Source organism: Vipera berus, assembly GCF_964194415.1.
Source record: "Vipera berus genome assembly, chromosome: W".
NCBI lineage: Eukaryota > Metazoa > Chordata > Lepidosauria > Squamata > Viperidae > Vipera > Vipera berus.
Genome location: NC_138210.1, coordinates 45,011,808 through 45,083,896, shown reverse-complemented (window position 1 = coordinate 45,083,896; position 72,089 = coordinate 45,011,808). Strand labels below are relative to the sequence as shown.

The 72,089-nt window shown below is 45.0% G+C and overlaps 2 protein-coding genes across 4 annotated transcripts; both read left to right on the top strand.

The window, feature by feature from the left end:
* Window positions 1-24,776: 24,776 nt before the first annotated feature.
* On the top strand, window positions 24,777-42,170 carry LOC308676850 (uncharacterized protein). 3 transcript variants are annotated; one of them, XM_081342883.1, is made up of 4 exons: window positions 24,777-24,879; window positions 38,522-39,645; window positions 40,023-40,301; window positions 41,708-42,170. In XM_081342883.1, exons 2-4 carry the CDS (start codon window positions 39,615-39,617, stop codon window positions 42,043-42,045), a joined length of 648 nt encoding a protein of 215 aa, XP_081199009.1. In that variant the 5' UTR covers window positions 24,777-24,879; window positions 38,522-39,614; the 3' UTR covers window positions 42,046-42,170. The 3 variants fall into 3 exon arrangements, with proteins under 3 accessions (XP_081199009.1, XP_081199007.1, XP_081199008.1); XM_081342881.1 differs by lacking the exon at window positions 24,777-24,879 and adding an exon at window positions 26,648-28,292; XM_081342882.1 differs by lacking the exon at window positions 24,777-24,879 and having other exon boundaries at window positions 38,230-39,645.
* A 1,023-nt stretch (window positions 42,171-43,193) lies between these two features.
* On the top strand, window positions 43,194-70,184 carry LOC308676815 (neurogenic differentiation factor 6-like; the record flags this gene model as incomplete). The annotated part of the gene is given in 3 exon segments (XM_081342844.1): window positions 43,194-43,412; window positions 69,533-69,958; window positions 69,960-70,184. Coding segments are annotated over 3 exon segments (870 nt in total).
* Between the last annotated feature and the right edge of the window lie 1,905 nt (window positions 70,185-72,089).

Here is a 72,089-nt window from a genome sequence, read left to right as displayed (position 1 = left end):
TAACCCGCCAGCACTCACTGACCAGTGGCACCCTAAGGAGGCCCTCCCTGTGGGAGCGCACAGGACAATGGGAGATTGATGCTGGCAGCAGGTGCTCCCAAAGATAACCCGGACCCATGCCATTTAGGGCTTTATAGGTCATCACCAGCACCTTGAATCTCACCCGGAGGGCAACCAGAAGCCAATGCAGCTCGTGGAGGAGAGGTGTTACATGGGAGTGTCGGGAAACTCCCATCACAACTCGTGCGGCTGCATTCTGCACCAGCTGAAGCCTCCGAGTGGTCCTCAAGGGCAGCCCCATGTAGAGAGCATTGCAGTGGTCTAACCGGGAGGTCACGAGCGCATGAGTGACTGTGCGTGGGGCATCTCGGTCCAGATAGGGCCGCAACTGGCGCACCAAGCGAACCTGGGCAAAAGCCCCCCTGGTCACGGCTCCTATATGATCTTCCAAAGTGAGCCATGAATCCAGGAGGACGCCCAGGTTGCGAGCCCTATCAACGGGTGGTAACACCTCATCCCCCATAATTAAAGATGGACAAAACTGGTTCATCCGAGATGCCGGTATGCACAGCCACTCAGTCTTGGTGGGATTGAGTCGAAGCCTGTTTCTCCCCATCCAAACCCGGACCGCCTCTAGGCAATGGGACATCACGTCGAGGGCATCGCTGGGTTGGTCCGAGGTGGAGAGAAAAAGTTGGGTATCATCAGTGTACTGATGATACCCCACCCCGAAACCATGAATGAGCTCGCCCAGCGGCTTCATATAGATGTTGAACAGGAGGGGAGAGAGGACCGACCCCTGAGGAACTCCACAAACAAGAGACCTCGGAGCCGACCTCTGCCCTCCTGCCAACACCGACTGCGAGCGGCCCAGGAGGTAGGAGGAGAACCACTGTAAAACAGTGCCTCCCACTCCCAACCCCCTGAGACGCCGCAGTAGGATACCATGGTCGATGGTATCAAAAGCCGCTGAGAGATCTAACAGGACTAGGACAGAGGAGCAACCCCTGTCCCAAGCCCACCAGAGATCATTCACCAGCGCGACCAATGCCGTCTCCGTGCTGTACCCGGGCCTAAAGCCCGATTGGTACGGGTCTAGATAATCAGTTTCCTCCAGGAACAAGGGAAGCTGATGCGCCACCACGCTCTCAACAACCTTCACTAAAAAGTGAAGGTTGGAGACCGGACGATAGTTATTTAAAATAGCCGGGTCCAGGGCAGGCTTCTTGAGGAGGGGCCTCACCGCCGCCTCCTTCAAGGTGGTGGGGAAGATGCCCTCCCTCAAAGAAGCAGTTATTACTGCCTGGAACCAGCCTCGTGTCCCCTCCCAAGCTGCATACACCAGCCAGGAGGGGCACGGGTCCAATAAACACATGGTGGAGCTCAGTCTCCTCATGACCCTGTCTACTTCGTCCTGGGTCACAGGATCGAATTCAGTCCAAATGGCATTCTCTAGACCGCTCGATTCCTCCCCGTCAGTCTCTGCCCAGTCAGAGTCCAAACCGGCCCGAATCTGAGCGATCTTGTCTGGAAGATGATGACTAAACTCCTCGGCCCGCCCCTGCAAGGGCTCCCCCCTCACCTCCTGATTAATGAGGGAGCGAGTCACCCTAAACATAAAAGACATTCCCTGCTCCAGTGGCCAAATATCATGCGTATGCAACACTGGTCCTGTCCCAGGGCAAAAGACCACAGTGGGTGGTCTGGGGGTGCCTGGAATCTGGGTGACATCTTCCCATTTCTCTGTTGAGGGTGACCCTACCACTCCTCGCCATCCTCTTCCGCAAGTCCCACTTCCTCCCCCTTCCACTAGGGCAGGGCTTGGTGGGCAGGGAACTCAGGCCCTCTTGTGACTTTTGGACCTTGGTTCCCAGAATCCCTGAGCCAGCATGTTTGAAAAAGTAGAAAACCTAGCCCCAGAAACCAACTATTACAATATGAAAGGCTGCTGTAAACCCCCCCCCCTTCTCTCAGGAAAGGCAAACCGAAAAATAAAAGCACCAGGGAACAGGGTTTTTTTTTCCCTCTCCCCCCTCTCTCTCTCTCCCGCCCGGCACAGTGAACAGTCCCAGGCAGACAGCCAAGAAACATGAAGGAAAAGATAAGCGTTAAGCATGAACAAATCAAGAGAAAGCTGACAGGTCTGCCCCCCCCACACAGAAAAACCAACAACAGTATTAACCCCAAACACACCAGGACCCATGACAAGACAGAGACAAAGACAATACAAAAACTGAGTCAACGAGTTATTCCCATCCTGGGCGATAGGAGTAATCAATCCTACTGAAAGGGGGAAAAAAACAAGCTAGGAAATTAAGAAGAACAAACTACTTATAAACTTCTTATTGATCTTTAGCTTATTTTTTCCTCTTAAGTCTAAGTTACTAACCTTCCCTTTGTTCTACAGCCAGGGCTTTTTTTTGTCATAGAATGCCCAGAACGGAGTTCTGGCACCTTTTTTGGATGGAACCTTGTAGGGTAGGCAAGGCGGGTTGTGTGACGTGTGAGTTCCGGCACCTTTTTGTTTTTTGTTTTTTTGTTTTTTTTTACAAAAAAAGCACTGTCTACAGCAAGGAAATGCACATCCCCTTCTTTCCACATTTGCTGCTTTTTCTGCAGCTGCAGGGATTGTATCCAGGGAGGAAATAAAATGCTTGCTCATGTTATTTGTCCTACAACTGACATGGTGCATTGTGTTTGCATAAGAGTTTTGGGGGTGTATTCTCAAATATTGTAACTGATATTGTATCCGAAAAGCAGTACAATGGGGGAAAAGGTTGAAAAGCTGCGCACTAGGGCACCTGTTATAGAGCTTAAGCCAGCAAAACAATACTGTGTTTTTTCACCCTCTTCAGCCCCCCTGGTTATCACTTCTGGCCATGTCATGCAGGCTTTATATGCTCCTTCCAACAACTTGTCTATCATCACCTGAAGTCCCCTCCACCTTCTGTAATTCACACTTAACATCTGGAGCACTCAAGGAAGTCACTGGGACTTTCAGCTGGCAACTGATGAACATCATAAATTATGCCCATATTTCCTGTTTAGGGAGGGCAATCTGCAATGCAGTGACAATAATATCTTGCAAACCTTTAAGTTGCAGATCAAGGACCCTCCTTCCTTTTAGTAGCATTGCCTATCAGATGCCCCTCCTCTGTTGTTAAAAAGACATCCAGCATGGTTAGTTAGTAGACAGAACCAATTCAGAATATTTGTGTGGGGTGTCAGTGTAAGAACCCAATCAGTCCTCCCATGCATAAAGATCAGATGTGGAGAAGGGAGCATGAACCAGGACCTCATCAGTGTCCCCCCTCCTAACAGCTACCTGCCCTGTGAGGGAGTAGATCCCCTCATGGGTGGTGGAGCAGAAGCTAAAGCAGGATAAGGCAGTGCCATGTAAGGTCACCACAGCCCACAGTCTCTAAGCACCTGCTTATTCACATGTAAGGTCCAGAAAAACAAAAAACAAAAGAGCATATGAAGTGTGCTGATCATGATCCATGCCTCTTTAAGCATAGTCTCCATGGTTTCAAAAACTGCCAAATTTGTGGATTCCCCTGTGGGCCAAACAGTGGGTATGCCCTGGTGTCAGAGGGCATTGTATTTAATCAGAGTTTCAATTTCATACTGTATCCCAACGGGTTTTAAGCTTACCAAAGTTCCTTATGACACAATCAAGAGGGCTGAGGACACATCCCTTCCCTTTATTGATTCTAACTGTCCTTTTATTCAGTCTAACTGGTCTTTCTGGGCTGAGCCCATGTGTTCAAGTCACTCACACCACTTGCACAGCCTGTTGGGCCACAAGAGATCCACTGACCTTCAGCCAAGATCAGTATCATGCCTAGGCCTGGTCAACAGTGGGAAATATATATATAAGGAGCAACCACAAACCTCAAACCACACACCACTCAGAACCCGTTGGAGCATGAGAGTACAAAATTAATGCCTCTTCCTTTCTAGGTGACCCCAGAACCCCCAAAAAGAGGGGGAGCCATAGGTCTGGCTGGCATTAACCCTTCCGCCCAGCTCTGGTCAACGGTGGGAAATAATTCAAGGAACCATACACACGTTTACACATACACACACACTCCCCAAGCAAGCCAGTGTAACAAAGTAATGTATATCTGTGTGTCCTACCTTATCTTCAGCCCTCCTGAGTATGCAGGAACCAGGTAAAAGGCAACCAAAAAGAAAAAGAAAAACTGGTTCCTGTTAAAACCACAATGAAGAGTCAAGAAGGGGGGCACCTCCAGGAAATCCTGGAGTGCACTCAGTGCCTTCCCCTTTCCTGAGCCTCCCTAGGACCAACCAAGCACTTCTCCTGGAAACCAGGCTCACCAAAAATGATATGCAGGTTCTGAGGTTTTGCTGGTAAAAAAATACAGGAAACCAGAAGTTGCCTTCAAGCTTTAAATTTTTATTCAGCTGAACAAAAAGACGCGCTCCTCTAAATGAGAGCAGCCCAGAAATACAAGAAATCCTTGTATTTATTCTTTCTGGTTACATAAGCAAGCCATCCAGCAAAGCTGACAGGCATATGATAAAGATTTCACCCAGTAAGTATGGCATACTGTAGATAAGAGAGCAGAAGTAACAAACATGTTCCCTTTTGGGTGTTTCCCTAAAGATATCATATGTTCTTGGGTGGGTTAGGACATTGAGTATTTTCCTTGCTGGCCTTTCATGGCCCTGTATCCAGGACTTTGTAAGAGCCCAAAGACAGTAGGGCCATCTGCACATTCACAATTGATATTCCCTATACTGTCCCCTAATTCCGGGTCAACAGGACCGAGATTTGCAACAGGCATGTGTTTTCTGTGGTGTCCTGAGCCAGCTCCAGGACTGGTTCCGTGTAGTGGTGGACCTGGATGCAGGACTTCAGGAGTTCTACAAACAGGGGGAGGACCCATCAGTACTACCTAGGGTCGTAGAGAAGCTGAGGGACAAAGGACAGAGGGTGCAGGCTTCAGGCTTCTACATCGTGCCAGGCGCCAAACTGTCCAAACTCCAGATGTACACGATGACACCCAGGGACATGGAGGAGCTGCATCGATATATCGACCGGAATCTAGCGAGGGGCTTTATCCAGCCGGGCCGATCATGGATTGCAGCTCCAGTACTGTTTAAGGAAAAGAAAGACGTCTCCCTACGGTTGTGTGTAGACTTCCCCGGCATCAACGGCGTTTGTGTGGAAAACATGTACCCCCTACCACTCATGAAAGACCTGTTGGCCCATTTGGCGAAGGGAAAGGTGTTCACCAGGCTGGACTTACGGGAGGCATATTACAGGGTCTGTATCAAGTGAGGGTATGAGTGGAAGATGGCGTTCAACTGCCCACTTGGTAGCTACCAGTTCCGGGTTATGCAGTTCAGCCTGCAGAGCCCCCCCCCGGCGGTATTTATACAGCTCATTAACAAGGTATTGCATGAACACCTTTACCGTGGGGTGCTCATATATCTGGACAACATATTAATCTACACCTCCAACATGGAGGGACACATCCGATTGGTGCGACAGGTGCTGGAGAAACTGTTGAAGGTACACCTGTTCCTGAAACTCTATAAGTGCGACTTCCACCAAACTCTGCTGGACTATCTGGGCTACCGGATATCAGGGGCAGGAGTGAAAATGGACCCTAAGAAGGTCAAGGCCGTACTGGAGTGGCAGGCGCCACGGACCCGCCATCAGCTACAGAGTTTCTTGGTATTTGCCAACTTCTATCGGCAGTTCATCCCCTCGTTTGCTGTGGTGGCCCTACCCCTGATGGACCTGCTCCGCATACGACAGACTGTAACTAAGCCACACCCCAGTCAACCACTGGCATGGACCATGGTATGCCAGAAGGCCTTTGAGGACCTAAAGGCCCTGTTTGTGTGGGAACCAGTGTTGCTTCACCCAAACCCTGACATGCCGTTTGTAGTACAGGCCGACGCCAGTGACATCGTAGTGGGGGCAGTGTTACTCCAAAAGAATGGCCAGGAGACGTTACAGTCCTGTGCCTACATGTCGCGTAATGTCATGCCTCCGTCCGAACCTGAATCCGAGGAAGATATGGAGTTATCTTCATGCTCAGTCTGGAATAGGTGAGAGGATAAAAGCAGCAAATTGCAGAGGATGCAGCATTTGCAGCAGAAAGCAAGGGAAAAAGAGGACCAGTGGACAGCGAGTGAGCGAGCAAGCAAGCAAGCAAGCAAGCAAGCAAGCGAGCCGACAGCAGGTAAGTTGCAGCGTCGGGAGCAGGGGGGGCAAAATGTTAATGGCGGCCAGGGCAGTTGGGGCTGTCTTGGCTAGTGTCCCCCGCTTGAGGTCCCCCTCCCCTCCTGGGGCCCTGCTTACCCGGGTGGTGCATAACTTGCACTGGAAGCAGGGGCCTCTGGGGAGGGACTCCATCTCCCTCTACCTTGGTGGTTGCGGATGGAGCAGGCTGGAAGCAGGAGTCCGCCAGCAGCTTCCGCCCATCGGGCTGACCGGGTGGCGCACTCGGTTTCCCGGTGTGCTGTGAGCAGCGGAGTGTAATGAGGTGGTGCCTGCCAGTGGCACAAAGATGGCGGCAGCAAAGATGGCAGTGGTGGGGACGGCAAAGATGGCGGCAGCAAGGACAACAAAGATGGCAGGGGCGGGGGTGGGAGGACAGCAAAGATGGCGGCAGCCAGGGCTGTGGGGATGGGAAAGATGGCAGCAGCGGGGAGGGCAAAGATAGAGGTGGGGACAGCAAAGATAGTGGCGATGGCAGGGATGGCAAAGATGGCGGCGGCAGGGGCAGCTGTGTCAAAGCACATCCTCGCCACCAGCCCTAGCCGCAGAAGTGCCATTTGTTGCAAAGATGGCGGTGGTGGTGGTGGCAGGGACGGCAAAGATAGCCACGGTGGTGGGGACGGCAAAGATGGGGGTGGCAGCAGGGACGGCAAAGATAGTGGTGGCGGCGGGGACAGCAAAGATGGTGGTGGGGGCAGCAGGGATGGCAAAGATGGCAGCAGCAGGGGGGTGGGGATGGCAAAGATGGCGGCGGTGGGGATGGCAAAGATGGCGGCGGCAGTGGGGATGGCAAAGATAGTGGCGGTGGCGGGGATGGCAAACATGGCGGCGAGGGCAGTGGGGATGGCAAAGATGGCAGTGGCGGGGGGGCGGGGATGGCAAAGATGGTGGTGACGGGGGCAGCAGGGACGGCAGGGACGACAAAGATAGTGGCAGCGGCAGGGATGGCAAAGATGGCAGTGGCACGATGGCAAAGATGGCAGCGGTGGCAGCGACGGCAAAGATGGCGGCGACGGGGACGGTGAAGATAGTGGCGGTGGCAGGGATGGCAAAGACGGTGACAGGGGGCGGCTGTGGCAATGTGCCTCCTTGCCACTGGCCCTGGCTGCAGGAGCACCATTTGTTGCATTGCTTCACCGCCAGGATTTTTCTTCATTCAATCCGAGTGCGGCTTGGCAAACCAGAGGATTTGCAGCTCCCCGCAGGATCTCAGGGACGGGATAGGACGGGACCCGACACGCCCTGCGAGCCTGGCAACGAGCCGAGCAGCGAGCTCAGCAGCCTCCGTCTCGTTTCTCTGTACTGCACGCTAAAAGCGAGGAAAGGAGAAAGAGAGTGATTTATTGTGTGGAAGTTTTATTAATCACCCGCCAGATCCCCAGAGGAGTCCTGAGCTGGGATCTTGATTAGCATAGCGCCCGCCCCCTTGTTTATGTTGTTGCAGAGCGCACGTGGGTGGAGAGGAAGAGTCCGAAGCGAGTGAGCCGGGGGGGAGGGAGGGACAGGGGCGGCGGCGGCATCCAGCCCGTGCAAGCTAGGCACCACCCAGGTAAGCAGGGCCCCGGGAGGGGAGGGGGACCTCGCATGGGGCACACAGTTAAGAAAAACAGCCCTCCTGGCTGCCATTAACAGCTGGGGGTCCTTGTTGGAAGCCCAGCAATCGTGTCTCTGGCCATGCACAGATTGCTTTTCCTGCACACTGCAGGCAGCTTGCAAGCTATAACTTTGTAAATAGAATTAAATTTATAATTTTACTATTTCTGCTTGGTTGAGCATTCTTGCTCTCCATTTAAGAGTTCAAGCCAATCATTTTTCTCTTAAAACTGGTTTAATTCTTCCATTTCTTTCCTTTTGTTCCCTTAAAACTAGTTTGATTCTTCCATTTATAATTTAAACTGGTTTGATTCCATTTATTTCCATTTAGTCTCTTAAAACTGGTTTAATTCTTCCGTTTATTTATTTCTGATCCAGGAAACCTAACCTCCATGCCATTTCTCACTCTTCTTATTCCTTTCTGCTTTGCTTTTTATTCCCACTCTTTTATATATTTTCTTTCATCTTCACTGAAAGAAATTTATTTACTTACTTATTTATTTATTTATTTATTTATTTATTTAAATTTATATACCGCCCTTTTTCCAAGGGACTCAGGGCGGTTTACAGGGCAAATTAAAACAGTACAATATATACAGGTTAAAATAAAATTAAATTAAATAGCCCCAAAATAATTAAAATTAAAACCTTAACCCAAAACCCTCAGTCCAGGCCGGCAAGCTCGAATAGCCAGGTTTTTAGGTCCCGGCGAAACGAGCGAAGGTCGGGGGCCATCCAGAGTTCCACAGGCAGCTGATTCCAAAGGGCAGGCGTGCCCACCGAGAATGCTCTCCCCCTGGGGGCCGCCAGCCGGCACTCCCTGACCAGCGGCACCCTGAGGAGGCCCTCCCTGTGGGAGCACACAGGACGATGGGAAGTTGATGCTGGCAGCAGGTGCTCCCAAAGATAGTCCGGACCCATGCCATTAAGGGCTCTATAGGTCATCACCAGCACCTTGAATCTCACCCGGAGGGCAACCGGAAGCCAATGCAGCTCGCGGAGTAGAGGTGTTACATGGGAGTATCGGGAAACCCCCATCACAACCCGCGCGGCTGCATTCTGCACCAGCTGAAGCCTCCGAGTGGTCCTCAAGGGCAGCCCCATGTAGAGAGCATTGCAGTAGTCTAAACGGGAGGTCACAAGCGCATGAGTGACTGTGCGTAGGGCATCTCGGTCCAGGTAGGGTCGCAACTGGTGCACCAGGTGAACCTGGGCAAAAGCCCCCCTGGTCACGGCTCCTATATGGTCTTCAAAATTGAGCCGGGAGTCAAGGAGGACGCCCAAGTTGCGAGCCCTATCAACGGGGGGTAACACCTCACCCCCCCATCGTTAAAGGTGGAATGGTCTGGTTAACCCGAGATGCCGGTATGCACAGTCACTCAGTCTTGGCGGGATTAAGTCAAAGCCTGTTTCTCCCCATCCAGACCCGGACCGCCTCCAGGCAACGGGACATCACATCGAGGGCATCACTGGGTTGGTTCACGGTGGAGAGAAAAAGCTGGGTATCATCAGTGTACTGATGATACCCCACCCCAAAACCACGAATGATCTCACCCAGCGGCTTCATATAGATGTTGAACAGGAGGGGAGAGAGGACCGACCCCTGATGAACTCCACAAACGAGAGGCCTCGGGGCCGACCTCTGCCCTCCTGCCAACACCGACTGCGAGTGGCCCAGGAGGTAGAAGGAGAACCACTGTAGAACAGTGCCCCCCCACTCCCAACCCCCTGAGACGCTGCAGCAAGATACCATGGTTGATGGTATCGAAAGCCACTGAGAGGTCTAACAGGACTAGGACAGAGGAGCAACCCCTGTTCCGAGCCCGCCAGAGATCATTCACCAGTGCGACCAATGCCGTCTCTGTGCTGTACCCGGGCCTGAAGCCCGATTGGTACGGGTCCAGATAATCAGTTTTCTCCAGGACCAAAGGGAGCTGACGTGCCACCATGCTCTCAAAAACCTTCGCTACAAAGCGAAGGTTGGAGACAGGACGATAGTTGTTCAAAACAGCTGGATCCAGGACAGGCTTCTGGAGGAGGGGCCTCACCACTGCCTCCTTCAAGGCAGCAGGGAAGCTACCCTCCCTCAAGGAAGCAGTTATTACTGCATGGATCCAGCCTCGTGTCCCCTCCCAAGCTGCATACACCAGCCAGGAGGGGCACGGGTGCAACAAACACGCCTCCCCATGATCCTGTCCACCTCTTCCGGAGTCACAGGATCGAATTCATCCCAGATAATATTTCCAAGACCGCTCGTCTCCTTCCCGTCCGACTCTGCCCAGTCGGAGTCCAGACCGGCCCGGATCTGAGTGATTTTATCCGTCAGATGCTGACTAAACTCCTCGGCTCGCCCCTGCAAGGGCTCCTCCCTCACCTCCTGATTAAGGAGGGAGCGAGTGACCGTAAACAGTGCGGCCAGGCGATTATCTGTGGAAGCGATGAGGGCAGCGAAGTAGTTGGACTTCGCTGCCTCCATCACGGTGAGATAAGACCTCGTTGAGGTTTTTAACCGCAATCGATCAGATTCGGACCGGCTGGATCTCCAACAGCTCTCCAGACCCCGTCTCCGGCGCTTCATCTCCCGGAGCTCCACAGAAAACCATGGAGCCCAACGGGATCTGCGCTGGGTCAGGGGTCACAAGGGTACAACACGGTCGAGTGCCTCGATGGCCGCCCTTTCCCAGGCATCCACCAAGGCATCAGCCGGGCTGTGAGTGAGGGAGATAGGTATAGATCCAAGCGCCATCTGGAACCATTCTGGATCCATTAGGCACCTGGGGCGGAACCACCTGGTCGGCCCCGCAGCCCAGCGGCAAGGGGTGGCAAAGTGGAAGACCAACCGCAAGAGATAATGATCGGTCCATGACAGGGGGACAATAGTTGGCGAACCCCCTCCCAGATCATCAAACCACTGTCCAGATAAGAAGACAAGGTCGAGTGTGTGACCCCCTCCATGAATCGGACCCTGAGTTACTTGGGTCAGGTCCATGGCCATCCTGGAAGCCATGAACTCCCGAGCCAACTCTGACAACCCCCCCAGGGAAGGCAGGTTAAAGTCCCCCAGAACTATAAGTCTGGGAAACTCAACCGCCAACCCTGAGAGGGCGTTGAGAAGCTCGGGCAGGGCCGTTGCCACGCAGCTGGGCACCTGGTACGTTAGCAACAGGCCCAACTGAGCCCCAGGGCCGCACCTCAGGAGGAGTGACTCACACCCGACTATCTGTACGACAGTGGCCTCCCACGGACATATAACCACTGCCACCCCACCCCACCCCGCCCCTGCCCTGAGCCCGAGGCCGGTGAAGCACACAGAAACTTGGAGGGCAAAGTTCAGCCAGAGGGACACCTCCCTCTGGGCCCAACCAGGTTTCCGTAATGCATGCCAGGTCCGCGCATTCCTCCTTGATCAGATCCTGAACGAGGGGAGCCTTATTCAAAACGGACCTGGCATTAAATTACACTAGCCTGAGCTCAGGCGCCTGATCCCCCTCACTCCCGGATAAACGGGTCCTGACCGGAGGGTCGGAGCACGCCACTGCTTGGAGACAGCGGGGCCGTACTCCCAGATGTTGATGTGGCCCTCCGTGTAACCGCCTGCTGCTGTTCCCAATCGTCGTGGGGATTTGAAACCCCACCCTGCTGCTAGGAAAACCAGAGGCCCCCAGGTCCCCACTATAAAGTTCAAATGAAAGCAGCCTGTTTTTATTTATTATTTACTAACTCTGTATAATGGTGGGGTGGGGGGCTGCCTTGCCTCAGCTTGCTGCCAAGCCTCTTTGGGTGGTGGCAATGGTGTGTGTGTGGGGGGGGCAGGCTTGTGTCTGAAGCTGCCTCAGCTGGCCGCTGGGCTCAGCAGGCCCCAACAAGGCAGCATTCACACTCACCAGCTGCCCAGTCTTGGGGCAGCAGCGAGGGGTGGGCATGCATGCGGCAGAGTGTGAAAAATGGTCTTAAGTCACTTTTTAAAGTGCCGTTGTCACTTCAAACTGTCACTAAGTGAATTGTTGTAAGATGAGGACTACTGTACTTGTTTTTTTAAAGTTTTAAAGTACATTTTAAGTATACTCCATCCCTCCCCCTCCCCCCAATATCCCCCCTCCCCCCTCCCCCCCCGACTTCCCAGAGCTGAAAGCAGGGTATTGCCTCTAACAAGCTTAAACTAAAATATGCTAACCAACTATGAATACACTTTAAATCCTATCGCACTTTAACTCCCCTTATACATAGATAAATAACAGTACATCTTATAATTCTAATATTCATTCATATGCTAGGTGAAATTTTTTAGTCCCATATTTATTCTGAATATATTCAATCCATCTTCTCCATTCCGAAATATATCTCTGTTGCGATTGTTCTTTCAGGTATGCTGAAATTTTTGCCATTTCTGCCAAGTTTGAAACTTTTAAAGTCCACTCTTCTATAGTAGGCAGTTCCTCCTTCTTCCAATATTGCGAAACCCAAAGTCTTGCTGCTGTTATTAAATTCAACATCAATTTAGTTTCTGTAACCGTACAATCAGTAATAATACCCAATAAAAATAACTGTGGGGTAAACCTTATCTTTTTCTTAAATATCTTCTGCATATTCCACCAAATTTTAATCCAAAAAACTTTAACTTTTTTACAAGTCCACCACATATGGTAATAGGTTGCATCCTCACAACCACACCTCCAGCATTTAGGCTGATAATTTGGATACATACATGCTAATTTTTTAGGATCTAAGTGCCACCTATAAAACATTTTATAAAAATTATCTCTTGAATTTTGAGCCTGAGTAAATTTTACATTTCTGACACAAATTTTTTCTCAAACATCCATCGTTATTGGCTCTTGAATATTCTGGGCCCATTTTATCATACAATCTTTGACAAGTTCCATTTCTGAATCTATTTCTATCAATGCATTATATATCCTTATATGCGCTTGACTTTGATCTCTAATTTGTTTTACCAAATTTTCATCTGTTGTTGTAATACCAATTTTCTGATCTTCTTTCCATCTAGCTTGTATCTGACCATACTGAAACCAAGTTCGTACTATTTTCCCTTCTTTTAAGATATTAAATGGCTTTAATTGCCATCCATTCCTCTCCAGTCTAAGAATATCTTTATATGAAGTCACATCATATTTAAATCCCAGATTTATATTTTCTATTGCATGCTTAGGTATTGCCCAAATTGGTATTTTATAATTTAACTTGTATCGATATTTTTTCCAAACTCGCAACAGGGCATACCTTAATATATGTGTCTTAAAGATATTATCCACCTTTTTATCATGCAATAAATATGCATGCCAACCATATAATAAATCATGTCCCTCAATATTCAATAATCTTCCTTCTGTTAAATTAAACCAATTACTAATTGATGATAAAACCGCAGCTTCATAATATAATTTAAAGTTGGGCAATTTAAGACCACCTCTTTCACGTATATCTTGCATTATCTTGAGTTTTACTCAGTCTTTTCCCTGCCCAAATAAATTTATTAATGCCTTTCTGCCATTCTTCCAAATTTGAATCTTTTTTAAGTATAGGTATCATTTGAAACAAAAATAAAAAATTTGATAAAACATTCATTTTAACTGCTGCAATTCTTCCCAATAAAGACAATTTTTTTTATTGAAAAGTTTTACAATACATTTTTAAATACAAAAAACTCCCTCCTCCCCCTCCCCTCTCCCCAACCCTCCCCTCCCCTCCCCTCCCCCCTCCCCGACTTCCCAGAGCTGAATACAGGGTATAATAATACAAACATAAGCTAAAATATGCTAACAACAAAAATAACACATTAAGTTCTATCGGACTCTCCATAGTCATAATATTAATAAAATAACAAATGACTAATCATACATCATAAAAATCCACTACTTATTCAAATGCTAAATGAAACTTTTTAGTCCCATATTTATTCTGAATATATTCAATCCATCTTCTCCATTCCACAATATATCTCTGTTGCGATTGATCTTTCAAATATGCCGAAATCTTTGCCATTTCCGCCAAATTGGAAACTTTCAAAGTCCACTCTTCTATAGTCGGCAATTCCTCCTTCTTCCAGTATTGCGCAACTAAAAGTCTTGCCAGCGTAATTAGATTCAACATCAACTTGGTGTCTATTACAGTAGTATCTGTAATAATACCCAATAAAAACAATTGCGGGGAAAACTTTATCCTTTTCTTAAATATCTTTTGCATATTCCACCAAATTTTAATCCAAAAAGCTTTAACCTTTTTACATGTCCACCATATATGAAAATATGTTGCATCCTCACAACCACACCTCCAACATTTGGGCTGGCAGTTCGGATACATACTTGCTAATTTTTTAGGGTCTAGGTGCCACCTATAAAGCATTTTATAAAAATTCTCTCTTAAGTTTTGGGCCTGTGTAAATTTTACATTTCTAACCCAGATCTTTTCCCAAGTGTCCATTGTTATAACTTCTTGAAAATTCTGGGCCCACTTTATCATGCAATCTTTAACAAGTTCCGTTTCTGAATCAATTTCTATCAATGCACTATATATCCTTTTAATATGTGCTTGACCTTGATCTCTAATTTGTTTTACCAAATTTTCATCAGTCATCGAAAAGCCAGCTTTCTGGTCCTCTTTCCATCTTGCCTGTAATTGCCCATACTGAAACCAAGTTTGTACAATCTTTTCTTCTTTTAAAATATTATATGGCTTTAATTGCCATACATTCCTTTCTAGACTTAAAATTTCCTTATATGTAGTCTCATCGTGTTTGAATCCCACATTTATATTTTCTATTGCATGTTTAGGTATTGCCCAAATTGGTATCTTATAATTTAACTTATGTCTATACTTTTTCCGCAAGGGACGCGGTGGCTCAGTGGGTTAGGATGCTGAGCTTGTCGATCAGAAGGTCGGCAGTTTGGCGGGTCGAATCCCGAGTGCCGCATAACAGAGTGAGCGCCTGTTACTCGTCCCAGCTTCTGCCCACCTAGCAGTTCGAAAGCACGTAAAAATGCAAGTAGAAAAATAGGGACCACTACGGTGGGAAGGTAACAGCGTTCCGTGCGCCTTTGGCGTCTAGTCATGCCGGCCACATGACCACGGAGACGTCCTCGGACAAATGCTGGCTCTTCGGCTATGAAACGGAGATGAGCACCGGCCCCTAGAGTCGGAAACGACTAGCACACATGTGCGGGGGAACCTTTACCTTTACCTATACTTTTTCCAAACTCGCAACAGAGCATACCTTAAAATATGTATCTTAAACACATTATCCACCTTCTTATCATACAATAAATATGCATGCCAACCAAATAACAAATCATGACCCTCAAGATTTAATAATCTCCCTTGTGTTAAATTAAACCAGTCACTTATCGATGACAAAGCAGCAGCCTCATAATATAATTTAAAATTAGGCATTTTAAGACCGCCTCTTTCACGCGTATCTTGCATTATCTTAAATTTATTAATTCCTTTTTGCCATTCCTCCAGATTTAAATCCTTTTTAAGTATAGGTATCATTTGAAACAAAAACAAAAATTTTGGCAAAACATTCATCTTCACTGCTGCAATTCTTCCCAATAAAGACAATTGTAATTTTTTCCACCCCTTCATGGATTACTGCCTTGTCGTGGCGAAGGGGCTTGCGTAATACAATGAAGCTATGAGCTATGCCGTGCAGGGCCACCCAAGACGGAAAGGTCATAGCAGAGAGTTCTGACAAAACGTGATCCACTGGAGAAGGAAATGGCAACCCACTCCAGTATCTTTGCCATGAAAACCCTATGGACAGTACCAAAAGGCAAAACGATATGACGCTGGAAGATGAGCCCCTCAGGTCGGAAGGCGTCCAATATGCTACTGGGGAAGAGCAGAGGGCTAGTACTAGTAGCGCCAGAAAGAATGAAGCGACTGGGACAAAGCCAAAAGGACGCTCAGCTGTGGATGTGTCTGGTGGTGAAAGGAAAGTCCAATGCTGTAAAGATTTTTTCTCCATAGGAACCTGGAATGTAAGATCCATGAATCAAGGCAAGCTAGACGTGGTCAAACAAGAGATGACAAGACTGAACATCGACATCTTAGGTATCAGCGAATTAAAATGGACAGGAATGGGTAAATTTAATTCAGATGACCATCAGGTATACTACTGCGGGCAAGAATCCCTTAGAAGAAATGGAGTAGCCTTCATAGTCAATAAAAGAGTAGGAAAAGCAATACTGGGATACAACCAGGAGCTGACTGTGGCTCAGACCATGAGCTTCTCGTTGCAAAGTTTAGGCTTAAACTGAAGAAAGTAGGGAAAAGCACTAGGCCACTCAGGTATGAATTAAATCATATCCCTGTTGAATATACAGTAGAGGTGACAAATAGATTTAAGGAATTAGATCTGATAGACAGAGTGCCTGAAGAACTATGGACAGAGGTTCGCAACATTGTACAAAAGGTAGCAACCAAAAACATCCCAAAGAAAAAGAAATGCAAGAAAGCAAAATGGCTGTCTGAGGAAGCTTTGCAAATAGTTGTGGAAAGGAGGGAAACAAAAGGCAAGGGAGAAAAAGAAAGATACGCCCAATTGAATGCATAATTCCAGAGAATAGCTAGAAGAGATAAGAATGCCTTCTTAAATGAACAATGCAAAGAAATAGAAGAAAACAATAGAATAGGGAGGACCAGAGATCTTTTCAAGAAAATTGGAGAGATGAAGGGAACGTTTCATGCAAAAATGGGCATGATAAAGGACCAAAATGGCAGGGACCTAACAGAGGCAGAAGAGATTAAGAAGAGATGGCAAAATTACACAGAAGAACTATACAAGAATGAGCTTAACGTCCCTGATAATCACAATGAGGTGGTCACTGACCTTGAGCCAGACATCCTAGAATGTGAAGTGAAGTGGGCCTTAGAAAAGCTGAGCAACAACAAAGCTAGTGGAGGTGACAGTATTCCAGCTGAGCTATTCAAAATCTTAAAAGACGATGCAGTAAAAGTGCTACACTCAATTTGCCAGCAAATTTGGAAAACTCAACAGTGGCCACAGGATTGGAAAAGGTCAGTTTACATTCCAATTCCAAAGAAAGGCAGTGCCGAAGAATGTTCAAACTATCGCACCATTGCACTCATTTCTCATGCTAGTAAAGTTATGCTTAAAATCCTACAAGCTAGACTCCAGCAGTATGTGGATCGAGAACTACCAGAAGTACAGGCAGGATTTCGAAGAGGCAGAGGAACTAGAGATCAAATTGCTAACATACACTGGATCATGGAGAAAGCTAGAGAGTTCCAGAAAAGCATCTACTTCTGCTTCATTGACTATGCTAAAGCCTTTGATTGTGTGGATCATAACAAACTGTGGCAAGTCCTTAAAGAGATGGGCATACCAGACCATCTTATTTGTCTCTTGAGAAACCTATATGCGGGCCAAGAAGCAACAGTGAGAACTGGACACGGAACCACTGATTGGTTCAAAATTGGGAAAGGAGTCCGGCAAGGCTGTATACTGTCGCCTTGCCTATTTAACTTATATGCAGAGCACATCATGAGAAAGGCAGGGCTAGATGAATCAAAAGTTGAAATTAAGATTGCCGGAAGAAACATCAACAACCTAAGATATGCAGATGATACCACTCTAATGGCAGAAAGTGAAGAGGAACTAAAGAGCCTCTTGTTGCGAGTGAAGAAGGAGAGTGCAAAACTTGGGTTGAAACTAAACATTAAGAAAACCAAGATCATGGCATCTGGCCCTCTCAATTCCTGGCAAATAGATGGGGAAGAAATGGAGGTAGTGACAGATTTTATTTTCCTGGGCTCCAAGATCACTGCAGATGGGGACTGTAGCCAAGAAATTAAAAGACGCTTGCTCCTTGGGAGGAAAGCCATGGCAAATCTAGACAGCACACTAAAAAGCAGAGACATCACCCCGTCAACAAAAGTGCGTATAGTCAAGGCTATGGTCTTCCCAGTTGCAATGTATGGCAGTGAAAGTTGGACCATAAGAAAGGCTGAGCGCCAAAGAATTGAAGCCTTTGAACTATGGTGCTGGAGAAGACTCCTGCGAGTCCCTTGGACTGCAAGGCGATCAAACCGGTCAGTCCTAGAGGAGATCAACCCTGACTGCTCTTTAGAAGGCCAGATCCTGAAGCTAAAACTCAAATACTTTGGCCACCTAATGAGAAGGAAGGACTCACTGGAGAAGAGCCTAATGCTGGGAAAGATTGAGGGCAATAGAAGAAAGGGACGACAGAGAATGAGGTGGCTGGATGGAGTCACTGAAGCAGTAGGCGTGAGCTTAAATGGACTCCAGAAGATGGTAGAGGACAGGAAGGCCTGGAGGAACATTGTCCATAGGGTCGCGATGGGTCGGACACGACTTCGCAACTAACAACAACAACAAAAATTCCCTTTTAAATCAGGGGACGGGGAAAGACCCCTTGCGGGGACGGGTCGAGGAGTTTAGTCAGTATCTGGTGGATAAAATTGCTCAGATTCGGGCTGGTCTGGACTCTGACTGGGCAGTGTCTGACGAGGGGGAAGCGATGGGTTTGGCCGATAACATTTGGGAGGAGTTTGATCCTGTGACTCCGGATGAAGTGGACAGGATCATGGGGAAATTAAGTGCCGCCACGTGTTTGTTGGACCCGTGTCCCTCCTGGCTGGTTTATGCGGCTTGGGAGGTTACACGAGGCTGGCTCCTGGCAGTTATTAATGCTTCCTTGAGTGAGGGGTGCTTCCCTGCCACCTTGAAGGAGGCGGTGGTGAGGCCCCTCCTCAAGAAACCTGCCTTGGATCCAGCTATTTTAAATAACTTTCGTCCTGTCTCCAACCTTCGCTTCCTTGCGAAGGTTGTTGAGAGTGTGGTGGCTCGGCGGCTCCCTTTGGTTTTGGAGGAAACTGAGTATCTGGACCCGTACCAATAGGGTTTCAGGCCCAGGTACAGCACAGAGACGGCATTGGTCGCGCTGGTGGATGATCTCTGGCGGGCCCGAGATAGGGGTTATTCCTCTGTCCTGGTCCTATTAGATCTCTCAGCGACTTTTGATACCATCGACCATGGTATCTTGCTGCGACGTCTTGAGGGGTTGGGAGTGGGAGGCACCGTTTTACGGTGGTTCTCCTCCTACCTCTTGGGCTGTTCGCAGACGGTGTTGGCAGGAGGGCAGAGGTCAACCCCTTAGTTGTGGGGTGCCTCAGGGGTCGGTCCTCTTGCCACTCCTGTTCAACATCTACATAAAGCCACTGGGTGAGATCATCTGTGGTTTCAGGGTGAGGTATCATCAATATGCTGATGATACCCAGCTTTTCATCTCCACCCCGAACCAACCCAGTGATGCCCTCAACATGATGTCCCGTTGCCTGGAAGCGGTACGGATCTGGATGGGGAAGAACAGGCTCCAGCTCAACCCGGCCAAGACTGAGTGGCTTTACGTACCGGCATCTCATTTAGTCCAAGAGGTTCCATCTTTGGTTATGGGAGGAGAGGAGTTACCTCCCCTTGATAGGGCGTGCAACGTAGGCGTCCTCCTGGATACACGACTCAGTTTTGAAGATCATATAGGAGTTGTGGCCATGGGGGCATTTGCCCAGGTTCGCCTGGTGCGCCAGTTGCGCCCCTATCTGAACCGAGATGCCCTACGTACGGTCACTCATGCACTTGTTACCTCCCGTATAGATTACTGCAATGCTCTCTACATGGGGCTGCCCTTGAAGACCACCCGGAGGCTCCAGCTGGTGCAGAATGCGGCCACGCGGGTAGTGATGGGAGCATCCCGATACTCCCATATTACACCCCTCCTGCGTGAGCTGCATTGGTTACCAGTTGCCCTCCGCGTGAGATTTAAGGTGCTGGTACTTACATTTAAAGCCCTACATGGCCTAGGCCAGGGATATTTACAGGACCGTCTACTGCCGGGAACGACTTCCCATCGCCCAGTGCGCTCACACAGGGAGGGCCTCCTCAGGGTGCCATCGGCTAGACAATGTTGGCTGGAGACCCCCAGGGGGAGGGCCTTCTCTGTGGGAGCGCCAGCCCTGTGGAACCAACTTCCCCTTGAGCTCCGGATGGCCCCGGATCTCCGTTCCTTTCGCTGTGGCCTTAAAACATCCCTTCTCCATCAGGCTGACCTGGACTGACGGATTTTTAAAATGTTTTTAACTTATTATTGGGGCTGCTAGTTTAATTCTTTTTTAACTTTTGTATTATTGTTAGCCACCCTGAGTCCTTCAGGAGATAGGGCGGCATATAAGTCCCAAAAATAAATAAATAAATAAATAAATAAATAAATAAATAAATAAATAAATAAATAAATAAATAAATAAAAATTCATAATTATTTTTATATAATTTCACATTTGAGTCTGTAAGATATACCCCCAAATATTTAATCTTTTTAGCTATTTCAAATCCTGTTAATTTTTCTAAAACTACCTTTTGTTCCATAGTCATATTTTTAGACAAAATTTTAGTTTTTTGTCTATTAACCTTAAATCCAGAAACTTGCCCATATTGCGAAATTATTTCCATTAAATCTATAACCGAATGAATCGGTTGAGCTAATGTAATAACCAAGTCATCTGCAAACGCTCTCAATCTATAATCTTGATCTTTAATTTTAATTCCCTTTATTTTATTTGAGTCACGTATCTTAATCAATAATATTTCCAATGTTAAAACAAACAGCAATGGTGACAACGGACATCCCTGTCTTGTACCCTTTTAAATTTTGCAAGCTTCTGTTAAACTACCATTAATTATTATTTGAGCTGTTTGTTTCTGATATATTGCCCTGATAGGTTGTAAAAACATATCACCAAACTCCATCTTCTCTAGAACTTTAAATAAAAATTGCCAACTCAATTGATCAAACGCCTTTTCAGCATCCAAGAAAATAAGCGTTGCAGGGACTTGATTATTTCTTTCCAAATATTCTAATAGGTTTACAATATGTCTCACATTACTCTTCATTTGTCTACCACTTATAAATCCTGTTTGATCACTATAAATCATTTGCTGCATAACCTTCATTAATCTATTTGCTAAGATCTTTGCAAATATCTTATAGTCTGTATTTAAGAGCGATATAGGTCTATAATTTTTTGGTTGGGTAAGATCTTGATCTTCCTTTGGAATCAACGATATGAATGCTGTTCTCCATGTTGGAGGAACTTCCCCTCCAGATTGAATTGTCCTAAATAATTCTTTTAAAGGTTCCACCAACTCTAATTGTAAATTTTTATAATAAATGGCTGTCAAATCATCTGTTCCAGGTGATTTACCCACTTTTAATTGTTTAATTGCTAAAATAATTTCTTCAGCAGTTATCAGTTGGTTCATCCCTTCCCTCTGCTCCTGTGTAAGTATAGGGATATTCACTTCTTGTAAATACCTGTCTATATCTAAACCTTGAGTTATATCCCTCGCATATAATTTAGAATAAAATTCACTAAAAGCCTTTTTAATAAGATTTTGCTGAAACACCTCTTTACCCTTATATTCTATCTTATCTATGTTACGTGATTTTTGTTTTTTCCTTAACAAATAAGCTAACCATCTACCTGGCTTATTAGCATTATAAAAAGTATTATGTTTGACATATCGTAAATTGGTTGCCACCTGATCTGTCATCAGCATATCAAACTGCCCTCTTAGCAAATTAATTGCTTCTTTCAGCCTTTTATTAGATGAATCCAAAATAAAAGCCTTCTCTTTCATCTTTATTTCCTCCTCTAATTCTTTACGCTTATATTCCAATCTACGTCTATATTTATTATTCAAATATATTAACACTCCTCTCATATAAACTTTACTTGCATCCCAAACCATTTCAATGGGTGTACCCTTATGCATATTTATAACAAAAAATTCATTTGTTTTTTACATTCTTCCAAATTTTCTTCATATCTAAGCAAGTTTTCATTTAACCTCCAAGATCTCCTATCTCCCTTCTCCTTGTCCAATTCCATCCATACTGGACTGTGGTCTGATAAGATTCTTGGACATATCTTGATCTTCTTAACCCTAGAAAAAAATCATTAGTAATTAATACAAAATCATTCCTAGAAAAGAATTGATGTCTATCAGAAAAAAAGTAAAATCTCTTTCATCCATGTTCCGTTCTCTCCAAACATCTCTCAGTTCCAAATCGTCTGTCATGTCAAAAAAGGATTTAGGCAATTTAGTGTGATTTGGTGTACTTTTAAAAGGTCCTTTTTTATCTTTTTGTGTATCCAGCACTCCATTCCAGTCTCCCATTAAAATACACGATTTATAATCCCATTGAATTATTTTGTTATGTAAAAGTTTATAAAATTCTCCTTGCTGTTGGTTAGGTGCATATAGTCCAAATAAAAGTATTTTCTTTCCTTCTATTAAGAGTTCAATTATAACATATCTTCCTTGTTTATCTGCTTCAATTAGATTGGCTGTCAGATTCTTCTTCACATAAATAACTACACCATTTTTCTTTTCTGGAGCAGATGCAATAAACTGTATACCCAATCTAGAGTTTATCAAATATTTTTGATCAGCTACACGATTATGCGTTTCCTGCAAGCATATAATATCATTTTTAAATTGTTTCAGGTACTGAAATATTTTCTTTCTCTTTTGCGGTGAATTTAAACCATTAACATTCCATGTCAGGAACTTTGTCGCCATCTTTTGTGACTTGAAGCTTTCGGAGCGTATCTTGCAGATTCACAAACATCTGCTTCTTTGGTCTCGCTCCTCCCACTGCTTCTGTATTAGTAGATTCTTGAGTTGTAATTGTAGAATATTGTTTCTGTTGTTGTTGTTGTTGCTCCTTGCATCTAGTCGCAGCTCTTGTCACTCTTTGAGCCCTTGGATCTTCTAATGGGACCAAGGGCTGCGCAATTTCCAAAGTTTGCTGTACTTCTTTTGAAATCAGCGAGGTGATTTCTTCATCTCGCTGTGTACCTTCCAATTGTGTCTGTTGCACTTCTTTTTCCTCTCTCCTTTTAATTTCTGGGGATGGCGGTGAGCCTGCCTTCAGTATATTACAATAAAATTCTTGAGCCTTAAGAACTGTATTAAGACAATACCTTGTGCCAACATAATTCACCACTATCTTGGTTGGTATCTCCCATCTAAACTGAATCTGTCGTTTTTTAAATTCATCTGCCAGAAAAACAAATTCTTTCCTTCTTCTTAAAATTTTTGGTGGAATTTCTTTCAGAATTAAAACCTCTTTATCAGCCACTTTAAATCTGTTGTTATAAAAAGCTTGAATAATCGCATTTCTGATCGTTCTCTTTGTAAAATAAACAACCACATCCCTTGGCAATTTTCTTTGCCTAGCAATCCAAGAGTTGACGTGAAATATTTTATCTATTTCCAATATAACATCTTCAACTCGCCAACCCAAAATAGGCGCCACAGCTTTTGACACTATTTCCTCCAAATTTTCTTGTGGATTTTCTTTCAGACCTCTGATCCTCAAAGCAAACTCCATGTCCCTATATTGTATCATCACCACCTCATCATCAATTTTATTCATTTTATTCTCAGCTTCACTGATTTTAGCTTCCAATATCAAATTATTTTGATTAACTTCTTCCACACGATCATCCAGATTCTCAGTACAGACTGTCAGTCCTTGAAGTGCCAGCAAAATATCCTCTCGTATTTCTTTATTTTTCTCATTAATAAGCTCTGCCACTTGCTCAGATATTTGCTCAGATTGGAGTTTTAGAGCATCTTGTAAATCTTTCAATGTTAATGTAGGTGCAGATGCTGCAGGGGGTGGCATCAGTGATTGAAGTCCAGATTGTTGAACTGGTGATGCCCCTGTACTTTTAGAGATGGAAAATCTAGGTGGTTTGGAAGCCATTTTAACACCCAATTAACTTTCGTTTCTCACTTTCACTTTTTCGCACTAATTGCAACTTTGTTGCTTCACTGTCAAATAGCCAAGTCTCTTAAATCACCTTTGAACCAATTTCAAATGTTTTAAACAAAGTCTTTTACAACTTTTAAAAATCCACTTTCTGTCTTCCCCCTTGCTTTTATTTTATTTTCCTTGTTCTTTTGTACTTCACGCTTTCTCTCAGAAGTTATTCCGGCGCCATCTTCCTCCCCTTCTTTTAAGTTAAACCGGAGTTAAAGATCATATACTTGCTGTTTCTGTATTCTCCCGCTCAGCTCTGCCTGTGTCCAAGTAATCCAAAATACAATGTTGAAAGCAGGGATGGTTGCAGCGTCCTGTTCTGTTTCAAAGCCTTGAAACAGAAGAGTCCCGAGTCCGGAGTTAATTCAGGCTCCGAGGGAGCTCTCACCCTTCAACCCCCAGATTAAGTTCTGGGGGTCTAGGGGAGCTCTACCTCTTGCCTGAATACTCACCCCCCCCTCTTCTCCCGAAGGGGGTATTCCCAAATCGCAAAACAGCTGATCGTTGCTGTTTTTGCGGTTTAAACGGAACAGCGGGGCTGACGGTCAGAAATGACCGCCATCGACGGAGCCTTGCCACCCGGAGGTCCAGGACTACTGTACTTGTTATGTACTGGGCTCATTAGTAATACCACGTGGGTTGCTGGAGCAGTTAACGGCTCTCCAGCACCCCAGACTACAAGTCTCCAGTTCTGCTATTGGCTATCCAACCATTGAAGCAACCATTGCCGCCTAGGGGCTAGACTATATATTGCGGCTAGTTGCAGCCATTTCCCCAGTTCAGATTCTGCAAGCAATAAACATGAGTTTTCCTGAACTCACTTGCCTCGTCTTCATTCCTGCGCCCAAGAACCCGCTACACAACACTGGCGTCGAAGGTGGGATCCTGCTTCCCTGAAAAAGAGCTGAAGTCTATGAGGGGAAGGCAGCACACGCCGGAGGGAAAAGGCATTTCTCCCCCCCCTCAAGGTCGGCTAGCAAGCTACGCTAGTGACCTCGTGCTCAGTGGACTCATTCCCTGAGCCTGGGAAGCAGGATTCGGAAGAAAACGCAGGAACCAGCAAGACAGAATGCCGAAGGTCGGGAGACTTCGAGAATTCAACGTGAAGCACCCAGAGGAATGGCCATCCTATTTGTCCCAGGTAGAAAACTACCTCCCAGGTAGAAAACTATTACAAAAATTTACAATTAGACATGATAAAACCGTTAAAGGAACTGTTCCAGACAATCCAGAGGGGGGGAAAGGTGCCACCGTCTTGGAGAACAGCTTTTATTTCCTTGATTCCGAAGGAAGACCAAGATGCTACTCAAGTTAAAAATTACAGACCGATATCGCTTTTAAATACAGATTACAAGATATTTGCTAAGGTTTTGGCTAATAGACTGATGAGGGTTCTGCAACAGGTGATTCATGGGGACCAAACAGGATTTATTAGTGGTAGGCAAATGAAAAATAATGTGAGGCATATAGTTGATGTGCTAGAGTTTTTGGAAAGGAACAACCAGATCTCTGCGGCGCTAATTTTTTTAGATGCTGAAAAAGCTTTTGATCAATTGAATTGGCAATTTTTGTTGAAAGTTTTAGATAAAATGGATTTTGGGGAAAATTTTTTACAACCGATTAGGGCATTATATCAAAAACAAACTGCCCGAATTATAGTTAATAATAGTTTGACAGAAGCATGTAATATTGAGAAGGGCACAAGGCAAGGGTGTCCGTTATCGCCCTTGTTATTTGTGTTAACATTAGAGATATTATTGACTAAAATACGAAATTCGGAAAAAATTAAGGGGATACAAATTAGAGATCAGGATTATAGATTGAGAGCATTCGCAGATGATCTGGTTGTTACAGTGACCCAGCCAGAGAACTCTGTTGTGGACCTGATGGAGATAATAACACAATATGGGAAGGTTTCTGGATTTAAAGTTAATACACAGAAAACCAAAATTTTGGCCAGAAATATGACAGTATCGCAAAAGGCTCTTTTAGAAGGATTAACTGGATTTGAGATTGCTAAAAGGGTCAAATATTTGGGGGTGTTTTTGTCACCCTCTAATACAAAGTTATATAAAAATAACTATGAAAAACTATGGGGTAAAATTCAAAAAGAAATGGAGAGTTGGGGAAAATTGCAATTGTCTTTGTTGGGACGGATTGCAGCAGTGAAAATGAATGTCCTGCCTAAATTTTTATTTTTATTTCAAATGATACCGATTCTTAAGAAAGATTCTAATTTGGAGGAATGGCAGCGAGGTATCAATAAATTTGTGTGGGCAGGGAAAAAGCCACGAGTTAAACTTAAGATTATGCAGGATACTCGTGAGAGAGGTGGGCTTAAAATGCCCAATTTTAAATTATATTATGAAGCTGCTGCATTAGTAGGAATAAGTGATTGGATTAATTTGACACAAGAGAGATTATTAAATCTTGAGGGCCATGACTTGTTGTTTGGCTGGCATGCATATTTGTTGTATGATAAGAAGGTAGACAATGTGTTTAGAGTGCATATTTTAAGACAGGCATTGCTGAGAGTCTGGAAGAAGTATAGACATAAGTTAGATTGCAAGATACCACTATGGGCAATTCCAAAACACGCAATAGAAAATATACATGCTGGTTTCAAACATGATGTGACTACGTACAAGGAGATCCTAAGTTGGGAAAGAAATGTCTGGTGTTTGAAATCATATAGCCTCTTGCGAGAAGAGAAGGTTGTTCAAAACTGGTTTCAATATACTCAGTTACGGGCCAGGTGGAAAGAAGACCAGAAAAATGGTTTTACAATGTCTGATGAAAATTTGATAAAGCAAATTAGAAATCAGGGACCCGCACATATTAAATGGATATATCTTGCGCTGATAGAGATTGATTCGGAAACAGAACTTGTTAAGGATTGTATGATAAAATGGGCCCAAAACATCCAGGAAGTTATCACAATGGACACGTGGGAAAAGATTTGGGTGAGGAACGTAAAATTCACACAAGCTCAAAATCTAAGAGAGAACTTTTACAAAATGTTTTATAGATGGCATCTAGATCCTAAAAAGCTTGCAAGTATGTATCCGAATTATCAGCCTAAATGTTGGAGGTGCGGTGATGAAGACGCAACATATTTTCACATATGGTGGACTTGTAAAAAGGTTAAGGCTTTTTGGATAAAAGTCTGGTGGAACATGCAGAAGATTTTTAAACAGAGGATAAAGTTTTGTCCGCAACTTTTTTTGTTGGGAATAATTACAGATGCTACAGTTGTGGACACTAAGTTGATGTTGAATTTTATTACGGCAGCAAGACTTTTGATAGGTCAGTATTGGAAGAAAGAGGAACTGCCGACCATAGAAGAGTGGACCTTAAAGGTTTCCGACCTGGCAGAAATGGCGAAGATTTCGGCCTATTTGAAAGATCACTCGCAAGAACGCTATATTATGGAATGGAGAAAATGGATTGAGTTTATCCAGAACAAGTATAGGGTTAAAAAGTTTTATGTAGCATTTGAATGAGTTCTTTCTTTTTTTCTTTTTTTCTTTTAGTTTTTTTTATATATTTAATATTACTAAGGTTTGTTTTATCCTATATAAGCTAGAGAGTGATGGATTTTAGAGTTTATAGTTGTTAGTATATGGTTGTTTATGATTGTTTTTTTTTATATACCTTGTATTTAGCTCTGGGAAGTCGGGGGGGGAGGGGGGGAGGGGGGAGAGGTAGGGGGGGAGGGAGAAGGGAGGGGGAGGGGGGTTCTTAAAGGAAAATTGTATGTTAAAACTTTTCAATAAAAAAAAAAAAAAGAAAACTACCTCTGGGCAAACCAGATCGCAGAAGAAGGACTGAAAGCCGCCACGCTACTCTGCCTTTGTGGCCCAGCAACCTTTGATTTGGCCGAGAACCTCTTCCATCCGACGCCGATAGAATCGGTCTCCTACGCAGACCTCAGAAAGAAGCTAACCAAACACTTCCAGCCCAAGATGTCTGAAATGGCTTGGAGGTTCAAGTTCGACCAAAGAGTGCAGCAACCCGGTGAATCAGCTTCAGAATTCATCGCGGGCCTGAGGCAGGTCGCTCGCCTATGCAAATTCTCAAACTTAGAAGAGAGACTACGAGACTGGCTCGTCTGCAGCCTACGAAACCGAACGCTTCAACAGAGACTCTTTGCCAGACTGTCAGAAGCACAAGACGAAGTATTGGCCGATGAAGCCACTGGGGGTGCAGTTCAAACAGTACAGCCCGCCAAAACGACAAAGCATGAAGAAACGGTCCACCACGAGGACGGCAAATGAACCGAAGAATCTTCCGAGGAAGAAGAGCCTGAAATCAACAGACTCCAAAAGCAACCCAATGCGCAACACCGCAACAGCCAGCAGCAAGAGAACACTTACAAGGCAGTTTTCTTACCTAGATGTAAAGGGTGTGGTGGCAACCATTTTTATGCCAATTGCAGATTCCGATCAGCCATGTGCAGAGCTTGTGGCAGGACAGGCCACATCGCAGCGGTTTGCAGAGCCCGCCAGAGGGACCGGCCACCCAAACACCAGTCAGAAGAACCAACTAAGAGAGGTACTGGGGCCCAGGGTCTGGTTAGTGTGGGGTTTTTCAGAAGCCATAGAAGCGTGTGCCGCACCAGGACCCGACGCCCCCTCAAACCTAAACTCAGACTCTTGGTAGAGCTACAAGGAGTTCCATGTAAGATGGAACTGGACTCTGGCTCTGCAGTCTCCATTATTTCTCAAGACACTTTTAACTTTGTGTGCAGGTGCAGTAACAATTGGGCCAAACTAAGGCCCTCAGACATAATCCTAACTGACTTTCAAAATGCTCAAGTTAAAGTTAAGGGAGAAGCCACTTTGAGGGTAAAATTTAAGGGGTTTTATGTGCACCTGGATGTCATAGTAGTAGGGGGCCAGAGAACGAGTCTCATTGGACTCGATTGGTTTGATGCCTTAGGTATTCAGATTACTGGTATCAACCAGACACAAACTGCAGACCTCGCATCAGTATGAGAGGACTTTGCAGATGTTTTCGACTCAGCCCTAAGAACATACACAGGCCCGCCTATCTCATTTAAGCTAGATCCCAACGTAGTTCCAATCAGGGTTAAGCCTCGTAGGGTCCCCTTTGCCTTAAAACATAAAATTGATTCAGAAATTGATAAGCTGGTAGAACAGGGCGTTTTACAGCCTGTTGTTGGTGGGGATTGGGAAACTCTTTTAGTCACTCCACTTAAAGCCAACGGGGAAATTCGCATTTGTGCTGACTATAAATGCACTCTAAATAAAGCCCTCAAGCAACACGCTTACCCGGTACCTGTGGTCAACCACATTTTAGCCTCCTTGCAAGGGGGTACTATCTTTGCTAAAGTTGATTTAGCACAGGCCTATCAGCAATTGCCAGTTGATGAGGCCACAGCTGCGGCTCAGACTATTGTGATTCAAAGGGGGGCTTTCAAAGTTAAACGCTTACAGTTTGGAGTCAGTGTTGCACCTGGCATTTTCCAGGGGATCATGGAGTGTACACTTAAAGGTATTCAGGGCACCTGCCCTTATTTTGATGATGTTCTTATTGCCAGGAAATCCCCAGAAGTGCTAGCCAGTAGGCTCAGAGCTGTTTTGCAGAGGCTTCGTGAAGCAGGCCTCAAATTAAAAAAGAGCAAGTGTAGTATTGGGGTTCCTTCAACAGAATTCCTGGGTTTCCGAATTGATGCTAACGGCATTCACCCTGCTGATTCTAAAGTGAAGGCTATTAAAATGGCTCCTAGGCACAAATCAAAAGGAGAGCTACAAGCATTCTTGGGTCTCCTAAATTTCTATCACACATCTAGCTTTAGCTAGAAAGTACCTCTGGTGGCCTGGCCTTGATAAGGACATTGAGGCTCAAGTCCATGGTTGTTATACATGCCAGCAATCTAGGCCTGAAATGCCACAGGCTCCAGTTCACAGGTGGGAGGAAACGCACACTCCCTGGTCTAGGGACAGCTCTTCTTTATAGTAGTGGATAGCCACTCCAAATGGCTGAAAGTAATTCCAGTTCCTAACATGACTACTGCTAGGACCATCCAGGTGCTGAGAAAACTCTTTGCCACACATGGGCTGCCAGATTTCTTAGTTTCAGACAATGGGGCCCAATTCACTGCTGCTGAATTTCAGGCCTTTCTTAGAGCTAATCTCATCAGACATGCAACATCTGCGCCTTTTCATCCGTCTTCTAATGGTCAAGCTGAACGCATGGTGAGAACAACGAAGGAGTCACTCAAGCGCATTGTAACAGGTGACTGGCATTACAGATTGGCAGATTTTGTTCTCTGCCAGCATTCTACGCCCTGCACTGCTACAGGCAAAAGTCCTGCAGAACTACGTTGGGGGAGGCGATTGATCACTAAACTGGACAGGTTGCATCCAGATAGAGTGGCAGCAGAAGCCTCTCAACCAAAACCCCCTAGGGGGCTGCAAATGGGCAATTGGGTTTGGGCCAGGAACTATGGTCATGGGAATCTGTGGGTTCCTGGTCAAATTACCAAAGCATCTGGGCCCCTGTCTTATGAAGTGGGGTTGGAGGGAGGGCGAGTTGTTAGACGCCACATTGATCAACTCAGAAAACGATTTCCAGAATGGCCACTAAGTGAGGACTGCATCATAAGTCCCTCCCAAGGTCCTCAAACTTGCGGCCAAGCCAGTCCTCACATGGACTTTCAGGACTTTTCCTTCATAACTGAGGTGAAACCAGAGGGAGAAGTGGGGAGTCCAGGAATGCAACATGGATCCCCTGAAGGAGCAAGCCAACCAGACTTCAGCAACCGCTGTGCCTACTCTGCTGATCAGTCTGTCTCTGGGGTGGGCCAACCTGGAGAGGCCAGCCAGAGAGCATCTAATCCCCTTGACTCAGGATGTTCTGAACCAGCCAACTACCGGCCTTGTAATAAGGCAAACCCCTGTTCAAGCAGTAGAGACTGGAGAGCGACTGAGGCTGCAAAGCGTTTGCCAAGTTTAATTCACAAGCAAAACAACAGAACAAGAAACACAGGAACTTGAATCCTCAAGCGGAAGGGTTGCTTTCAGCAACCAGCCCCTCCCCAAACACTCCTTTTATTTAGAGTTCAGGGCGTAGTCTCCCTGTGCCTCCTCCCGAGGAGTCCCACAGCCTTTCTTTGTTTGTTCCTGCTCGACTGCCTCCTGCGTCGGGCGTCCTTGAACAGGGCCAGCTGTGGGTCATCATCCTCCGCACTATCGGGCTCACGCAGCTGAGAAGAGGGCCCCGGCTGGGAGCTCTGCCAAGCCTGCAAGCCATCATCAGCCAGTTCGTCTTCCACACCCTCCTCCTCCCCCTCATCTGAGTCATCCGATACATCCGAGCCGGCTGCCGGACCCACCGGCTGGCCCTGAGTCACAACACTATCCCACACCGCAGGGCCCTTCCCCCGGGGCTGCCGATCCGGATGCGGTCGGGATGGGAATTGTTCGTGAAACGCTGTCACCAACGCAGGGGCATGAATGGCGGTCGCGTCTTCCCATGTGAAGTCCTCCGGCCCGTACCCTTTCCACTCGATCAGGTACTGGAAGCGACCTTTCAGCCAGCGGGAATCCCTGATGCTGGCGACCTCGTACTCGGGGGTGCTGCCTCCATCACGAGGTCCTGATGGGGGAGGTTCCGCTTGGCGAAGTGGACAAGCCGGTTGTTCGGGGACCAACAAGGACCGATGGAAGACGGGATGCACGCGCAGGGAACGTGGCAGAGTTAAACGATAGGCGACCGGATTGATGACGGCCTCGACTGGGAACGGTCCAAGGTAACGGTGGTCCAGCTTCCTCGCCGGCCGAGTGGATGGTAGGTTCCTGGTGGACAGCCAGACCCGATCCCCCACCGATAGTGGAGGCGTATCCCTTCTCGACCGATCGGCGAACCTCTTGTAGTCGGCCTTGGCCTTCTCCAGCTGCCGTCGCACCAACCGATGGATCGCCTGTAACTCCGCCATGAATTCGTTCGCTGCCGGCTCCGGTGAGTCCACGGGAGAAAGGGGGAAAAACCGGGGGTGATAACCCACGTTGGCCAAAAACGGTGTCATCTGCGTGGAGGTGTGCTGCGAGTTGTTAAAGGCAAACTCGGCTATGGCCAAATAGTCCACCCAATTGTCCTGCTGCAGGTTAACGTAGCAGCGCAGATACTGCTCTAAGATGCCGATGACCTTCTCGGTACCCCCGTCGGTCTGAGGATGATGCGCGGACGAGAGGCAAACCTTAATGTCCAACGCCCGCATCAACTCCTGCCAGAAGCGGGCTGTAAACTGGGCCCCCCTATCGGAGACGACTCTATCGGGAAGGCCGTGCAGCCGGAACACCTGTTGGATGAACATGCGACTAGTGGCGCGAGCTGACGGTAAGCCGCGACAGGGGATGAAGTGCGCCATCTTGGTCAACATGTCCACCACCACAAACACTGTCGTGAAGCCGGAGGATGGGGGTAGATCCGTCAGAAAGTCCATGGACACAGCCCCCCAGGGTCTCTTGGGTGTTGGCAAAGGCTGCAGTAAACCAGGCGGGGCCCCTGTCGCTGACTTGGCCTGCCTGCATGGGACGCAGGAGGTGACATAAGACTGGACATCGTGTCGGACTCGGGGCCACCAGAAGGTACGGGAGACCAGGTTCAGAGTCTTGAACAGGCCAAAATGCCCCGCAGCCGGGTTATCATGACACTGGCTGAGGACGAGTCCCCTGAGTGGCCCTCCTGGTACATAGAGCCGGTCACGATAATACAGGAGTCCATCCGTGACCGACCAAGGCGAATCTGGCCCCACCTCTTCCTTCCGCTGAGCCACCCACGCCTCCTGCTGCTGCGCCTCCCGGATCCGAGCCCGTATATCCACCGGCTCCCGCACCGCAGCAAAAGACTCGACGGGGATCACTGTCCTGGGCGGAAGCTTGTCTTCCACTCGGGTGTACTCGGGCTTCCTGGACAGAGCATCCGCTCTCTGGTTGTGCCCGCTTGGTATGTACCGCACCCGGAAGTCAAACCTCGCAAAGAAGAGGGACCACCGGATCTGGCGTTGGTTCAAATTCCGAGCGGTCTGCAGGCTTTCCAGATTCTTGTGGTCCGTCCGGACCTCGATTTGATGCCGCGCCCCCTCCAGATGATGCCTCCAAGCCTCGAACGCCGCCTTGATGGCCAGCAGCTCCTTCTCCCAGATGGTATAGTTGCGCTCCGAGGGATTCAATTTCCGAGAGTGATACGCGCAAGGGAAAAGGGTACCGTTGGGCGTCGCTGCCTGGAGTAACACGGCCCCAATGGCAATGTCGGAGGCGTCCGCCTCCACGACAAACGGCCGTTGCGGGTCAGGATGCTTCAAGATGGGCTCCTTCATGAAGGCGTCCTTCAAAGCTTGGAACGCCTGTTGTTCGGGGGCGTTCCACTGGAACCGAGTCTTCTTCTGCAGGAGCCGGGTGAGGGGGGCTGTCAAGGCAGCAAAGCCAGGGATGAATGTTCGATAGTAGTTGGCAAATCCAAGAAGTCGCTGAACATCCTTCACGCGACGCGGGGGTTGCCAACTCTGCAACGACTCAACTTTACTCGGTTCCATGGCGATGCCCTCAGGAGAAATGCGGTGACCCAGGAAATCGATGGTCACCTGGTAGAACTGGCACTTCTCCAACTTGGCAAACAGCCGATGTTTCCGGAGGCGCTGCAGGACCTGACGGAGATGCTGATGATGCGCTTCACGCGACGGGGAGTAAATCAGGATGTCGTCCAGGTAAATTACGACAAACTGGTCCAACAGATCTCGAAAGATGTCGTTCATAAAATGCTGAAACACAGCGGGGGCGTTGGTCAGGCCAAACGGCATCACCGTGTACTCGAAATGTCCATAGCGAGTACCAAACGCCGTCTTCCACTCATCACCCGGCCGAACCCTGACGAGGTTGTAAGCTCCACGCAGGTCCAGTTTCGTGAAGATCTTAGCCTCCCGGAGTCGGTCCAAGAGCTCGGGGATGAGGGGCAGCGGGTAGCGGTTACGCACCGTGATGGCGTTGAGTTTCCGGTAGTCACAGCAAAGCCGTAACTCGCCCGACTTCTTTTTGACGAAGAGCATGGGCGCAGACACTGGCGAGGACGAGGGCCGGATGAAACCACGAGCCAAATTCTTTGTCAGGAAGTCCCGCAATGCAGCCAACTCGGGCTCCGACATGGAGTACAAACACCCCACTGGGAGAGGCGCATCAGGGTCTAGATCAATGGAACAGTCATAGGGCCTGTGCGGGGGTAATTGGTCCGCCTCTGACTCGCTGAACACATCAGCAAAGTCGGACAGTTCGGGAGGCAAGGAAACCCCTGAGGAACCCTCCACCTGGCCGGCACAGATATGGCGGGTGTGGTCCACGCACTGCAAACTTGGGAAGGTGACCAAGTTCTGAGACCAATAGATCTGTGGATCATGCGCCCGGAGCCACGCCAGTCCCAAGACCACGGGGAAGTGCAGATCCGAAGTGATGTAGAACTGGATGGCCTCCACATGGGAACTGATGGCCATACACACTGGTTGCGTGGCGGCCGTAATAGGCCCGGACAGGAGCACTCGACCATCGATAGTCTCCACTAGCATGGGCGGATCCACCGGACACTGGGGAACAGCCCATTTGGCCACGAAGGCCGAGTCCATAAAGTTAGTGGTAGCCCCAGAGTCAATTAAGGCATGGACCGGAATCCCCTCTGGCTTGCCAGGAAGGATCAGACGTGCCTCAAAATCAAATGCCGTGGAGGTTCACAGGCACCGTCGGAACGGCGTCGCTCGGCGTGGTCGTGGTGGGTCGCCCGATCTATCACACCGTCTAGATCGGGCTCGGGCCGTTTCCCGACAGCAAAGCAGGGGACTTTCTCGGGGCCGGCTTGGTCACTGATGCCCGCTGACGCTTCTTTGGGCAAGAAGCAGCCAAATGTCCAGGGTCCCCACAGTAAAAACACAACCCCCCCGATCGTCGTCTGTCCATTTCCGTCACCGATAGACGGGACCTGGCGGCACCCAGATCCATTGGCTCCTCCCTCTGGACTGGGGGCACACGCTCAACAGGAGCGGCAGGGGTCTGTGGGGTGGCACGGCGACTCTTTCGCTGCTGCAGCCGGGCATCGATCCGCAGACAAAGATGGATCAGCCCATTCAGGTCTGAGGGAATGTCCACGCGGGCCAGCTCATCCAACATCTCCTCCGACAAGCCATCCTGGAAGGCATCCACGAGCGCAGCCTCATTCCAGGCGGAATCCTGGCTAAGCAGCCAGAAATCGCTGATATAGGCCTGTAGGGGGCGCTGACCCTGCCTCAAAGCTTTCAGGCGTCGGGTGGCAGTCTGCGCCTTAATCGGGTCCTCGTACATGAGGCGCATATGGTCACAAAACCCCCCAAAGTTATCCAACAAAGGGCTAGGCTGTGCCAGCAGAGGCGTGCCCCAACGAGCTGCATCCCCCGACAGAAGGCTCAACACGAATCCCACCTTATCTCGGTCAGTGGGGAAATCAGCTGCTCTCACGCTGATAAAAAGCTGGCATTGTCCCAGGAAGGCAGGAAACAGTTCTGGGTTGCCAGCAAACTTATCCGGCATAGCTATCTGACATTTCCTCCTGGGTGGGGGTGCAGCATGTACCTGAGCTTGCAGTTGAGCCACCTGAGCTGCCAGCAAAGTGAGTTGCTGGGTGAGCTGAGCATTCTCGGCAAGAAGCTGCTCCATCGTAGTAGTAAGGGGTGGGTGGCTGAAAGCAAACTGTTCTGAACCAGCCAACTACCGGCCTTGTAATAAGGCAAACCCCTGTTCAAGCAGTAGAGACTGGAGAGCGTCTGAGGCTGCAAAGCGTCTGCCAAGTTTAATTCACAAGCAAAACAACAGAACAAGAAACCAAAAGCACTGGAACTTGAATCCTCAAGCGGAAGGGTTGCTTTCAGCAACCAGCCCCTCCCCAAACACTCCTTTTATTTAGAGTTCAGGGCGTGGTCTCCCTGTGCCTCCTCCCGAGGAGACCCGCAGCCTTTTTCTGCTTAGTCCTGCTCGACTGCCTCCTGCGTCGGGCGTCCTTGAACAGGGCCAGCTGTGGGTCATCATCCTCCGCACTATCGGGCTCACGCAGCTGAGAAGAGGGCCCCGGCTGGGAGCTCTGCCAAGCCTCCAAGCCATCATCAGCCAGTTCGTCTCCCTCCTCCCCCTCATCTGAGTCATCCGATACATCTGAGCCGGCTGCCGGACCCACCGGCTGGCCCTGAGTCACAACACAGGAGCTCCAAGGGACACAGGTCTACCCAGCCCACTGGGTAAGCTGGTAGACCACAAAGTGACTGGAACTCCGAGACGTTCCACTAGGGCACACAAGCCTCCTCCATATCTTGCTGATTACGTTGTAAAATAGCTATAATATTGTTGTATTGCAGCTTGCCACTGTACTACAGAAACTAGCATTATGATGTTAACTGTCTGGCGTACTGTCAATGAAGGCATATTCATTCAGGTGCTATGATGTAACTGTCTAGTGTGCTGTCAATGAAGCCTATTCATTCAGATGTTGTTTAATAACATTGTATCCTATATGGGTTTTTTTCTATTACTATTATTTAAGTTTGTTTTGATAATGAGTCTTGATAATTGCATTAAGACTAACTTGTGTTAATATTGTCTGATCTAAGAGGGGAGGGGTGTTATGTACTGGGCTCATTAGTAATACCATGTGGGTTGCTGGAGCAGCTAATGGCTCTCCAGCAACCCAGACTACAAGTCTCCAATGATGCTATTGGCTATCCCTAGGCAGCAATGGTTGCTTCAAACCTATTGGCTGCCGCCTAGGAGCTAGACTATATATTGCAGCTAGTTGCAGCCATTTCCCCAGTTCAGATTCTGCAAGCAATAAACATGAACTCACTTGCCTCGTCTTCATTCCTGCACCCAAGAACTCGCTACACAACAGTACTTTATCACTTTTTTCCTTTTTTGGGGGGGGGTCATCAAGTTTACATCACGTTTTTGACACCTTGCTAGGCGACTGGAAAAGCCCTGTTACAGTACCTGGATTGCAGCTGCTTTCTTGCAGGTATGTGGAATGGCTTGGGACCCACAGGGTTTGCAAAGTTAGGTGAGGAAGTTGGTTACAGCTTTTTAGGAAAAATAAAATAGACAACCAAGAATGCTTTATTGACCATTCTTTGACCAGATTTTATATCAGTTGCATCTGCTAATACAGGCGTTCTGGTCCAGATTTCTCTGCTATTTTCAGTATCTGTTAAAATGAAGGAGTACTTTTCCAACAACCTGTAAAATCCAAGACACTGCTTTCATTGTTTAATTCCCCCCTCCTAGATTGTTGATTCAGGGAATATCCATTTCTTTAGTGTTAACTAATAGTATTAGTTATTTAGAGATAGATTTGTATTGGTTGCTTCATAATCAAACAACAAATAATCAAACAACAAATCAGCGAACACCTTGATGCAAACAAAGTCATCACTAAAAGTCAACATGGGTTTGTCAAAAACAGATCACGCCAGACAAATCTTATTACATTCTTTGACCAAGTGACAAAACTAGTGGACCAGAGGAATGCTGTAGATATAATTTACTTGGACTTCAGTAAGGCATTTGATAAAGTAGATCACAACCTACTACTTGATAAGATAGAAAAATGTGGGTTAGATAGCATTACCACCAGATGGATTCATAGCTGGCTGACAGGCCGTACTCAGCGTGTGGTCCTCAATGGAACTGCATCTACATGGAAGGAAGTGTGTAGTGGGGTGCCCCAGGGCTCTGTTCTGGGCCCAGTGCTCTTCAATGTCTTCATTAATGATTTGGATGAGGGGATAGATGGGGAACTCATCAAATTTGCAGACGACACCAAGCTGGCAGGAATAGCCAATACTCCAGAAGATAGGCTTAAGATACAGAAGGATCTGGACAGACTCGAACACTGGGCACTATCTAACAAAATGAAATTCAATGGTGAAAAAAGTAAGGTTCTACATTTAGGCAGGAATAATCAAATGCATAGGTATAGTATAGGTGGTACCTTGCTCAATAGTAGTAACTGTGAGAGGGATCTCGGAGTCTTATTAGACAATCACTTCAATATGAGCCAGCAGTGTGCTGCAGCTGCCAAAAAAGCCAACACAGTGCTAGGCTGCATTAACAGAGGGATAGAATCAAGATCAAGTGAAGTACTAATACCACTTTACAATGCTTTGGTAAGGCCACACCTGGAATACTGCATCCAGTTTTGGTCACCACGATGTAAAAAAGATGTTGAGACTCTAGAAAGGGTACAGAGAAGAGCAACAAAGATGATTAGGGGGCTGGAGGCTAAAACATATAGGGAACGGTTGCTGGAATTGGGTATGTGTAGTCTAATGAAGAGAAGGGTGAGGGGTGACATGATAGCAGTGTTCCAATATCTCAGGGGCTACCACAAAGAAGAGGGAGTCAAGCTATTCTCCAAAGCACCTGAAAGCAGGACAAGAAGCAACGGATGGAAACTAGTCAAGGAGAGAAGCAACCTAGAACTAAGGAGAAACTTCCTGACAGTTAGGAACAATTAACCAGTGGAACAACCTGCCTCCAGAGGTGGTGAATGCTCCAACACTGGAGGTTTTTAAGAAGAGACTGGACAGCCATTTGTCTGAAATAGTATAAGGTTTCCTGCCTGAGCAGGGGGTTGGACTAGATGACCTCCAAGGTCCCTTCCAGGTTGTTATTATTATTATTATTATTATTATTATTATTATTATTATTATTATTATTATTATTATTATTATTATTATTATTATTTGTGTTTTTTAGACTCCAAGTCTTGTATACCCACCCAAAAATGACGACAGCCAAAAAATCCAAAACAGACAGTGGAAGATCATTCTAAGAGTCCTGGACACAGTCATTTGGAGTGATTGAACGCAGTGGGAAAGCATTATGTGTCCTATGCAATGAAAGTGTTGTGTGTCGCACATCAAGTGTCAGATGGCACTTTGAAACCAACCATAAAAATGTAGCCCAACTTGGTGATAATGAAAGGAAAGAGTTTCTTGAAGGGAAATTGAGGAGCTATCATTCCCAGCATCTTAGTTTTTCCAACTATCTATCCAGAACCAATCATCTGACAGCTGCCAGTTTTAAAATTTCACTGTGCATAGCAAAACATGGTAAGCTCCTCTCTGATGGGGATATTATCAAAACGGCCATTTGTCTGGGAGTGATTCTCTTTTTCATGATTTCCCAAACAAGGATAAAATCATGCAACGCATCTCTGAGATACCCCTGAGCAGAAACAGAGTTAAAGATAGAGTCCAGCGCATGGCAAGTGATGTTAGTCAGCAGCTCACCACTGACTTACAAAAGGCAGCCTGTTACTCCATGTGCTTGGACGAAAGCACAGATATCAATAACCATGCAAGGCTGGCAGTAATTTTGCGTTATGCTGTTGGTGACACCATGAGAGAAGAGCTGCTGAAACTGATGTCTTTGCCCAAAAGAACACAAGGTATAGATATCTACAATGCTGTGAAAGAAGCTTTTTTATCACAAGATGTAAGACCAGAAAAGGTGGTTTCAATTACAAGTGATGGAGCACCTTCTATGGTGGGGGCAACATCTGGTTTCATACAGTTGTTTCTTCAAGAAACAAAACACAAAGTAATTCAGTTCCACTGCATCATTCACCAGGAAGCTCTCTGTGCCAAGGAAAACAACAAACAATTTGACAATGTCCTCAAAGACATCACAAAAATAGTGAATTATATCATGGCTCATGCTCTGAATTGTCAGCAATTTCAAGTACTACTTGAGGAGGTTCAGGCACAGTATGATTGTTTAATTATGTACAACAATGTCCGGTGGCTGAGCAGAGGATGAGTCCTGGAGAGATTTGTGGCCTGCTTGGATGAAATTCGGCTTTTTATGCATGAAAAAGGGTAAGAATATCCACAGCTCACTGATATGGCCTGGCTTACCAACCTCATGTTTTTCACAGACTATACACACCACTTCAGCCTGCTGAATAAACAATTACAAGGTGCAGGGAAAACAGACAGAATGTTTTGTGATATCAAAACATTTGAGAGAAATCTGCAGGTTTTTGAAAGAGACCTTGAAAGTGGGCAGCTGAAATATTTTCCTACTTTAAAAGTTCATTTAGAAAATTGTACAACATTTGCAGACAATCCTACAAGCCATCAGGAAATCTACAAAGAGTTTTCTAGCATTGTTGCAGCTGCAAAGGTAAATTTTAGTAACAGATTTTCACAGTTCCGTAAAATGGAGACAACCCTGTGTTTTCTTACTGTTCCAGATAAAGCCAAATTTGAAGAACTTGATCGTTCCTGCTTAGAGTGGTTAGATTTAGGAAATCTGGAAATGGAGCTACTGGAATTCCAAGAACATGCTATCTGGAAAAATAAATTCTGTGACCTGCGTGAAACACTAGAGAAGATGGAACGGATGACAAAGGACAGCACAGTTAGTTCTGAGAATGGAATCCTCAAAGCGTGGAATTCTCTGCCAGATAATTTTAAATGCATGAAAGCACTTGGGACTGCTCTCCTTACTTTGTTTGGATCATCTTACACTTGTGAGCAGCTGTTTTCAGCTATGATTTTTATCAAATCAGACAACAGAAGCAGACTAACAGATGACCTGAGTGCTGCATGTGTTGCTCTCAAAATTACAAACTATGAGCCAAGGGTAGATAAATTATCAGCAGGCATACAACAGCAAAAATCACATTAATTCTTTTACTTTTCAATAAGTGTTTTGTATCATTGAAAGCTCTGTTGTTGTGTTTTTGAGAGGTGGAGTGAGTGGGGAATTTTTACTTTTTGCCTCGTGCTGTTTTAAAAAGAACGCACCCCAATGCCCCCCTGCATAGCCAGAAGCCTTGTGCCATCTGGTGCTGTGCTCGCCCAGCTTCTCTTTCTCTTCCTTTGAAACATCCCTCCCAATCCTCCCGTTCCTTCCTTCTGAATTAAAAAAAGAGAAAGCCAGGTTTTTTCTTTTGTGGTCTTTACATATTTAACCTGCAGCTAGAAGGAAGTGGGGAAGAAAACCATTGCGAGACACTCTTCTGTTTTAACTTTTTTTCCTTGTCACTTTTTGGAGTTTTCATCCTGCTTTTGTGAGAGGGCAGCGTTTGGGAGGGGGTGTAGCTGCCCCTCTCCTCAAAGTCATCAGCTTAGCAAGGTGCCCACCTGCCAGCGCTCTTCCCCCTCTCTGAGGCTTTCGCGGGGGGGGCTGTTTGGTTTGTATTCCCCTCCCATCTGCTGGGTGGTTGCAGCAGGTTTTGGTCTCTTCTGTCATGCTTTGAGGTTACCCACGAAGAACATTGGGGGGGATCCCCACTGTGGTTACTAAGCTTGCTTAAACCCTCTTCCACCTCCTCCTCACCGGAGCCCCCCTTTCTCTGCAACCCCAGCCCCTGCCTCACCTTGCCCCACGGCAATGGCACCCCTGCCCTGCCCCCTCCCTTGCCTCACCTCACCCTGCATGACGAGCCTTCTACCCACTGCCCCACCTGCCAGAGAACCCCTGGATCTCCCCCAATCCGGCCTGCCCGGCCCCCACAGGCATCCCTCCCCAGGAGTGACATCAAGGTGGCCACGCCCACCCAGGCCACGCCCACCCATGCTACCATGACTACTGTAGCCATGCCCACTTGGTGGCCACACCCACTTGGTGGCCACGCCCCTGGCACTTGGCGATGCATAGGTGGGTTTCGGGTTGCAGTTTGGGCACTCGGTCTCAAAAAGGTTCGCCACCACTGTCCTAGAGCAAGGAGAGCAGAGAGGAGGAGAGAACAATGGAGGCAGGCTCAATTGCTCGGGAGGATAGCGTCCCACCCCACTCCACAAGGCACAACTTGGCATTAAGATTTAAGGAGACACTGTGGAGTGGGGCATTTGCTGGGAACAAACATGGTATCTTGATATAGTTGTGAATTGTGCTCTTGTCTTTGTTTAACCTGGACACTTTGAATTCCAGACCGGTTGGTTTCTTGCTTCAAGACCACAAACTGCATTTCTGAGTCTCTCCTTGTTGTGACTCAGGGCCAGCCTGTGGGTCCGACAGCCGGCTCCGATGTATCGGATGACTCAGATGAGGGGGAGGAGGGAAACGAACCGGCTGATGATGGTTTGGAGGCTTTGCAGAGCCCTCAGCCGGGGACCTCTTCTCAGCTGCGTGAGCCCGAGAGTGCGGAGGAAGATGACCCACAGCTGGCCCTGTTCAAGGACGCCCGACGCAGGAGGCAGTCGAGCAGGAACAAACAAAGAAAGGCTGCGGGACTCCTCGGGAGGAGGCACAGGGAGACCACGCCCTGAGCTCTCTATAAAAGGAGTGTTTGGGGAGGGGCTGGTTGCTGAAAGCAACTTTTCCGCTTGAGAAGACAAGCTCTAGTGTTTTTGTTAACTGCGTAATAAATCTTGGCAGATGCCTTTTAGCCTTGGACGCTCTCCAGTCTCTTCTTTCTGAATAGGGGTTTGCCTTATTACAAGGCCAGAAGAGGGCTGGTTCAGAACACTCCTTGCAGACTGCAGGCAAGCTGAGAGTTAAAAGGACTCATTACGTTTCTGTTTTGCTTTCTTGTTATCTGTCTTGCCTTGAGGACATTGTAAACTTCTTCAGCTGTATTGAAATTGCCTTTAGCCAGAGGCAGCTGAAATGAACGTTTGTGTGTGCTATGGTTGAACTCTTGCCAGCATATGTGGGAGTTTTGGGGGAACATTGGCAGTGATTAAAGGACTGTTTGTCTTGCCAGCTGACTGCTTTGCCTCCGTTCGGGGCCCTGGGTCATCACAAGTAAGCTGACGGATACCGAGAGGGCATGGGCCATATGGGAGAAGGAGGTGTTTGCCATATGGTGGGCGCTGTCAACGTGGCGACACCTGCTAGAGCAGTGATGGCGAACCTTTTAGAGACCGAGTGCCCAAACTGCAACCCAAAACCCACTTATGTATCATTGGGTGCTGGGTGGGCGTGGCCCATTGGGTGGGCGTGGCTGCGGTGGTAACGGCAGACTGGGTGGGACCAAAAGGTTCAATCAATTCCAACTTTGCGAGATCTTTTTTTTCCTGCGAGAAGTTGAAATTGATTGAACCTTTTTTTTTGCACACAGCGGCGGAGGCCTAAAGCGAAAAGGTTTTATAAAACCTGGCTGAAGGCCTAGGATTGGGCCAACAGCACATGTGCCCACAGAGAGGGCTCTGCGTGCCACCTGTGGCATGCACGCCATAGGTTCGCCACCACAGTGCTAGAGGGAGCGAAGGAACTGTTCGAGGTCTGCACAGACCATAAAAATCTCGAGGTATTGCAGACACCAAGGCGCATGACCCCCAAACACATCTGGTGGGTGCAGTATTTCCAACATTTCCATTTGAAGTATGTACCAGGGGGAAAAAACCTTTTAGCTGACACCTTCTTGAGTATGCCCCAATACAACAGTAAGCAGGAGGAGGTGGTACAGGCAATCATGCCTCCCTACCGGCAAGCAGCAGCGCAGGCAGTAACACGTAAACTGGCAATCAACCTGGTCCAGGAGCTGCATAAGGCAGTCCAGGATGACCCCTGGTTACAGGAGCATCCAGACCTACTGACAAGAAGGGATGGTCTGGCGTGGAAAGGCGACAAACCTTATGTCCCACAAGCTCTAAGACAGGAGGTGTTGCAACGGTGCCATGATGTAAAGCAGGTAGGCCATTTCGGTTTTTTTAAAACCCTGCATTTGGTGAGGTGTCAGTTCTGGTGGCTGCAGATGAAAGCAGACATGGAGGCCTATGTCTGGGGGGGTGCCATGTCTGTGCCACCACAAAGCCCCGTACAGGGAAGCCCTTGGGGCTGTTACAAATGGTAGCAGACCCAACCCGATCATGGAAGGATATTGCGATGGACTTCATCGTAGAGTTGCCAAAGAGTCGTGGCTACATGGTGATCTGGACCATCCTAGTTCTCTTATCCAAGCAGGCTCATTTTGTCCCATGTAAGGGGTTGCTGTCCACCTGAAGGCTGGCCAAACTGTTTATCACGCAGGTGTATCGCCTGCATGGGGTGTCCGGACGAATCAACTCAGATCGGGGGGGTGCAGTTCACGGCCCGGTTTTGGCGTGAGTTCATCCAGTTCATTGGGTCATCCCAAGGACTCAGCTTGGCATATCACCCCAGCACCAACGGAGCAGCGGAACGCGGAAATGCAATGGTGGAGTGCTACCTGCGGAGCTACATTTTGTACCAACAGACTGGATTGACCTACTGCCATTTGCAGAAGTGGTGTACAACAACGCGGTGCACAGCAGCACCGGTTTTGCCCCCTTCTGGGTGGTTTACAACCTCGACTTTGTCCCAATCCCCAAGTATAAATTGGATAATGCACATTGGGGGGGGTGTGGGGTAACGTAAAGAAGGCCTTAGTAAAAGCCAAGGAGGCCGCAAAAGTGCAGGCCAATAGGAAAAGGAGGCCCCAAAAGCCCTTTCAGGTGGGCGACCTGGTGTACCTGTTGACGAAATATCTACGTCTGAGGGTGCCCTGTAAGAAGCTAGGTCCAAAATACCTAGGGCCGTTCCAGGTCACACAGGTTTTTAACTCGGTGGCCATACAGCTACAGCTACCTCGGTTCCTGGAGAAGACACACCCGGTCTTCCACTGTAGTCTGTTGAAACCGATAGGGAGTTCCTCCTGTAGGCCTGTGAAAGGGGTACCAGGGCCTGTCACTGGGGACTGTTATGAGTTACAAGAGGTCCTGGACTCCCAGATCTGACAGAGACAGCTACAGTACCTGGTGCAGTGGATGTGGTACCCTATTACAGAGGCTTCCTGGGTGGGGGAAGTGGACATCCATGCCCCCCAATTGCTGTGAAGGTTCCATCGACAGTGTCCTAGTAAGCCGGGGGTGGTGGTCAGCTGAACAGTCTGCAACAGCGGGTAAATGCTTACATGTTTCTCCTTGCCTTCCAGGTGGAGCCCTGGTAGAGGGAGCTGCCTGTCAAGCCCCATGGGCTCAACATTCAAGGGAGGGGGGAAAGGCACCTGTGCTGCCAGAAATGTACCCGCAGCATGAACGCAGCAATGCTGGCGCACGGAACACCGCTGAACAGCTGGGAGGCTTAGCGGTCCAAATCCGGTGTCGCTAATCAGCTGGCGGCCTCGTGTGGCACCAGCGAGGCCATTGATTGGCTGAGGACTGCGAGCCGAAAGCAACAATGCCGGCCAGGAAAACTGCCGATTGGCTGGGAGGCCTAGGGGCTCAAGACTGATGCCGCTGATCAGCTGGGCGGCCTCGGGCGGCACCAACAGGGTCGTCGATCGGCTGAGGGTCGTGAGCTGTCACCAAGCTAGCAAGGACTGTGGCGGTGCCTGAGAGGGAGGCGTAGGCTCACCTGTGATATAGAACAGTTCAGATACTTTGCTGTGCAGCACAGAGTCAGCACCAGGGCTTTTTTTGTCATAGAACGCTCAGAACGGAGTTCCGGCACCTTTTTTGGATGGAACCTTGTAGGGTAGGCAAGGCGGGTTGTATGACATGTGTGAGTTCCGGCACTTTTTTCTTTTACAAAAAAAGCACTGGTCAGCACCAACCAGCAGAGACTGGATGGCAGGCCAGGGAGGAAATGGCTGCCTTTAAGGACAAACACTGGATGCTGGCTTGCTGTGTGTGGGGGGGTGGAGCTGCAGGGAGGGAATGTATTTAAAGCGCTGGGAGAAGTTCACTCCCAGCACTGACTTTGTTTGTGGATTAAATCACTTGTTGGATTGTTCCTGTGTGCCAATCACCTTGTAGTCCTTCTTTTGCATCGAAGGAGACCAGTGACTGGTAAGGACGCTGACAATCACTATGTGCAATTTAAGAAAATTTAACAGCCTGGCTTGCATACTGGCTAACCTCAATTGGACATTACAAACCTGGATGTACTGAGCTAAGAGCTAAGGCAGGAAACTACCTTTGAAAATGGGCAGCCAGTGGTTATGTACTGATGAAGACCATGGCTGTGAAGAATTTTGAGAGGCTTGTGCTTCAAAACCTGACTGGAAGCTCAAAGTGACATCCAACATTTGAAAATGATTGGCACAGAATATTGGACACTATAAATTTCTTTCTCGCCTAACAGAATTTTTGCCCTGACTTTTAGACCTTTATGGGTTGGAAGCTCCCCTTTTGGGAGCCACTGCAGGGATCTTTTTCTGCTGCCTCCATTAGTGTCTTCCCCTCTCATTTTTTTGCATTAACTGTTTAAAGCTTGTTTACCAAGTCTCCCTGACCAGATAAATTTTAAACTTGTGCCAGTAACTGTCATTCACACACTTATGGCACAAAGGGGGGATTTGTGGGAAGTCAGCCCCCACCGAGAAGGAAATATTAAAAGGGCAGAAAAATATATTTCCTCAAAGGATCTTAAAGAGGCAGAAAAGCATGCCCAGTTTTTTCAATAGCCCCAAGTCCCTCCCCCAAGCAGAAACCAGCTCTGTAGAAATGCAGATGTAAATAATCCAGGAAGGTTGGAGGGCCCCAGCTAGAAGTTTAGGAAGACAAAGACACCTAAAATCTACATACCCCACCCAAACTCTAAGACAGGATATAATAGGATTAACTCACAGATGCCAAAGGGCACACCCAGACTCAGGTCAGAATACATGACATAGGAAATACAAAGCCTCAAACAGGAGCAGGAAACAACTCCAAACAAAAACCCCAGAGGGTATAAAAACCCACTCCCTACATGTGCTCTCTCTCTTTTCTTCCAGAGCAGTCTTTCTGTCTGTCTGTCCTCTTCAATAAACTGCAACCTTCTTTCTAAAGCAGTCACCATGTTGTTTATTCCCAGCTTGAACTGAGCCATGATGAAGACTTTTCGTTCAACAAGGGTTAGGGTGTATACATATATTAAAATGCAAGCAAACACTCTAAAAACCTGTTGGCATTCTTTCAGGTAACAAGATTATAACATGTTAATGCTACCTGTTAGAAATTGTTGTGCAGAGGTCTCCTTGTGCTACCAAGGAGTTGCACAGACAAGAAAGGGTACTGAGAGCAGTAAGAGTCACACAGTAACCACAAGAGTACACTGAGTTGTGAAAGCAAAAAGTACTTTACTTTTGAGGTGGTGTAAAGAACAAAAATGCACGGTCAAAAATAAACAGTCCAGGTCATACACAATAGTAACAGTCCAAGGAGTATTCCAAATACAAAGTCTTCTTACCGGTCCAGAGGTCAATACACAGTTCAGGTTTATCACAGTAGTAAACCAACAGTACAGCAAAACAGTAATAGTAGAGAGAGCAGTGAATTCAAAGAGAAAAAAGCTACGTTCCTAGCTCCCTCTTATGGCCATGAGAACACTTACACACCCATCTTAAAGTCACAACATCATGGTTTATATATTTTCAACCCAACTATGTAGGCTATCACCATATACCTAACATTCTCCCCTTTGGGTAGAATAATATATAACCTCTTACAATCTTATGCCAATTCTTTCACAACTAATATTGTGTTTCACAGCACTTTGGACTTTAGTGAAATGATCTGCGATATTCACATCAGATGAACAATATTCCAGTTGTATTAATTTGTCTTTGACACATTGTCTTACATTCAAGTAACGAAGATCTGTATGTTTGGATCTTGTTCTGACTGCAGCATTGTTTGCCATCTTTATCGCAGCTTCATTGCCCTCATATACAATAAATGGATCTTTTACAGTTAAACCCATATCCAACAATTAGTGCAGGTTCGAGTCCCTCCAGGCTCAAGGTTGACTCAGCCTTCCATCCTTCCGAGGTAGGTAAAATGAGGACCCAGATTGTTGGGGGCAATAAGCTGACTTTGTAATAATGCCGCTTGGGGGGGGCAAAAGCCCTAATAAGCAGGCATATAAATAGAATGAAGGCTATTGCTAAGCTCATTGATTTGTGCTTTAGATTGTAAGCCGCCCTGAGTCTTCGGAGAAGGGCGGGATATAAATGGGATTTAAAAAAAAATTGTTTGTACATCAGTAGTTCTGTACATAACACTGATAAACATGAAAATTCAGGCTCCATTGTGGACAGGCTTATGTGCTTTTGTCTGATGGACTTCCATCCAATCAAAGAATCACCCAACATTATAGCCAACCCTGAGGTTGATTTACGAGTGCTTGTATCTGAGGCAAAACTCGCATCTGCATATGCTGTAAGGATTAACTCACGATTTGGTTCTAGATATAACGAGTAGTGAATAGACTGCTTCAAATATCTCAATATCCTTTTACCCGCTTGCCAGTGTCTAACAGTTGGTTCATTATTGTATCTGGCTAATTGGTTGACACTATAAGACAGGGGTGTCAAACTCAATTTCATTGAGGGCCGCATCAGCATTGCGGTTGCCCTCAAGGGGCCGGGTGGGTATGGCCAGGGTGGGCGTGGCCTACTGGGTGGGCGTGGCTAGAGTGCGTATGGCCTACTGGGTGGGCATGGCCAGCTCTACAACGTTCGCCTGAAGGGTGCCTATGGGGGCCTGGGCAGGAGTGGGACAGATCTGAGGGTCTCTGGCAGAAGGAGGGTCTCTGGGCCAGGGCCAAGGCAGTGGGGGCCGTTCCCTCACTGTTTCCAGGGTGGCTTCGCGGGCCACATGAAACCACTTTGTGGGCCGGATCAGGCCCCCGGGCCTTGTGTTTGACATGTCTGCTATAAGAGATATCAGGTCTAGTCCAATTACTCAAATACATAAGACTACCTATTAAAGACTGGTACATAGTCTTATCAAATACAGGACTCTCAACGTTAGTGTCCTTAAAATCCATAGCCATTGGAGTTTTTGCTGTTTTGCAAAGTTCCATGTTATATCTCTTTAATAACTGAGATATTTTACTGGCTTGCGAAACCTTAAAACCTCTATTTGTTTTTACAATATCTAACCCCAAATAGTGGCTTATTTCCCCAAGGTTCCTAATTGTAAATTTGTTTTGCAACCTTGAAATGATGTTCTGTGCTTCTAGCTCAGTTTTCGTTATGATTGCAATATCATCTGTGAATAATAGAAGTAAAGATAACACTCCATTGTGTTCTCTCCTAAATAAACATGGATCAGCATCACTGGCTACAAAACCTATTGCACTCAACTCGTTGACTATACATTTATTCAATTCGTAACCTGATTGTTTTAATCCATATAGGCTTTTCCTTAATTTCCAACAATCATGGTCTCTATCATTGGTCAATCCTGGTGGTGTTTTCCAATAAATAGTGTGTTGCAATGGAGCATGTAGGTATGCAGTTTCCACATCCACATGGTTAACTATATATTGGTTTTTAGCCGCCCACACTAAAGCCGCTCTTAAAGTAGTTGCCCTTAGACTGGGTGCAAATACCTCATCATAATCCTCCGTAGTTTGGGCAAAACCTTGCACAACCAAACGTGCCTTATGGGTTACAGTTCCATCAACACCCTTCTTTATCTTATATATCCATTTGCAACTGATAGCTTGCTCACCAGGTGGCAGTTTTGCTTTTTCGTAGACCTTAAGATCCTGCAAAGAGTTTAACTCCCTGTTCATTGCAGCTTTCCATGATTTCTGTTCTTTTTCAGGATACATCCTGATTTCATCGTAGTTAGAAGGCTCTAACTCAACTTGGCATATTACACTGGCTTCATAACGATCTGGTGGCCATCTTTCGCGCGTTGAATGCCTAGGTAGTACAGGGCTTTGTACTGGTGTTTCCTCTGTTTCCTCCTTTATCTCCCCTATCACATCTTCCTCTTTTAAAGGTGCAGAAGATGTCTTTACATTTCTAGCTATGTCATCAGAGGAGTCCTCAAACACTAGAGGATCTGTGTTAACAGTTTCTTGTTCTAATCTATCCCAACCAATTTGCTCAAGGAATTTGGCACTTGCACTACTATATACATTGGTTGTGCCTTGTTCCCAGAAATGATAGGATCTATGATTAGATTCATAACCCACAAAGTATAATTGCCTAGCCCTGTGTTGGCCTTTACTCCTGAGTTGTGCAGGAATGTGGACCCATGCTGGGGTGCCAAACGTGTGCAGGTAATCAAGGTTTGGTTTTTTACCATGCCATAACGTATATGGTATTTTACCAGTAGAAGAATTAACCACTACATTTAGAACATGGTTTGCACATTTTGCTGCCTCCCCCCACAGTCTATCTGTTAAGCGAGAATCTTTTAACATAGTTCTCATCATGGCTTGTAACGTTTGCCCACGTCTCTCAACATATGCATTATGTTGAGGCCTATAAGGGGCTGAACGTTTATGCTCAATGCCAGCTTATTCTAGCATATCAACAAAGCGCTTGTTTGTAAATTCAGTGCTGTTATCAGTTATTATGCACTGAACCTTTCTCTTTGTTTTCCTGTCAACAAACTTAAGCCAGTTTGAAAATTGTTGGAAAGTATCTGCCTTTGACTTAAGCAGATAACAAAAACCATAACGAGAGTAATGGTCAAGGATACTCAAAATATAACATGATCCTCCTAAACTAGGCTTCATGGGTCCAATTAGATCTGCAAACACAACTTCCAAAGGTAAAGTTGTTTTGAAGCCGTTTAACCTGTTTGCAGGAGTTCCCTTACTCTTTTCCTGATTACAGGCATTGCAATTCAGGTATTTCTTACATGACTTCAGTTTTATGCCTTGTACTAACGCAACTGTTCTATGCAGTGAGTTAAAGTTCACATGCCCTAACCGCCTATGCAGTAAATGTTTGCACTCATCATGCGGCTTCTTGTTCTCACATATAGAGTTAGCATTAACCGTACTAACCGGGTTACCAGTAAGAACAAACAAACCATTTTTTAGGTTAGCAGTTACAAAGGTTCCATTCCTTTCTATAATACATTTCTCCCCTTTGAACGTTACCACAAACCCAACCTTAACCAACTCCCTTATGGATAAAAGGTTAAATCTTAGTTTTGGTATACAAGTGAAACTCGGAAAATTAGAATATCGTGCAAAAGTTCATTTATTTCAGTAATGCAACTTAAAAGGGGAAACTAATATATGAGATAAACTCATTACATGCAAAGCAAGATAGTTCAAGCCGTGATTTGTCATAATTGTGATGATTATGGCGTACAGCTCATGAAAACCCCAAATCCACAATCTCAGAAAATTAGAATATTACATGCAATCAATAAAACAAGGAGTGTAGATAGAACAATATCGGACCTCTGAAAAGTATAAGCATGCATACGTACTCAGTACTTGGTTTGGGCCCCTTCTGCAGCAATTACTGCTTCAATGCGGCGTGGCACGGAAGCTATCACCCTGTGGCACTGCTGAGGTGTTATGGAAGACCAGGATGCTTCAATAGCGGCCTTCAGCTCTTCTGCATTGTTCGGTCTCATGTCTCTCATCTTTCTCTTGGCAATGCCCCATAGATTCTCTATGGGGTTCAGGTCAGGCGAGTTTGCTGGCCAATCAAGCACAGTAATCCCATGGTCATTGAACCAAGTTTTGGTGCTTTTGGCAGTGTGGGCAGGTGCCATGTCCTGCTGGAAAATGAAGTCAGAATCCGCATAAAGCTCGTCTGCGGAAGGAAGCATGAAGTGCTCCAAAATCTCCTGGTAGACAGCTGCATTGACCCTGGACTTCATGAAGCACAGTGGACCAACACCAGCAGATGACATGGCTCCCCAAATCAACACAGACTGTGGAAAATTCACACTGGACTTCAAGCATCTTGCAGTGTGTGCCTCTCCATTCTTCCTCCAGACTCTGGGTCCTTGGTTTCCAAATGAGATGCAAAAGTTGCTCTCATCAGAAAAGAGGACTTTGGACCAGTGAGCAACAGACCAGGTCTGTTTTTCTTTAGCCCAGGTAAGACGCTTCTGACGTTGTTTGTTGTTCAGGAGCAGCTTGACAAGAGGAATACGACATTTGAAGCCCATGTCCAGGATCCGTCTGTGTGTGGTGGCTCTTGATGCACTGACTCCAGCCTCAGTCCACTCCTTGTGAAAGTCCCCAACACTTTTGAATGGCCTTTTCCTGACAATCCTCTCCAGGCTGCAGTCATCCCTGCTGCTTGTGCACCTTTTTCTTCCACACTTTTCCCTTTCACATAACTTTCTATTAATGTGCTTTGATACAGCACTTTGGGAACATCCAACTTCTTTTGCAATTACCTTTTGAGGCTTTCCCTCCTTATGGAGGGTGTCAATGATGGTTTTCTGCACAACTGTCAGGTCAGCAGTCTTCCCCATGATTGTGATTCCTACTGAACCAGACTGAGAGACCATTTAAAGGCTCAGGAACCCTTTGCAGGTGTTATGGCTTAATTAGCTGATTAGAGTGGGACACTTTGAGCCTAGAATATTGCACCTTTTCACAATATTCTAATTTTCTGAGATTGTGGATTTGGGGTTTTTATGAGCTGTACGCCATAATCATCACAATTATGACAAATCACGGCTTGAACTATCTTGCTTTGCATGTAATGAGTCTATCTCATATATTAGTTTCCCCTTTTAAGTTGCATTACTAAAATAAATGAACTTTTGCACAATATTCTAATTTTTCGAGTTTCACCTGTATACTGTATAACATAGGTAACTGTTCATCAATGTATGGACAATAGGAATTACCTTCACCAGAGGCCTTCATCCTCCAACCATTGGCCAGTGAAACATGTTGATTGCTGTTTTTCATATGAACAAACCTCTCTTTAACTTTGGTGATACATTGTGAAGCCCCACTATCAACCACTCATAGCTCATTATTTCTGGATGTTGGTTCACCAGAAACAGCCAAACCAATGCCCTTCTTTGCCTTCCCACCGCTATTCACATTCTGTTTTCTACCCTTTCTACAGAATTTGGCTATATGCCCTCTAGCCCCACAAGAATAACATTTCTTGACGTTGTAAGCAGTGGTAAATTGCTGCTCCTCTAGTAGCTGTGTCTCTCTCAGCTGGTCTCTGTCACACCTTCTTCTGGACTCTTCCAGCAGTCTCCCAGTGATGTTAGTCAATGTCAGTTCCTCTCTGGTCAGGACGTCCAAAGATGAAACATACTCATCATAACTTTCATCCAAAGATGACAGAATAATGTAGACCTGATGCAACTCTGAAAAATCAGCTCCTTTTCATGAAGCTCTTGAAGATTTGTCTTCATGTAGTTTAAATGGGTCAACATATCTCCATTCTTTTGCAGATGAGCTCTAAACAGCTTACATGTAAGGTGTATATGTGCACCCACACTGTCGCGAACATAAAGCCTTCGCAAAATGTCCCAACACTTAGCAGCAGATTCCTCACCACGAATATGGACAAGCTGCTGGTCATTCAGTGTCAGTCCAATAATACAAAGTGCCTTTTTGTTGCATTTGAACTCGTCTATCTTCTTTGCATCATCCTCATTGTCAGGATCCCAAGCTGTAGTATCTGGTGGGTTATTAACTACAGTCCATAGTCCTTCCTTGCGCAAAAGCAAGCAACATTTTGTGGACCAGGTAACATAGTTTGTCCCATCCAATCGAGTTATCCAGGAGATGCCAGTTGACTGTTCTTGTGCCATTGTTACACCAGATAGCTAACACAAACTCAGCTAGGATACTGTGTGTACTAACTCTCAGTACGGACCTGGGCCCATAACCAGTGTTAGAAATTGTTGTGCAGAGGTCTCCTTGTGCTACCAAAGAGTTGCACAGACAAGGAAGGGTACTGAGAGCAGTAAGAGTCACACAGTAACCACAAGAGTACACTGAGTTGTGAAAGCAAAAAATACTTTACTTTTGAGGTGGTGTAAAGAACAAAAATGCACGGTCAAAAATAAACAGTCCAGGTCATACACAATAGTAACAGTCCAAGTTCTGGGACTTTATTTATCTTGAAGTGCAGAGGGAAAGTGAAAGCGATAATGGAAAGTGAATTTTAACAAGCGGGTGACTTCCGGTGGCGACGCGACGCTGAAGACAGCCATTCCTGGGCTGTCCGCTCCGCGGCTTCGTAGAACCGCCGAAAACAGCGCCGATCAGCTGTTTCGGCGGTTCGGAAGCCCCCTCCTCGGGAGAAGAGGAGGGGGTAAGGCCCCAGGTAGGGGTTGAGCTCTCCGGGGCCGCCTGAGCTTTTAGTTCGGGCGGCTGAAGGATCGAGCCCCCCCGAAGCCTGGGTTTGCTCCGGGCTGCGCAGCGCTTCTGCTCCGTGCTTTTGGGAGCAGAACCAAGCGTTAGCAACCACCCCTGCCAGAAGGATGGACTTTGGAGTGTGAAGAGGCAGGCAGAGCGATACAGGAGATCAAGGTGAAAGTGGATTTTTGTTCTCTAGTTCAACGGACTTTATGGACTTTGAAAGTGAAAGTGCGTAGCAAGTGAAAGTGGGGGAAGATGGCGGCTAAAACTTCTAAAGTTCTCAGGACTGCGGGGGCTTCCCCGGTGCAACAGTCCTCGCTGCAAGCCTTATTGCCTCCTGCACCTGCTCCGGCACTGACGGTTAAAGATCTACAGGACGCTTTGGAAAAGCACTCACAACAAATAGCAGATATTATAGATGAAAAGATGGAAAAGCTGGAGGAGAAGTTTACAGCAATGAGGGCAGACATCTTGCCTGCACTTCAAGGTATGGCTTTATGTATTGAATGCTTGGACGAAAAAATGGAAGATCTTAGCCAAAATAATTCCAGATTAGAAGCAAAAGTGTTAGAGAATGAAAATGTGATGGATAAAATGGACGGTGATTTGACTCTGGTCCAGTACCACCAGATGGAGTTTGCTATCAGAATCAGAGGCTTAAAAGAGAATCCTAAAGAAGATTTAAAGCAGATAGTCTCTGAGGCTTTGGAAGTGGTACTGGGACAGTCAGCAGCTGAAATTGAGGGAAATATAGACAAAATCTTTCGTGTGAATTCATGGATTGCGAGGCAAAGGAAGCTACCTAGAGATGTGGTGGTTTATTTCACAAAGAGAGCAATCAGGAATGAAGTTATCCAAGTTTCCTATGATACTAAGCTTGTGGTTGCTGAGCAAGAAGTTTTGGTTTTAAAAGAGATTCCTCCAAGAATTTTAAGGAGAAGGAAAGATTTTGCTTTTCTGGCACAGGAACTTAAGAAACGTGACATCAAGTTTAGATGGGAGATACCAGTGGGCATGGTGGTGATGCATGAAGGCACGAGACACCGTTTGGTCACAGTGATCCAGGCACGTGATTTTTACAGCAATGTTTTAAAAGCAACCCCTTTACCACTTTTGGAATCTACAAAGAAAAATGGCGAGGGAAAGCCTCAAGATGCTGAAGGAATGCAGACAGATGAGAAAGCTACTGGAGTGGATCAAATTACAGCTTCATCGGAAGATGCCAGAGAGCAGAGGATGACGCGTGCTGCCCTGAGACGAGCGAGACGAGAGCAAGAACAGGATCAACAGAAAGTTATGGAACCTTCAAAGTGTACCTATAGCGAAGCTGTGGGAGGGGCACGGCCTAAGGAAGTTAAGGGAATCATGGCAGACGTGCTCCAGAAGCTTTGGGTCGCTAAGGATGGCGACTAAGTTTCTAACCTGGAATGTCAATGGCTTAAACTTAGCTTACAGGTTAAGGAAGAAGCAAAGGGCTTCTAACATAGATAAAATAGAACATAAGGGTAAGGTTGTGTATCAACAGGACCTTATTAAGGAAGCTTTTGTGGACTTTTATTCCAAATTATATGCTAAAGATAAGATTAATGAAGCAGATATTGATGTATATTTGAGGAATGCCAACATCCCGGTTCTTACACAAGAACAAAATGAAGAGATTAATCAATTGATAACAGAGGAAGAAATTCTTTTAGCAATTAAACAATTGAAGGTGGATAAAGCGCCAGGCACAGATGGACTGACTGCGGTGTATTACAAAAACCTACAATTGGAGATGATAAAGCCATTAAGGGAATTGTTTCAAACAATTCAAAGGGGAGGAAGGGTGCCTCCGTCTTGGAGAACTGCTTTTATTTCTCTGATTCTGAAGGAAGATCAGGACGTCACTCAAGTAAGAAATTACAGACCAATATCACTTTTGAACACGGACTACAAGATATTTGCTAAGGTTTTAGCTAACAGATTGATGAGGGTTTTGCAACAGATAATCCATGGGGACCAAACTGGGTTCATTAGTGGCAGACAAATGAAAAATAATGTGAGGCATATAGTAGACTTGTTGGAATTTTTGGAAAGGAACAACCAGATCCCTGCGGCGCTGATCTTTCTAGACGCCGAAAAAGCCTTTGACCAACTGGATTGGCAATTTTTGATGAAAGTTTTAGATAAAATGAATTTTGGGGACAAATTCTTACAACCAATTAGGGCATTATATCAAAAACAAACAGCCCGAATAATAGTAAATAATAGTTTGACTGAAGTATGTAATATTGAAAAGGGCACAAGACAAGGGTGTCCGTTATCACCTTTATTATTTATTTTAACATTGGAGATATTGCTGATTAAAATACGGAATTCGGAAAAAATTAAGGGAATTCAAATTAGAGATTAGGATTATAGACTGAGGGCGTTTGCAGATGATCTGGTTGTTACGGTGACCCAGCCAAAAAATTCTGTTGTGGACCTGATGGAGATAATAATGCAATATGGGAAGGTTTCTGGATTTAAGGTTAATGTACAAAAAACTAAAATATTAGCCAAAAATATGACAGTGTCGCAAAAGGCCCTTCTAGAAGCGTTAACTGGATTTGAGATTGTTAAAAGGGTTAAATATTTGGGGGTGTATTTGTCACCCTCAAATGCAAAGTTATATAAAAATAATTATGAAACGTTATGGGGAAAAATTCAAAAAGAATTGGAGAGCTGGAAAAAATTGCAATTGTCTCTACTGGGAAGAATTGCAGCAGTGAAAATGAATGTTTTGCCTAAATTTCTATTCTTATTCCAAATGATACCTATTCTTTAAAAAGATTCAAATTTGGAGGAATGGCAAAAGGGTATCAATAAATTTGTATGGGCAGGGAAAAGGCCACGAGTTAAATTTAAGATTATGCAGGACACGCGTGAAAGAGGTGGTCTTAAAATGCCCAACTTTAAATTATATTATGAAGCTGCTGCGTTGTCAGCGATAAGTGACTGGATTAATTTAACACAAGGGAGATTATTAAATCTTGAAGGCCACGACTTGTTATTTGGCTGGCATGCATATTTATTGTATGATAAGAAGGTAGATAATGTGTTTAAAGTGCATATTTTAAGACAGGCATTGCTGAGAGTTTGGAAAAAGTATAGACATAAGCTAAACTACAAGATACCTTTATGGACAATACTGAAACATGCAATAGAAAACATAAATGTTGGGTTCAAACATGATGTGACTACATACAAGGAAATCTTAAGTTTGGAGAGGAACGTATGGTGTTTGAAGCCATACAATCTTTTACGAGAAGAGAAGATTGTTCAAACTTGGTTTCAATATGGTCAATTACGGGCCAGGTGGAAAGAAGACCAGAAAATTGGTTTCTCAATGACTGATGAAAATCTGGTAAAGCAAATTAGAAATCAGGGTCCAGCACATATCAAACAGATATATCTTGCATTGATAGACTCAGAAACAGAACTTGTTAAAGATTGTATGATAAAGTGGGCTCAGAATATTCAAGAAGTTATTACAATGGACACTTGGGAAAAGATCTGGGTGAGGAACGTAAAATTTACGCAAGCTCAAAATTTAAGAGAGAACTTTTACAAAATGTTTTAAAGGTGGCATTTAGATCCTAAAAAGCTTGCAAGTATGTATCCGAACTATCAACCTAAATGCTGGAGATGTGGTGGCGAAGACGCAACGTATTTTCATATATGGTGGACCTGTAAAAAGGTCAAAGCTTTTTGGATTAAAATCTGGTGGAATATGCAGAAGATATTCAAGCAAAGGATAAAGTTTTGTCCGCAATTGTTTTTGTTGGGCATAATTATGGATACTACTGTTGTGGACACTAAGTTGATGTTGAACTTAATTACGGCAGCAAGACTCTTAGTAGGTCAATATTGGAAGAAGGAGGAACTGCCGACTATAGAAGAATGGACTTTAAATGTTTCTGACCTGGCGGAAATGGCAAAGATTTCGGCTTATTTGAAAGACCATTCGCAACAACGTTATATTATGGAGTGGAAAAAGTGGATTGATTACATCCAGAACAAATATGGGACTAAAAAGTTTCATTTAGCATTTGTATAAGATTTGATGTGATATTAGTATTGCTTGTAGTCATTTTATATGAGCTAGAGTGCGATAGACTTAATAGTTTATTGTTGTTAACATATGGTTGTTTATGATTGTTTTTACTTTTATACCTTGTATTTAGCTCTGCAAAGTCGGGGAGGGGGGAGGGGGGAGGGGGGAAGGGGTGGGGGGAGGGTTAGGGAGGGTTAGGAAGGGTTGGGTGGGGGAGGGGGGAGGGATTGTTAAAGATAAAATGTATTGTAAAACTTTTTAATAAAAAAAAACAAGCAGGGAAATGGCTTCAAGACGGCAGGGAATTCCTGTTGTTCCTAAAAGTTCAATTTCCTCTCCTGTAATACAGCCTACAGTGCAATCCACATCGAAGCCCAAATCTCCTCCACCTTCTCCCCCACCACCTGCATTTACATTTAAGGATTTGCAGGATGCTTTGAAGCTTCAAGCTCAACAAACAGCTCAACAAATAAAGGAGGAGACGGCTGATCTTTTTGAGAGTAAAAATAGAGAGATGAGAGAAGACATATTGCTCGCACTCCAAGGGCTGGCCACACACATTGAACGTTTAGATGATCGTGTGGATGAGGTTGTGGAAAACAGCGCAAAATTAGAAAGTAGAATTGCCACAGTTGAAAATAAAATTGATAGAATGGAGGATGAGGTGATTATCTCACAATATAGAGACATGGAATTTGCCTTGAGAATAAGAGGATTGAAAGAGAACCCACGTGAAGACTTGAAGGAGGAGATAGCAAAAGATATAGCTCCCGTTTTGGGATGTGATCCTGAGGAATTATCAAGAGAGATGGATAAAATATTTAGGGTTAACTCTTGGATTGCAAGGCAGAAAAATTTACCTAGAGATGTGGTGATTTATTTTTCTAAGAGGTCACTCCAAAATGCAATTATCCAGGCCTTTTATCAACAGAGATTTCAAATTGCAGGTCAGGATATTATAATTTTAAAAGAAATACTTCCAAAAATTTTGAGAAGGAGAAAAGATTTTGGTTTCCTGTCTGAGGAGCTTAAAAATCGACAGATTCAGTTCAGATGGGAGATACCTATCGGAATGGTGGTGAATTATGCAGGGACACAATATCGACTTAACATGATTTCAAAGGCAAAAGATTTTTATATTCATGTCCTGAAAGCAGGTTCTCCACCATCTCCACGACTTAAGAGAAAAGAAGAAAAGTTGGAAGATAAACAGCAAACTGAAGGTGCAATGTCATTGGTTGCTGGAGAGGCACAGCAGGCTGAGTCTACTGAACAGTTTTTGGTGTTAAAGGATGATCCAAAGGAACAGAGAATGACACGGGCTGCATATAAATGTAAAGAAAAGGAGCAATTGAAACAGAAGATAGATTCTGGTTCTACAATACAAGGTCCTGTTACTACTGAGGTGATGGGAGGAGCAAGACCGAAGAGACCAACTGAGGATCTTCAGGCATTGTTCTATAGGCTTCAGGTCGCAAAGAATGGTGACAAAGTTCCTGAGTTGGAATGTTAATGGCCTGAATTCACCACAAAAAAGAAAGTATTTCATTACCTGAAGCAACATAAAAATGATATTGTTTGCTTACAAAAAACTCATATTTGTGCAAAAGATCAAAGGTATTTGATTAATTCCCAACTGGGATTACATTTTATTGCATCTGCTCCAGATAAAAAGAGTGGAGTGGTTATCTACTCAAGAAAAGACTTACCAGTTAGATTAATTGAGACTGATATACAAGGAAGATATGTTATTATTGAACTACTGTTACAAGGCAAGAAAGTTCTTATTATTGGATTATATGCACCTAATCAACAGCAAAAAAAGTTTTATAAGCTTTTACACGACAAAATAACTCAATTGGATTATAAATCTGTTATTATGATGGGTGACTGGAATGGTGTTTTGGACTCATGTAAGGATAAGAAGGGATCTTTTAAAAATACCCCTAATCATTCTAAATTGCCTAAAGCCTTTTTTAATTTGAAAGATGATTTGGAATTAAAAGATATTTGGCAGGAGCGAAATTTGGAGGACAGAGACTTTACCTTCTTTTCAGACAGGCATCAATCGTTTTCCAGAATTGATTTTTTTTAATTACTAATGATCCTTTTTCTAGGGTTAAAAAGGTCAAGTTTTTTTCCAGAACACTATCGGATCATAGTCCAGTATGGATGGAGTTGTTTAATGAAGATGGGATTAGAAGATCTTGGAGATTGAATGAAAACTTATTTAGATATGATGAGTTCTCGGAGAAATGTAGGGAACATTTGAAAGAATTTTTTGCTTTGAATATGCATAAAGGTACTTCGATTGAAATGGTTTGGGATGCTAGTAAAGCTTATATGAGAGGGGTTTTGATTTATATGCATAATAGACATAGGCGTAAGCAGATGCAAAAACGTAAAGTGTTGGAAGAAGAAATTAAGTTGAAAGAGAAAGCTCTTATTTTGAACCCATTAGATAAGAGAGTAAGGGACTCAATTAATTTGCTGAAAGAGCAATTTAATATGTTAATGGCGGAACAGGTTGCAACTAACTTGCGGTATGCAAAACATAATACTTTTTATAATGCAAATAAACCTGGTAGGTGGTTAGCTTATCAATTAAGGAAAAAACAGAAATTACGTACTATAGAGAAAATAGAATATAAGGGTAAAGAGGTTTATCAACAAAATTTGATTAAAAAGGGTTTTTTAGATTTTTATGCAAATTTATACGCTAGTGAGAATATACAAGCTTTAGATATAGATAAGTATCTACAGGAAGCACATATTCCTATGCTCTCAAATGAGCAACGGGAGGAGATGAATCGATTAATCACTTCTAAGGAAATCATTTCAGCAATTAAACAGTTAAAATTGGGTAAGGTTCCTGGTACAGATGGGTTATCAGCAACTTATTATAAATTATTATTTGCAGAGATGGTAGAACCGTTAAAGGAATTATTTAACAATATCCAGGCTGGAGGGGTGGTGCCTCCATCCTGGAGAAGGGCTTTTATATCGCTGATTTCAAAGGAGGAGCAAGACCCCACCCAACCAAAGAATTATAGACCTATATCGCTTTTAAATATAGATTATAAAATCTTTGCAAAAATATTGGCAAATAGATTAATGCAGGTTTTGAAACAAATGATTCATAGTGATCAGTCTGGATTTATAACTGGAAGACATATGAAATATAATGTAAGACAAATTGTAATTTTAATAGAGTATTTGGATAAGAACAACCAAGTCCCTGCAGCACTGATATTTTTAGATGATGAAAAAGCGTTTGATCAATTGAATTGGCAATTTTTATTGAAAGTTGTTGATAAGATGAATTTTGGGGATAAATTTTTGCAATCTATTAAGGCTATATATCAACAACAATGGGCACAAATTATAATTAATGGGGGATTAACAGATGCATTTAAAATTGAAAAAGGTACAAGACAGGGATGCCCCCTTTCACCATTGTTTGTTTTAACATTGGAGATTTTATTGATTAAAATTCGTGTATCAACTAAAATAAGGGGAATAAAAATAAAGCAGAATGATTATAGGTTAAGAGCATTTGCGGATGACTTGGTTGTTACACTATCTCAACCAACTCAATCGGTTACAGATTTAATGAAAATTATAACTCAATATCCCCTTCATGGATTACTGCCTTGTCGTGGTGAAGGGGCTTGCATAATTCAATGAAGCTATGAGCTTTGCCGTGCAGGACCACCCAAGATGGAAAGGTCATAGCAGAGAGTTCTGACAAAAATTGATCCACTGGAGAAGGAAATGGCAGCCCACTCCAGTATCTTTGACATGAAAACCCTATGGACAGTACCAAAAGGCAATACAATATGACGCTGGAAGATGAGCCCCTCAGGTCAGAAGGCGTCCAATATGCTACTGGGGAAGAGCAGAGGGCTAGTACTAGTAGCGCCAGATAGAATGAAGTGACTGGGCCAAAGCCGAAAGGACGCTCAGCTGTGGATGTGTCTGGTGGTGAAAGGAAAGTCTGATGCTGTAAAGATTTTTTCTCCATAGGAACCTGGAATGTAAGATCCATGAATCAAGGAAAGCTGGACGTGGTCAAACAAGAGATGACAAGACTGAACATCGACATCTTAGGAATCAGCGAACTAAAATGGACAGGAATGGGTGAATTTAATTCAGATGAACATCAGGTATACTACTGTGGGCAAGAATCCCTCAGAAGAAATGGAGTAGCCTTCATAGTCAATAAAAGAGTAGGAAAAGCAATACTGGGATACAATCCCCAAAATGACAGAATGATCTGAGTTCGAATCCAAGGCAAACCATTCAATATCACAGTAGTCCAAGTCTATGCCCCAACCACCAATGCTGAAGAGGATGAAATTGACCGGTTCTATGAAGCCCTTCAGCACCTTATAGAACTAACACCAAAAAATGATGTCCTTATCATCATGGGGGACTGGAATGCTAAAGTAGGAAGCCAAAAGATAACCGGAATAACAGGCAAGTTTGGCCTTGGAGTACAAAATGAAGCAGGGCACAGGCTGATAGAATTTTGTCAAGAGAATACGATGGTCATAGCAAACACTCTTTTCCAACAACCCAAGAGACGGCTCTACACATGGACATCACCAGACGGTCAACACAGAAATCAGATTGACTATATGCTCTGCAGCCAAAGATGGAGAAGCTCTATACAGTCAGTAAAAACAAGACCAGGAGCTGACTGTGGCTCAGACCATGAGCTTCTCGTTGCAAAGTTTAGGCTTAAACTGAAGAAAGTAGGGAAAAGCACTAGGCCACTCAGGTATGAATTAAATCATATCCCTGTTGAATATACAGTAGAGGTGACAAATAGATTTAAGGAGTTAGATCTGATAGACAGAGTGCCTGAAGAACTATGGACAGAGGTTCGCAACATTGTACAAAAGATAGCAACCAAAACCATCCCAAAGAAAAAGAAATGCAAGAAAGCAAAATGGCTGTCTGAGGAAGCTTTGCAAATAGCTGAGGAAAGGAGGGAAGCGAAAGGTAAGGGAGAAAAAGAAAGATACGCCCAATTGAATGCAGAAATCCAGAGAATAGCTAGAAGAGATAAGAATGCCTTCTTAAATGAACAGTGCAAAGAAATAGAAGAAAACAATAGAATAGGGAGGACCAGAGATCTTTTCAAGAAAATTGGAGAGATGAAGGGAACGTTCAATGCAAAAATGGGCATGATAAAGGACCAAAATGGCAGGGACCTAACAGAGGCAGAAGAGATTAAGAAGAGATGGCAAAATTACACAGAAGAACTATACAAGAATGAGCTTAATGTCCCTGATAATCACAATGAGGTGGTCACTGACCTCGAGCCAGACATCGTAGAATGTGAAGTGAAGTGGGCCTTAGAAAAGCTGAGCAACAACAAAGCTAGTGGAGGTGACAGTATTCCAGCTGAGCTATTCAAAATCTTAAAAGACGATGCAGTAAAAGTGCTACACTCAATTTGTCAGCAAATTTGAAAAACTCAACAGTGGCCACAGGATTGGAAAAGATCAGTTTACATTCCAATTCCAATGAAAGGCAGTGCCAAAGAATGTTCAAACTATGGCACCATTGCACTCATTTCTCATGCTAGTAAAGTTATGCTTAAAATCCTACAAGCTAGACTCCAGCAGTATGTGGATCGAGAACTACCAGAAGTACAGGCAGGATTTCGAAGAGGCAGAGGAACTAGAGATCAAATTGCCAACATACGCTGGATCATGGAGAAAGCTAGGGAGTTCCAGAAAAACATCTACTTCTGCTTCATTGACTATGCTAAAGCCTTTGATTGTGTGGATCACAACAAACTGTGGCAAGTTCTTAAAGAGATGGGAGTACCAGACCATCTTATTTGTCTCTTGAGAAACCTATATGTGGGCCAAGAAGCAACAGTGAGAACTGGACACGGAACCACTGATTGGTTCAAAATTGGGAAAGGAGTCCGGAAAGGCTGTATACTGTTGCCCTGCCTATTTAACTTATATGCAGAGCACATCATGAGAAAGGCAGGGCTAGATGAATCAAAAGTTGGAATTAAGATTGCCAGAAGAAATATCAACAACCTAAGATATGCAGATGATACGACTCTAATGGCAGAAAGTGAAGAGGAACTAAAGAGCCTCTTGTTGCGGGTGAAGAAGGAGAGTGCAAAAGTTGGGTTGAATGTTAACATTAAAAAAACTAATATCATGGTATCCAGCCACCTCAATTCCTGGCAAATAGATGGGGAAGAAATGGAGGTAGTGACAGATTTTATTTTCCTGGGCTCCAAGATCACTGCAGATGGGGACTGTAGCCAAGAAATCAAAAGACGCTTGCTCCTGGGGAGGAAAGCCATGGCAAATCTAGACAGCACACTAAAAAGCAGAGATATCACCCTGTCAACAAAAGTGCGTATAGTCAAGGCTATGGTCTTCCCAGTTGCAATGTATGGCAGTGAAAGTTGGAACATAAAAAAGGCTGAGCGCCAAAGAATTGAGGCCTTTGAACTGTGGTGCTGGAGAAATCTCCTGCGAGTCCCTTGGACTGCGAGGCGATCAAACTGGTTAGTCCTAGAGGAGATCAACCCTGAGTGCTCTTTAGAAGGCCAGATCCTAAAGCTAAAACTCAAATACTTTGGCCACCTAATGAGAAGGAAGGACTCATTGGAGAAGAGCCTAATGCTGGGAAAGATTGAGGGCAAGAGAAGAATGGGATGACAGAGAATGAGGTGGCTGGATGGAGTCACTGAAGCAGTAGGTGTGAGCTTAAATGGACTCCAGAAGATGGTAGAGGACAGGAAGGCCTGGAGGAACATTGTCCATAGGGTCGTGATGCGTCGGACACGACTTCGCAGCTAACAACAACAACAACATAACTCAATATGGGAAAGTTTCTGGTTTTAAGATAAACAATTATAAGAGTAAAATATTATCTAAAAATATGACTATGAATGAAAAAGAAAAGTTAATAAAACTAACGGGTTTTGAAATAGTGAAAAAGCAGTTAGTGACTGGCTTAATTTAACAAATGAAAGATTACTTTACCTTGAGGGATGGGACTTATTATATGGGTGGCATGCATATTTAGTTTATGATAAAAAAGTGGATAAGGCATTTAAATCTCACATTTTAAGAAGCGCCTTATTGCGCGTATGGAAAAAAATATTTGTTGTTGTTGTTGTTAGTTGCGAAGTCGTGTCCGACCCATCGCGACCCTATGGACAATGTTCCTCCAGGCTTTCCTGTCCTCTACCATCTTCTGGAGTCCATTTAAGCTCACGCCTACTGCTTCAGTGACTCCATCCAGCCACCTCATTCTCTGTCGTCCCCTTCTTCTATTGCCCTCAATCTTTCCCAGCATTAGGCTCTTCTCTAGTGAGTCCTTCCTTCTCATTAGGTGGCCAAAGTATTTGAGTTTTAGCTTCAGGATCTGGCCTTCTAAAGAGCAGTCAGGGTTGATCTCCTCTAGGACTGACCGGTTTGATCGCCTTGCAGTCCAAGGGACTCGCAGGAGTCTTCTCCAGCACCAGAGTTCAAAGGCCTCAATTCTTTTGCGCTCAGCCTTTCTTATGGTCCAACTTTCACTGCCATACATTGCAACTGGGAAGACCATAGCCTTGACTATACGCACTTTTGTTGACAGGGTGATGTCTCTGCTTTTTACTGTGCTGTCTAGATTTGCCATGGCTTTCCTCCCGAGGAGCAAGCGTCTTTTAATTTCTTGACTACAGTCCCCATCTGCAGTGATCTTGGAGCCCAGGAAAATAAAATCTGTCACTACCTCCATTTCTTCCCCATCTATTTGCCAGGAATTGAGAGGGCCGGATGCCATGATCTTGGTTTTCTTAATGTTTAGTTTCAACCCAACTTTTGCACTCTCCTTCTTCACTCGCAACAAGAGACTCTTCAGTTCCTCTTCACTTTCTGCCATTAGAGTGGTATCATCTGCATATCTTAGGTTGTTGATATTTCTTCCAGCAATCTTAATTCCAACTTTTGATTCATCTAGCCCTGCCTTTCTCATGATGTGCTCTGCATATAAGTTAAATAGGCAAGGCGACAGTATACAGCCTTGCCGGACTCCTTTCCCAATTTGGAACCAATCAGTGGTTCCGTGTCCAGTTCTCACTGTTGCTTCTTGGCCCGCATATAGGTTTCTCAAGAGACAAATAAGATGTTCTGGTACTCCCATCTCTATAAGAACTTGCCACAGTTTGTTATGATCCACACAATCAAAGGCTTTAGCATAGTCAATGAAGCAGAAGTAGATGTTTTTCTGGAACTCTCTAGCTTTCTCCATGATCCAGCGTATGTTGGCTATTTGATCTCTAGTTCCTCTGCCTCTTCGAAATCCTGCCTGTACTTCTGGTAGTTCTCGATCCACATACTGCTGGAGTCTAGCTTGTAGGATTTTAAGCATAACTTTACTAGCATGAGAAATGAGTGCAATGGTGCGATAGTTTGAACATTCTTTGGCACTGCCTTTCTTTGGAATTGGAATGTAAACTGATCTTTTCCAATCCTGTGGCCACTGTTGAGTTTTCCAAATTTGCTGGCAAATTGAGTGTAGCACTTTTACTGCATTGTCTTTTAAGATTTTGAATAGCTCAGCTGGAATACTGTCACCTCCACTAGCTTTGTTGTTGCTCAGCTTTTCTAAGGCCCACTTCACTTCACATTCTAGGATGTCTGGCTCGAGGTCAGTGACCACCTCATTGTGATTATCAGGGACGTTAAGCTCATTCTTGTATAGTTCTTCTGTGTAATTTTGCCATCTCTTCTTAATCTCTTCTGCCTCTGTTAGGTCCCTGCCATTTTGGTCCTTTATCATGCCCATTTTTGCATTGAACGTTCCCTTCATCTCCCCAATTTTCTTGAAAAGATCTCTGGTCCTCCCTATTCTATTGTTTTCTTCTATTTCTTTGCACTGTTCATTTAAGAAGGCATTCTTATCTCTTCTAGCTATTCTCTGGAATTCTGCATTCAATTGGGCGTATCTTTCTTTTTCTCCCTTGCCTTTTGCTTCCCTCCTTTCCTCAGCTATTTGCAAAGCTTCCTCAGACAGCCATTTTGCTTTCTTGCATTTCTTTTTCTTTGGGATGGTTTTGGTTGCTACCTCTTGTACAATGTTGCGAACCTCTGTCCATAGTTCTTCAGGCACCCTGTCTATCAGATCTAATTCCTTAAATCTATTTGTCACCTCTACTGTATATTCAATGGGGATATGATTTAATTCATATCTGACTGGCCTGGTGCTTTTCCCTACTTTCTTCAGTTTAAGCCTAAACTTTGCAACAAGAAGCTCATGGTCTGAGCCACAGTCAGCTCCTGGTCTTGTTTTTACTGACTGTATAGAGCTTCTCCATCTTTGGCTGCAGAGCATATAGTCAATCTGATTTCTGTGTTGACCGTCTGGTGATGTCCATGTGTAGAGCCGTCTCTTGGGTTGTTGGAAAAGAGTGTTTGCTATGACCATCGTATTCTCTTGACAAAATTCTATCAGCCTGTGCCCTGCTTCATTTTGTACTCCAAGGCCAAACTTGCCTGTTATTCCCGTTATCTTTTGGCTTCCTACTTTAGCATTCCAATCCCCCATGATGATAAGGACATCATTTTTTGGTGTTAGTTCTATAAGGTGCTGTAGGGCTTCATAGAACCGGTCAATTTCATCCTCTTCAGCACTGGTGGTTGGGGCATAGACTTGGACTACTGTGATATTGAATGGTTTGCCTTGGATTCGAACTGAGATCATTCTGTCATTTTGAGGATTGTATCCCAGTATTGCTTTTCCTACTCTTTTATTGACTATGAAGGCTACTTCATTTCTTCTGAGGGATTCTTGCCCGCAGTAGTATACCTGATGGTTATCTGAATTAAATTCACCCATTCCTGTCCATTTTAGTTCGCTGATACCTAAGATGTCGATGTTTAGTCTTGTCATCTCTTGTTTGACCACGTCCAGCTTTCCTTGATTCATGGATCTTACATTCCAGGTTCCTATGGAGAAAAAATCTTTACAGCATCGGACTTTCCTTTCACCACCAGACACATCCACAGCTGAGCGTCCTTTCGGCTTTGGCCCAGTCGCTTCATTCTTTCTGGCGCTACTAGTACTAGCCCTCTGCTCTTCCCCAGTAGCATACTGGACGCCTTCCGACCTGAGGGGCTCATCTTCCAGCGTCATATCGTTTTGCCTTTTGGTACTGTCCATAGGGTTTTCATGGCAAAGATACTGGAGTGGGTTGCCATTTCCTTCTCCAGTGGATCACGTTTTGTCAGAACTCTCGGCTATGACCTGTCCGTCTTGGGTGGCCCTGCACGGCATAGCTCATAGCTTCATTGAATTACGCAAGCCCCTTCGCCACGACAAGGCAGTAATCCATGAAGGGGAAAAAAAAATATATTATTATAAGTTAAATTATAAAATACCAATTTGCGGGATTCCTGGGCATGCGATAGAGGGTGTATCTGTGGGTGTGAGCTTGGATATGACTTCATATAAGGAATTACTTAGATGGATAGGGAATGGTTGGCAATTAAAATCATTAGGTGAGTTAAAAGAAGAAAATATCATACAGTCTTGGTTTCAATATACTCAATTGCAAACGAGGTGGAAGATAGATCAGAAAATTGGTATTACATTAACTGATGAAAATTTGGTAAAACAAATTGAAAATCAAAACCGAGCGCATATAAAGAGAATATATAATGCTTTAATAGAATTGGATTCTGAAACAGAATTAGTTAAAGATTGTATGATAAAGTGGGCTCAAAATATTCAAGAACCAATTTCATTGGATACATGGGAGGTAATTTGGGTTAGAAATGTGAAATTTACCCAGGCTCAAAATTTAAGAGAAAACTTTTATAAAATGTTTTATAGATGGCATTTGGATCCCAAAAAATTGTCCTGCATGTATCCTAACTTACAGCCCAAATGTTGGAGATGTGGTAGTTTGGATGCTACCTATTATCATATATGGTGGACTTGTAGAAATGTTAAAGCTTTTTGGATTAAAATTTGGTGGAATATTCAACAGATTTTTAAGAGAAAGATAAAATTTTCTCTACAATTGTTTTTATTTATTTATTTATTATTTTGACTTATATACCGCCCTATTCCCGTAGGACTCAGGGTGGTTTACAGGGCAATTAAAAGCATACCATACAAAAGTTAAAGAAAAAATTTAAAACAATTAATTAAATTTAAAGCCCAAAGTTTAAAAAGTTAAAACATTAAAACCCAATTAAAACCCCTCAGTCTAGGCCTGACAGCTCAAAGAGCCAAGTTTTCAGGTCCCGGCGGAATGAGCGGAGGTCGGAGGCAGTCCTAAGTTCCATCGGAAGTTGGTTCCAAAGGGCAGGCGCACCCACAGAGAATTGTACAATTGTTACAATTGTATTGTAACTTTTATAAAACTTTTTAATAAAGAAAAATAGTAACAGTCCAAGGAGTATTCCAAATACAAAGTCTTCTTACTGGTCCAGAGGTCAATACACAGTTCAGGTTTATCACAGTAGTAAACCAACAGTACAGCAAAACAGTAATAGTAGAGAGAGCAGTGAATTCAAAGAGAAAAAAGCTACGTTCCTAGCTCCCTCTTATAGCCATGAGAACACTTACACACCCATTGGCCAATTAACATCTTAAAGTCACAACATCATGGTTTATATATTTTCAACCCAACTATGTAGGCTATCACCATATGCCTAACACTATCATTTTACGAATTTGTTGTAATGCCAGAGTCCCAGATCTGCAGAAACGTTTCCAGAGAAAGTGAGGACCCCAAGCAAATAAAAAAGACAGAAATCTTTGCAAAACAGATTATGTACCTAGGGACAAGTATTAAAAAATCTCCAGCAGGAGACACAGAAAAAGAGGAAGTAGAAAATGACCAAGAAGAAGAGGTTGAAAATGGTTTGCCCAGGAGGAGAACTCTTCAGAAAAAACAGATGCCTAAGATGAGAATGGATAGGATCAAATTCAGGCATCAGGAAGCAAATGCCAGGGGAAGAAATAGAATGCGTGGCCTGAATGATGCACTGGATAATTTAAGGAAAGTGGTTCCTTGTTCTAAAACACAAAAGTTGTCTAAAATTGAAACTTTAACACTGGCAAAAAAATTACATATGGGCTCTTTCAGAAATCTTGCAAATTGAGAAGAGGCCTGATATGTTATTTGTGCAAAACTTGTGCAAAGGTCTCTCCCAACCATCAACAAACTTGGTGGCAGGATTTCTACAGCTGAATGCCAGTCATTTCTTAATGGGTCAGACAGGAGAAACAGCCCATCATACCAGATATCCCTACTCTACTTTCTACTCGCCCTATCACAAGTTATAATTCTTGAATTTTTTGTTAGGTTTGCATCATCATTTTAATATAAATCTTACATAGCATTTGCACTTCTTTTGTATTATTCTGCTGTCACATGTAGAGTTTGTATAATTGTGTTTTTCTTCACTTTCTTTAAATACAATTAAAACCTGTTTTTGATCATGACATCAGTTATGATTTACTGATATATGGTCATATCAGTTGACTATTACTGCCTTCTTTTTGTGTGATAGTTCTATTTACAGGCTTAAAAATGTTAATATAAACCAACCGTTAAATCAGTGCCTATGAAATAAATGAATGAATTTGCAGCATTTAAATCAGAGTGCCAAGGCCTGGCAATAAAAGTAAACTCTATAAAGCTGACTGAAGACTGGAAGACCTTGTGGATGTAATTCTTCAAGAACTGTTCTTGTAATCCTTGTTGCAAAGTTGATTTGCACTAAGTATGGTAAATTATGCAAAGATTCAGTGCATGATTAGGATTACTGCACTTTACAGTTTTAGAATAATAAATCAAGAGTTAATAAAGTCCTAATTCCTCATCATGAAGTTCAAATACTTGGATCAATCAAGATACATTTTTTATACTCTTAAGATGGCAACTGAGGCTGTAAGCAAGTATGGCATTGTATAGGCATGGAGTCCTGCTAAGAAATCCCTTTCTATGGTGGGTATACTGTATAACAGAAAGGGACAATTGAACATGGCTGCCTTAACGTGCCCACTTCTTCACAGGCACTCTGTTATGTATATATGTATATAGGAGATGTTCACAGAGATAGCCACTGACACCACCAGGTGGCAGGGTGCCCTGTCAGGATTGGCAGGGCAGTATTTGGTGGGAAATCTGGACAATGGGATTGGTTCCAAGTATATCTGGCTAGGTATATAAGAGGGGCAGTTGCCCTTTGTTTGCCAAGTCTGTGCTACATCAATAAAGAATGTTATGCTGAACCCTGTTGTCCTGCGTCGTCCATCTTGGCCATGCGGTCCAGAGCCCACGATCTAACAGTGGCGACGAAGGTGGGATGCTGTTTCAATCAGTGCTGAAGTCACTCTGAAGTGGGAAAGGCAGGAAAAAAAAATTCTGAGACCTTCCTAACGAAGCAGCATTCTAGGACCGGTGCAACATGGGTAAATTTGGAGCAACCAATGAATTTTGTTTCAACATCGACAAGCCAGAGCAATGGGGAGCACATCTGGGATGAGTCGAAGGGTTCCTGATGATCTACAAGATCACAGAAGATAAAATGAAAGCAGCGGCGCTTTTGTGCCTAAGCGGTCAGGACGTGTATGATGTGGCCATTGGTCTGTGCTCACCGACGCCGGTTGAAAACGTCTCTTTTGCTGATTTAAAAAAGAAGTTGGAGGAGCATTTCATGCCAGCAAAAGCTCCAATCTATTGGCGGCATCAATTCATCCAGCGCAGCCAGCATCCGGGTGAGCTGACCTCGCAATTCGTCTTGGCGCTGAGACAGGCTGCTCGCCAGTGTAAATTTCCTGATCTTGAAGACAGGATCAGGGATCGAGTGGTGTTTGGACTGAGAGACCAGCAATGCCGACAAAGGATCCTCGCAAAGCCACCGATGAATCTGCGGGAGGTTTTAGACGAGGTGATGGCTTACGAGGCAGCCAATGACTCTGGCAAACACACACAATAGCAGCAGCTCGGGAGTGACCATACATCACGAGTGTGCTTCGAGCGGCGGAAGCGGCGACCTGGACAGAGAGGCAGAGGTAGATGCGCTACAGCATAGACCCAGAAAGCATCCATCACGGCGGGACAATGACAGGGGCCAGCGGAGACAATCATCAGCCAACAAGAACACAGCGTACAGCTGCGGCTGCAAGGAACCGAGGGGAGCCAACTCATCCAACCAGAAATGTGCCAGCTGTGGGGGAAACCAT

Excerpts from the sequence above, each read along its gene's own strand:
- LOC308676850 (XM_081342883.1), top strand. The coding sequence starts at position 39,615 with ATGAAATTCGGCTTTTTATGCATGAAAAAGG. Across the intron at positions 39,646-40,022 it reads CTTTTTATGCATGAAAAAGG|ATAAAGCCAAATTTGAAGAA; the intron begins GTAAGAATATCC and ends TTACTGTTCCAG. Across the intron at positions 40,302-41,707 it reads GTTTGGATCATCTTACACTT|ACCGGTTGGTTTCTTGCTTC; the intron begins GTGAGCAGCTGT and ends TTTGAATTCCAG.